Here is a 65,880-nt window from a genome sequence, read left to right on the forward strand (position 1 = left end):
AGTTTCTTAATTCAGTTGATATTCAAAGAATTGCAAGTTTGCAAATGTGATTCATTGCTCGTCATCATTAAAGTAACATAAATTTATTCAAATGTTCTTACAAAAACTTGAGAAAAAAAATGAAAAAAAAACAAACTCAAACAGAATGCCTCAAATGATGAAATGATCTTCCTCACTTGGATGCCCCCAAGTTGTTGAAGTCGATCCAGTTCTGGTTACGCATCTTCTGTATGACTCTCTTGAATGCGTAACAATTCTCAATAGTGAGCCCTGGGACACCGCCGTGATATTCACAATAAGCACTCTCATCATACCACTTAGGGTATGGGGGTTTCATAGGTTCCACCGGATATGGTGACACTATGTGGGTGTCAAGAAGTTATTGATAGAGTTCTTTGTATATCATCGGAATAGGGTCGAAATGTTCCCTTTCCTTCCTGGGTTCTTTGGAATCTTGTTTAGAAGTACCTGACGGTACAGTTGCATTTGATTTTGGGCTGGAGATTATAACAACTTTACTGAGGTGTTTGATGTTGTTAATTTCTCCGTCCCTCTCCCTCATAAGAGGTTTTTTATTGGCTCCCCCATCCTTTATTTTACCTTGCTTTATGGCCAACTTTTCTCCGGCCATAACCAAGTCTGAAAAGCTTCTTGATGTTATCGCAACCAGGTGTCTGAAGTATGGAGTCTTCAGGGTCTGTACAAAAAAGTTTTTGGGTTTCTTTCTCATCCAAGGGCGGATGAACTTGTACAGCCAAATCCCTCCATTTTTGTGTGTATTACCTGAAACTCTCGTTATACTTCTTTTCCATGGTTTGTAGAATAACTCGATATGGCCTTATGTCATTGGCATGCTTGTATTGTCCCAAAAATGACTTGGCCAGGTCCCTCCAGGTCTTGATATTTGATCAGCTTAGCTGGTTGTACCACCGGATGGTTGAACCCGACAGACTCTCCTAGAAGCAGTGGATCAGGAGTTGATCGTTTCCTCCATATCTTGTCATTTTTGCAGAACATGGTGATGTGAGCGGATGGGCAACTATTCCCGTCAAACTTCTCGAATTCTAGGGACTTGAATTTCGGAGGAAGAGCCAAGTCCGGACCAAACTAAGCTCTGCGGCATCCATTCCAGGGTAGTCATGGTCTCCTTTAACTACCTTTATTTGGTCTTCCAATTGCTTGATTTTCTTCTCCATCTTATTTGATTTGTCCTCTTCGTCTGAATCTGGTATATGGTAATAACCCAGATTGTTCTCAGGGTTAAATACAGAGGAAGAGGGCTTCACTTTCGCAGCATATGAGTCCCCTCAAAGTTCTGGTAAGATTTCAGGTGAGACAACCACTTGTGGGGTAGGTGGTATAGTTACCCCTTCCGGTGAACCTGCCCCAGGCGCACTGGTCTGTTGTAGGCCAACCAACTTGGCCACAATTTGATCGACCAAGGACTCTTGGTTTTTCAAGATTGTATTCAGAGTACTCAGACTACTCTCGTTTATCTTGTCTTCCAACTCTCTCTGGAGCTTCAACATGTTCTCCTCAATCTGAGCAATTTTGGCTTCCATTTTTTTCTTTTTCAAGCAGGTGTTATGCGGATGGGGCGTTTCCTGAGCTTGAGGTGGTATCTCTATTATTTGTTCCTTTCCGATGAGACATGTTTCTGTTAGTTAATGTGAATGTAAAGAAAATAACAAAATGCAAAATGTCTAAATGCATGATGCATGAAATGTCCGAGGCATTGATCCAAAAAATGTGCCTGTTATTCTGAATAATCCTTATTGGGAAAAAAAGTGTTACGTCTGCAAAGACAAAAAATGTTTTGATGGTATAGATCTTGCACATCTTCTGACATGTTTATTCATCTTCTGCCTTTTTTTTAACGGTTAAATATCATGTCGAACCATTCTGGCTCCTTTGGCTAAACTTGTGCAGGTGACGAGCTGCTTGCCCCAAAAAAGGTCTCGAAGGGCTACATCTCCGGCTTTCACTCTATGCCGAGCTTGTTCCAAACGAGAGCGCCATTGGAACCATGCATCTGAAGTTTATCGACTTGTGTCAATAATGGTCTCCAGCTTAGCTAAGGTTTCTCTATCTTGTTCTTATAATTTTCGAAAAGACTCTCCGGGTCAGTAACATTTTCCTCGTCTTGCCCCTGCAACCTTTGCCTCTGAGTATTCTTTGACCACGGATGGACTCCTGAGCTCTCTATCTCTTTGTATTATAACCCCTTTGTCCATTAATGCAAATTATTCATGTTTAACAAACACGTTTTTGGTGGATCAACACCTCGTTTTAAATGATGCAAATTATGAAAACCAAATAAAAGAGAACAAAAATTAAAAGAATTAGTGAGGTAAATCCAAAACAATAATAAAAATGAAAAATCATATCCCACATGATATCTACCCCCACATGCTTATTATTCCTACCTGGACATGATCTCTATCCCGCATGGTAATTTCAAACAAATCCTAACCGCATATTTGTCTAGTTCGCATTCTTTGAACAGAAAGTAAAGCATGAAACAAAGTAGCCTAGGGTTTGGAATGAGGGTTTAGAATGAGATTTTGGGGTGGGCTCTAATTCCTTATACTCTCCCGGTTTAGGTTCTAAAAAAAGTACTTGAGTTCTCCTTGCTGGTGTCCCCTTGGGCTTTCCAGACCCTTAGTCCTAAGCCCATTACAAGCTTATGTGGACTAAGTTAAACTCGAGAGGAAACATTCACGTATGCCCATACGGAGAATAAATTCCCATGAAGGCGTCGCTTTCACCCCCACTTAAAAGGGTTTGGAGCTCGGGTATAGAGATTGAGATGAAAATTTTGAAAAATCTGAAATCATTGAGAAAAACGTCAGTACAACTATTTATTTGAAAAATAATCAAAGATAAATAATTAGAATCGAATAAATAAATAAAAATTAAAGTTGTAATTTTCGCTCAAAAAGACAACCGGAAATTAATTTCAGCCTGACTCACTTACCTGTCTCCAGTAGAGTCGCCAAGTTGTTGGAACCGCCATTCGGGTGGGCCCCAGAATTAGGCTTCAACTTGGATTAAACGAATTGGAGTCGTCATCGATCATTTGAAAACAAATTTTAGGTTGATCGGACACCATCTTACGTAATCTACGTTATACCAGAAATGTGTCGGGTTCGGGAGTCGGTTACGGTCAAGGAAGGATTAGCACCCTTGAACCGCCCTTTCGGTACCAATTAATTTGTCGGTTGTCTTAATTACGAAAATTAAAAATTAAAATTAAAATTTAAAAATCCGATTCGAATTGCTTACCTCTGATTGGTTAAAATTTCTCTAAAAAATATATCGAAAATGTTAGATAGAAAAAATGAATTAATAAATAAATAAATAAGAAATAAAATAAATAAATGTTAAATCAAGAGAAAAAAAAAGAAAATATATAAAATATATATTAAAAAATAATAAAAATTAAATAAAGCAAAAAAATGAAAATGAAAGAAAGAAAGAAAGAAAAAGTCAAGGAAAAGAATAAAAAATAGAATAAATAAAAAAAGAAATCAAAGAAAACGAAAAAGATAAAGATAAAGATAAATAAAATAAGATAAAAAAATAATTAAATAATATTACAAAAAAGGTTAAATTTTAAAAAAAACAATAAAATAGAGAAAATATGACGAAAAGAAAAAACTCAAAAATTAAATAAAGCAACAACTTAGAGGATCAAATTGAGACAAATTGAAATTAATGGATTAAATTGGTATTAAAATGAACTGCAAAAGAAAAAAATAAAAAGTTAGGTGCCAATTCACAAAATATAAAAAATATAAACAGGGACTAAATTGATTAGATTGGAAATCTGAAGGAAAATTTACAGATGGTGACCAAATTGAATTGTGACTCAAAATTTTAGGGACGGTGGAAGGAATTTAAGAATCTTCTATTTACAAATCGGTCCTTTGTATATAAATAGCCAAACACACCCCTTGCACTTCATTTCTCACATTCTCAAAGATATCATCTCTCCCAAACGCTCTCCACTTTCCCTCCCCGGTCGAACGCAGGCCGCCGTCTGGTGGCTGAAAAAGCCAAACTCTCACCAAATACTCTCCTGACCTCCCCGATACTAAATTCGGCCTCAAAACAACGAAAAAACCTCTAGATCGGAGTAGATCTAGCCTGAAAGTTGTGGTTTCTTACCTTTTTTAGCGAAAACTCCTCACCTTCCCGTTGGCTTTTCGATTTGCTTTGCTTTGATTTTTTCTTGCTTGGATTTTCTGCTGGGGCTTCGGCCTTTGGATTTATTCTGGTTGTTTCTTGGTTCGATTTTGTTGTTTTCGTTGTGTGTTTGGGTTCTTTGTTCTGTTGGTAGTGTTCGATCGTTGATATTTTTGTCGGCTCTCGTGTTGTGTTGGTACCGTTCTCTGATGTTTTTGGGTACTATTATTTCTCGATGATGATGGGTTTTCTGTGATGGTTGTTGGTATTTTGTGGCTCTCAATTTTCTCGATGATGTTGTGTTGATGTCCTCCCTGTTAACACTTTGATGGATATTTATACCTCATCGTCGGAGGCTATCTCCGTAGTTTACGTGTTGCCACGGTTGTGTGGTCGTGGGTTGACAGAAATCCCCGGGATGGTTCAATCCCGGGGATTTCGGCCAGAAGTTCTGTTGGTCGTTGGCTTGATCTGCGCGTTGTTCTCCCATGCAGCGCTGACTGAGGTAAATGAAAACCCTAGTTTCCTTGTTGGGTAGGTTCAGGCCCCAAGACCCTTTGGACTGCTGTTTGGACCAGAAACGAGACATTGGACTTGAGAAAAAAAATAAATTAAATTAAATTAAATTAAATTAAATGAATAAAATAAATAAATAATAAATAATAAAAATAATATACTAAATATAATCTATATAATATATATCTTAAAACATCATATATTATACTTTAAAAAAATTCAAAAATAGTTTTCAAAAATGATTTTTAAAAGTATTATATGAGTTTTCAAAAACTGTTTTTTATATTATATAGTTTTTTCAAAAAGGTTTTTTTAAAACTATATATTATATAAGTTTTCAAAATGATTTTAAAAACTATATATTATATAATTTTCAAAAAATGTTTTAAAAATTATATAATATAAATGTTTTCAAAACTATATATTATATATATTTTAAAAATGTTTTCAAAATTATATATAATATATATATTTTTGAAAACTGTTTTCTGAAAATTATATATTATACTTTGTCAAAAAAACTATATTACTATATATATATAATAAAAGAAAAAAGAAACAGAAAACAAATCCAGACGAAAATGAGTGTCTACATATAATTAATTATTTTAAGTGATATTTGGATTCAATAATTAATAAACAGTTATGTAGGTGATTTTGGTTTAATATTGTAGGGGTGATGGTACCTGGTGTGTAAACCTAAACTATATGGTGCATTGATGTGGCTTGATTAGTGTTTTAGCACTAAATACAACCATATTTTTAAAATATATATATATATATATATAAAACAATTAATTAAATTTAAAAATATTACATTAAATATCATTAATTTTAGGTTATGTGTCGTTTATCTCATTGAACTTTTAATCTCTTCGATTATAAAACTATATTTTAATTTTAATAGAATGACAATAGGGCCTCGGTTCACATTGTTCTCTTAGGACCAATTTGGCATTGATTTTGAAAAGTGGCCTTTAAAAGTGTTGTATAAAAGAATTTTTAAAAGTATATTTTAAAAGTACAGTTTAAAATTTAACTGTTTGGTATTGTTATCCAAAAGTACTTTTAATAAAATAAAATCTCTTTTATTTAAATTATTTTAAATTTATTAATCTTTAATATATAAAAATATCAAATTAAATTATAAAAATATAAATGATAAATATAATTATAATAAAAATATGAAATGAAACTAAAAAATATAGACAAAATATAATTAGTATATAATTAATAAATAATTTATAAAAACAATTGAATTTTAAAACAAAATTCTGGGCTAGAAATGGAGCCCATCATCATAGTAAGGATAAAATCATAACTTTGCTTATAAATGGAAATTTGAACTAAAAAAACAAGAAAATTCAACTTTTGCAGTTGGTTTAAAATCACTGTTTTAAATACACTTTTAAATTTTATCCGTTTAGTAATAATTTTACTTTCAAATCTGACTTTTAGACCAAAAGTGCGTTTATACAGCATTACCAAACGAACCCTTAGTCGATATTTCAAATTCCTAGATCAGTCCCAAAATTCCTTGGAAGAGAAACCCTTTTGCTGAGGCAGAATTCTGTGGTGTGGTAACCAATGCTTGTGAGATAATTTGGTACATTTCTCATTGTCAAATCTGGCATATTGCCAATAATTCAATCTATCATAATCAAACCAAACGCCTGTACACAATTGCATTCTACAAGATTTGCTTATTTATTTGTCATCTCATTCCAAAACAATATCTTCACCAAAGCTTTACTTCTCATCAATTTTTCGAGTAATAAGGCTTTCATTTATGCAGCTAGAGATCCAGAATTCACCTTCCTTTGCTCAGATACATGTGTTAGAGCAGCATCAATTTGTTCAAACACATTTTCCTTCGCCACATTTCCATTAACCTGAAAATCAAATAATGTATTCTCATAAAAAAGAATGATCTAAGATAATTGAACTTGAAAGATCCACAAAACCAGTTTTCCTGTCAAATTTTGAATTTAGCAGAATATAGCTTCATCTTTGGAATGGTCTCAAACAATAAGGCAGCCTGTATATTTCATGATAATACCTTTCATTAATCCCTTTGTCTTTTCATTTTACTTCTCAGACATAGTTACCGGAAAATATTCATCTTGAAACAAATTAACACATGACAAAAGATATTTTAGGTGGATAACTGTTTGCGTTGAAAAGTAACTGACTCACGCATATCATCATGCTTAGATAGTTTGAATTCTACTTGGTTCGTCTTGCAAGGGCATTTCTGATGTTGACTCTTTGCCATCATAAACAGCAATAGTACTTCAAGAAACTTTTCTAGCAATTTTTCTGAAGTCACATTAGTCATTGGCACAAGACATTCACCACATCAAGTGCCATAGTATCCCCCACCCCCCCTTCTGAGGAACATTGTTCCAATAATTAAATGCCTAGAAAATTGGAAGCTTATCTTTCAATAGTCTAACTTGATCTTATCAAATGTGGTTTCAAAAACTAAATTTAAAACTAAAGATCTGACAAGAGTTCAACCAATATGGCCGGATTTGATTGGATACTTCAGTTAAATCTAGCAAGACTGTAAGGAAATTCTAGCCTCATATAAGGTGAGAATGGAAATAAATTGTAAAGAGAAACTAGATGGGAGGTGGAAATGCAAGAAGTCATTAGCAAAAAATGAGATATTTCAAGGAAAGAAGCTACTTTGGTAATAATTTTGGATCTACTTTTGTTACTAACTTTAAATTGTTCCATTTAAGTCCCTAACCTTTTAAGACGGTTTCATGCATCAAATAATTAGTTAAGCTAGCATGGCATGCTGTATGGACATTTCCTTGACACGCTACATGGATTTTTTCCCAGTCAATGAAAAATGTGACGAAAGGACGAAATCGTTCGAAAGATTCAAATAAAACAAAATAGTAGTTGGGAACTCAAATGGAACTAGGATAAAATAGAGATCATTAATGGAATTTAATTGGAGCTTGCCATTTTATGCACCAAGCCAATACTCCGCTGTATTTTCCCATTTTAACCAGAAATTTCCTTTCATGTTACACATCATCAAGTTAACAGATACTAAAATTACGAGAAATAATCCCATTCAGCACAAGTGAAATTCTAGACTCCAAAAGCAGTGTTACTAGGGTGACGCGTACTCCTTAGGGTATGGTAAATGTAAAAAAAATAAAAATAAAATAAAAGAAGAACAAATTGAGACAGATGTGGGATGTGGCAACATCTTAACCCTCTTGTGGAGTCCAAAAGATTCCACTACTAGGGTGTCAAAGACCAACTCTGATATTATTATGTCATATTAAAATGTGTGAATTCAGCACATTTTCATATTTAAGGGTTAGTAAGAAAACCTCATTCAATAAAGTGTTTGGCTTTCAATTTAGGAAGACTAACGTTTGAACCTCACACAAGCTTTAATTTAAATCAATTAAAGCCATAGAGAATGAATTAAACATGCCTTGACTGTGATATATTTATATACAGAAAGCACATCATCCACATTTTCATGATGTGTGCGTAGCAGCAGCTTCACCTGCAAAATGCAAATAAGAGAATGTAATTTTTCAATCAAACAAAAGGTCACTACTACAAAAGATTCGAAGAAGAATCCCAAAATAATTCAAAGAAACACATAATCCCAACTCAAAAGCAATCAAGCAAGGAATATCAGACATGCCTTCTCTTCAGTATCATCAAATCGTTGTGTAAGCCTGGATGCAATTTCGTCGTTCTCCGGGGTGAATATTTCAAGTGGTATATCTTCCCAGTAAGAGGGTCCAACCTTCGTCCAACCACTCTCTCAACAAGAATGTCTTCGGAAACCTGCAACCAAGTTGGACATGTTAAACTAGAATGATAGACACCTATATTTGAAAACTAATTTACAAACAAACGAATAACAGAATGCAGTAGAAAGGTTGATCAATTAGAAGAGCAATACAACATTCTTACTTCCAACAAAATGAAAACATCAGGACTGATCCCATAATCCTCGAGAGCAGCCGCCTGTGATAAGCTCCTAGGATATCCATCTAAAAGCCAACCCCTTTGTTGAGAATCGGGTTGCAGCAGACGCTCCTTGACCATCTAATACCAAAAACTATAGGATCCATGAATAGGAAAAGTGTTCTATATAAACTGAACAATATCTTCCCTACCATAACAACAATTTCATTAGGGATAATTTCCCTTTCTCCATGTATTCCTTTACCAGCTTCCCGTTTTCACTAGCGACGGCAATTTCCGCTCTCAATAAATCTCCGGTAGAAATATGCACCATACCGTACTGAATAAACAAATATCAGGTATTATCATTTAAAATTTTAACTTCAATTGAGAATAAGAAAATCAAAGCATAATTTTTAAAAAAAAAAAAAGAAGATGGATTACTTTTTGGGTGATGAGCTCGCATTGGGTACCTTTACCAGAAGCCGGAGCCCCCCTGATATGATAACCTTCAACAGCTCTCCTTTAGCCGATGTGACAACTTGCCATCATCCACGATATATATAAAAGAAGTAAGCATCAAAACCCATAAACAGATCGAAACAGGAAGTAATAAGCGAACGGAATGGAAAATTACGAAGCAGTTGGGGGCATTTTGGGAGAGGAGCTTCTTGGAATGGGGAGGGGTTTGATTGGAACGGAGGGAAATGGGGGTAAAAGAAGGGTGAGAAAGGAGGAATGGATTGGTCTCTCTCTCTCTCTCTCTCGACAAATCTGAACGAAGTTGAGGAATCTATCCCCTCTTAATTCTAACAACCGCCACCTCTAATCTTTCCCGAAAATTTATGTTATGCTCCGCCTAAAAAACGATAAAAAAATAGATTGTTAAATAAGTGATCGGTTAAAATTTAAATTGGTTATATTATATCATTTAATCGGAAATATTATCAAATACAATAACATATTAGGTAGCGCTTATATAATGGAATAGGTAGCGCTTATATTGACCCATTTTCTAACTAAATCGATTTAAGTATACCGGTAACATTGCAAATTTACTTATTACATTATAATTATCGGTTTCGAAATTTTTGGGATCGATACAATTTTAAATGTATCGACATTTTATGCATGTACCTCGTTGGGCATTCATTCTGGAAAAAAGTATCGACACAAACTTAAAAAGTGTCGATACATTATGTAGAACTATTTTCTTATAAAACTGGTATATTTCTATCCGGTACATTGTAAATTTACCTATTACATTGTAATTATCGATTTCGATGTTTTTGGGATCGATACTTATAATAAATGTATCGACACTTTATGCGTGCACCCCGTTTGGCATTCATTCTGGACAAAAAGTATCGACACAAGTTCCACAAGTGTCGATACATTATGTAGACCTATTTTTTCATAAAACCGGTAAATTTCTACCGGTTACATGGTAAATTTACATATTACATTATAATTATGGGTTTCGATGTTTTTGGGATCGATACTTTTTATAAATGTATCGACACTTTATGTGTGCACCCTTTTCGGCTTTCATTCTGGACAATAAGTATCGACACAAGTTCCACAAGAGTCGATACATTATGTAGACCTATTTTCTCATAAAACCAGTAAATTTATATCGGTTACATTGTAAATTTGCCTATTACATTATAATTATGTGTTTCGATGTTTTTGGGATCGATACTTTTTATAAATATATCGATACATATTTAGGTAGTTATTGTGCATACCTAAATATGTCATGCGAATTTAATGTTATATCCACCCTTCAACTACCACTACCAATACTATATCCTATTGAAAGCACGACTGAAACATATTGTTCAATGAACCTTTACTTACATCTCCATCAACTCCATGACCACTGAACTTGCACAATAAAATTTTTGTCATGGATCATACTGATGCAGACAATGTTAAGCCAACCAAGGAAGGCCATGAAGTACATAATGTTGATGAATCTGATAGATTGGTTAGTCAACTCTTCTCTTCACGTGATCAAGCTTGGTACTTTTACAAGGGATTCGCACGGGAACATGAGTTTAATGGCAAGGGTGATACGTGCCACAATTAAATCGATAAATTTTAATTCGGTAAATTTACTTACTTTAATATTTCCATTGTTGTATATTTAATGGCAAACAACACTTTATCACTGCGATCACTCCTTGAGAATGATAAACTTAATGGCATAAACTTCCTTGACTGGTTTCATAATTTGAGAATTGTTCTCAAACAGGAAAGGAAGAAATATGTCATTGAGGAACTTGTTCCTAATGAACCGGCAGCTAATGCTTCAAAAGCTGACAAAGACAAATTCAAGAAACATATAGATGATATGTTAGATGTTGGATGTCTAATGCTTGCCACCATGACTCCTAAGCTTCAGAAGCAACATGAGGACATGATTGCATATGAGATGATTCAAAATCTCAAAGAAATATATGAAGGGCAAGCACGTCAAGAGAGATATGAGACCTCTAAAGCTCTATTTCAATGCAAAATGGCAGAGGGAACTCCTGTAGGAGCTCTTGTCATCAAGATGATGGGCTACATCCAAACGTTGGAAAAGTTGGAATTTCCTCTCAAAGATGAATTAGCTACCGATGTTATCCTGCAATCGTTGCCAGATAGCTTTAGCCAATTTGTCCTTAATTTCAAAATGAATGAATTTAACAAGACTTTGCCACAGTTACTTGGCATATTACGAACTGCTGAAAGTAACATGAAAAAGGTTGGACCTAAGCCCATTCTGATGGTCTACAAGGACAAAGGAAAGGGAAAAAAAAGTAATGGCAAAGTCTAATGGAAATGGTAAGACCAAACCAAAAGGGAAAAATGCATTGAAACCCAAAGGGGGAGTTAGAAAAGAAGGAAAATGTTTCCATTGCGATAAGACCGGACACTGGAAGAGAAACTGCCATGTTTACCTTGAAGAGATCAAGAAGGCAAAAGCAAACGGAACGTTTGTTTCAGGTATTTATGTTATTGATGTTAATTTGTCAACATCTACTTTTTGGGTATTAGATCCTGGTTGTGGTTCTCATATTTGTACTTCTGTACAGTGACTGCAAAAGAGAAGGAATCTGGCTAAAGGAGACGTGGACCTACGAGTGAGAAATGGAGCAAGAGTTGTTGCATTATCTATAGGGACATATGTTTTATCTTTGCCTAGTGGACTTGATTTAAATTTAGAGGATTGTTATTATGTGCCTAGTTTGACTAAGAACATTATTTCTATTTCTTGTTTGGACAAGATTGATTTTGAGATTATTATTAAGAATAATTGTTGTTCTTTATATCTCAATAGTGTTTTTTATGGTTCGGCATAATTGGTTAATGGTCTCTATATTTTGGATCAAGAAAAAACCATTTATAACATAAATACTAAGAGATCAAAAACAAATGACTCGAATCAAACTTATCTTTGGCATTGTCATTTAGGCCATATAAGTGAGAAACGCATATCAAAACTCCATAAAGATGGATTCTTAGATTCATTTGTTTTCAAACAATATGATGTATGAGAATCTTGCTTGTTGAAAAAAATGACTAAAGCTCCTTTTAATAGTAAAGGTGAGCTAGCAAGTGATTTATTGGGGTTGATACATAGTGATGTATGTGAACCAATGAATACACAAGCCAGAGGTAGATTCCATTACTTCATTACTTTTACCGATGACTTCATTCGGTATGGGTATATTTATCTTATGCGCCATAAATCTGAAGCCCTTGAAAAGTTTAAGGAATTTAAAAATGAAGTACAAGATCAACTAGGCAAGAGCATCAAGGCACTTCGGTCAGATCGAGGTGGAGAATACTTAAGCATAGAGTTTGATGAACTCCTAAAAGAATGTGGGATTGTCTCACAACTTACACCACCTGGTACACCACAGTGGAATGGAGTTTCTGAAAGAATGAATCGCACACTGTTAGATATGGTTCGATCGATGATGAGTCATAGTGATCTTTCTAGTTCTTTTTGGGGACATGCACTTAAAACAGCCACTTTTACACTAAATTGTGTTCCATCTAAATCGGTTCAAAAGACACCATACAAGATATGGACTAGGAAACATCCCAGTATGTCTTTTATAAAGATTTGGGGTTGTGAAGATTATATAAAACATCAGATGTCTACAAAGCTCGAACCTAAATCTCATAAGTGTATATTTGTTGGATATCCTAAAGAAACTAAGGGATATTATTTCTTCAACCCTAACTAGAACAAAGTGTTTATTGCTCGAACAAGAGTTTTTCTCGAAAGAGAATTTCTCTCAAAGAAAGGGAAGGGTAGAAATATTGAACTTGGAAAAGTTTAAGAGCAACAGATAAATGAACCTGAAGTTGAGCATGTTTCACAAGTTGTTGAGGAGCATTCAACAGATTTAGAAACACAACCACTGCGTAGATCCACAAGAGAACATCGTGCACCTGAGAGATTAGGATTTCTCATTACGACACATGGAGATGTTCTTCTTATGGATCAAGATGAGCCCAGGACTTATCAAGAGACAGTGTCTAGCCCAGACTTTGAGAAATGGCTTGAAGCCATGAGATCTGAGATGGATTCCATATCAGTAAACCAAGTATGGAATTTGGTTGAACCACCTAAAGGGGTCAAACCTATAGGGTGTAAATGGGTTTTCAAGAAGAAAACCGATATAGATGGTAATGTACAAATATACAAGGGGCGATTAGTCGCTAAAGGTTTTTGACAAGTTCATGGTGTAGACTATAACGAAACATTCTCCCCTGTAGCTATGTTTGAGTCCATCTGGATCTTGCTCGCAATAGCTGCATTCCATGATTATGAAATCTGGCAAATGGACGTCAAAACCGCCTTCCTTAATGGAAAACTTGAAGAGGATGTGTATATGACACAACCAGAAGGTTTTTGTCTTTCCAGGAAATACTGAAAAGGTTTGTAAGATACAGAGGTTTATTTATGGACTAAAGCAAGTTTCTTGAAGTTGGAATCTTCGTTTCAATAATTCAATCAAAGAGTTTGGATTTATCAGAAATGAAGATGAGCCTTGTGTTTATAAGAAGGCTAGTGGGAGCATTGTTTCTTTCCTAATCTTGTATGCATACGACATACTCATCATAGGAAATGATATACCTACTTTACAGTCTCTTAAGACTTGGTTAATTAGTTGTTTTTCTATGAAAGATTTGGGTGAGGCAGCGTATATTTTAGGAGTTAAGATCTATAGAGATTGATCAAGACGACTTCTAGGTTTGAGTCAAAGTACATATATAGACAAACTGCTGAAAAGGTTCAGTATGGAAGAATCCAAGAAAGGATTTTTTCCTATGAGACATGACATTTCTCTTTCTAAGGAAATGTGTCCTTCAACTCCACTAGAAAGAGAACGGATGAATAAGATTCCATATGCTTCGACTATTGGTTCTATAATGTATGTCATGATATGTACTCGACCAGATGTATCGTATGCTCTAAGCATGACAAGTCGGTATCAAGCAAAACCTGGTGAAAATCACTGAGTTTAAAAATATCCTTAAGTACTTAAGAAGAACTAAGGATAAATTTCTTTTCTATGGAGGGGAAGAAGAGCTTAGTATAAAAGGTTATATTGATGCCAGCTTCCAAACTGACAAGGATGACTCACAATCGCAATCGGGTTTTGTGTTTTGTCTTAATGGAGGTTCTGTGAGCTGGAAAATTTCAAAGCAAGACACAGTAGTTGATTCTACAACAGAGGTTGAATACATTGCAGCCAGTGAAGCAACAAAAGAGGTTGTTTGGATCAAGAAGTTCATATCAGAATTAGGGGTTGTTCGCAGCATATCAAATGTTGTAGAACTCCGTTGTGACAATAATGGAGCCATTGCACAATAAAAGGAACCCAGATCTCATCAACGATCCAAACATATTCTTAGGCGCTTCATCTCATTCGAGAGATCATTGATCGATGAGATGTGGAAATATGTAGAGTACACACGGATGACAACATTGATGATCCCTTGATGAAGCCTCTTACACAGCAGAGGCATGATCATCACACTGAGTCACTCGGTATTAGATATGTGAGTGATTGGTCTTTGTGGTAGTGGGAGATTGTTAGAGTATGCCCAAAGACCAATCATATGATGATTGTAATAATACTTTTATTTATCGATTTTATTAAATAAAGGCATTGCCGCTATTATTTTCAGTTATATATATGTGTTTAACATAAACTGGAAGATAATAAAGTCCATATAATGACATAATTGTTATTATTAAAAGATCCCTAGTCAAGTATTATTATGGTCATGGACAATAATAATACGCTTAAGACTAACATGTTATTGATTGAAGACAATGAGTTGTCATTGACATAGAGATGTCAGAATTGATACATGATTATATTGTTAGAGAAAAATGTATTGGATTGACCCACCATGAGCATATGTCTTGGATTATTATATGACAGTCATAACATTGCTCATGGTGATGACTATATGTATGATCCTCAAACTTGAGATCAGTACTATCCCAACATATATTGTTGTATGTTTTGATGCAGCTAAACAAGCTCCGTAACTGGTTTCTCTATAAAGACTATTATTGAATATATCTCAATATATGTAGTGGTGTGTATGATTAAGATAGGATTTGTCCTTCTTACATAATAGGAAATATATCACATGCCACTTGATTGAGTAAAACTAGAAACGCATGGACATGCTCGAATAAGTTGATATGAGATATCATAAATTATTCGTTAATTAAAGTCTACTCTAGATATCAAGAAACAATAGATGGGCTATACAAGTGTGACTATTTCAAGACTTGTGCCTATTTTAGATATAAAGGACATAAGGATTTAATACATAAAAAAGTTAATCACCAAGATGATATATGTCTAATCATATTTTCTTATAACTTATGTGACAATGATATATTGCTAGATGTCACTCATTGTATGTAATATTAGAATTGTTCTAATAATTACTGCTAACGTTACAAAAACCTACAGGGTCACACCCTAGGATTGAAATGAGTAAAGATGTACAATTTGTGGTACGTTACTAAAATATATATCTAGAGTTAATTAAATATATGTTTTAATAATCCCGAATATTTAATTTCAATTAATTAAATATAGATTTAATTAATTTGAAATAATAAAATCCCTAATATGATTAGGGTAACTTGAATATAAAAGGATTATTAAATTCCAATTAATTAAATATAGATTTAATTAATTTAAATTAATAAAACCCTAATATGATTATGGTAACTTGGCTATAAAAGGGTGTGTTAGGTCTAGCAGCCGTTTAAAACACACACACACAAACCCTTATTCGTTTTTCTCTCAAAACTGTTTTGGGGAAGAAAATTATTGCTCTCAATCGGGTGAACTGAGTAAAGGCGAGACGTGATTTCGTGGAGGCTTACGATTCGAACCGATCTACATCACCAGTATTCACTGTTGTCCTTACTGTTCTTCAAGGAACTCACTGTAAGTATTCGTATACCTTCCTCCCGATTTCATTTTTTCGTACTTGGATCGCTGGTGAGACCGTCGAGTTTTGTTTTCGCTACGCCATGGGGTACGCCGACAGTCCTAATATTTGGCACGTCACAAGTAATGAACTATTTAACGCAACAAGCAATGGGCTATCATAATGTTGGATTTATACATAAAGACCTCTACAATGCACTTCAAAGAGGTAAAGCAAAGGAAATCGTCGATGGGGATGTGAATGCGCTTATTTCTTACTTTGATTATAAGAAACATGATGATCCTGGGTTTTTTATGACATACCCGGTAGACAAATTAGGGTCATTGCATAATCTTATTTGGTCGGATTATACATCGAGATCAGATTACACATGCTTCGGTGATGTAATTACGTTCGACACAACGTACAAAGATAATTTGTATGTTCGAGCAATTATGCCTATTGTCGGTGTTAATCATCACCATAACACAATTATGTTTGCCACTTCCATAATCGATGGTGAGACATCCCAATCTTTCGAGTGGGTGCTACATAATTTTTTAAAAGCCATGATGAATAAATCGCCTATTTCAGTTGTCACCGATGGGGATAGGACAATGCAGAGGGCTATCAAATATGTTATCCCTTATGCTAAGCACAAATTATGTTCTTGGCATCTTTTTCGCAATGCACAAACTAACATTGGTGACCCAAAATTTACAGCAGCATTCTCAAAATGCATGACTTCCTGGTGGACAATCGAGGAATTTGATATTCAATGGTGTTCTGTTGTTTTAGAATTCAACGTCGAAAAGTATTCATGGGTGATTAAGAAGGGAAATACTCGGCACTTATGGGCATTAACATATATAACCGGTCATTTCTTTGCCAATATTCGCTCAACACAAAGGTGGGAGTCTATGAATGCTTCACTCGCGATTGCACTGAAACACAAGAAGATATATTTAGATATTGTTCGTGCAATTAAAGATGAAATTAGTAGAATGCATATGAATGAGTTAAAAGAGGATTACTTAAGTTCCCAGACGAAGCCCTTCCAGATCACAAAACTGGTCGACCTTGAAAGCCATGCTGCTGAGATTTATACATGCGAATCTTTCCGTGCGTTCCAAGATGAACTTCTACGGGAGACATTGTACCGGATTCAGGAAGAGATTCAGTCCTTATCAAATGAATGTCAAAATTATATTTTGATAAAGTACAAATAAAAAAATAGGACATTTGAAATTAGTTTTGATTATCGTACGAAAACCCTAAATTACTCATACAAAAAATTCGAGACCGTCGAACTTTCGTGTCGCCATCAACTTCACATTTTGAAGCACTTGGATTACACATATTTTCCCGGGACTTTGATTCAAAGTAGGTGGACTAAGGATGCGAAGGCTTCTGCACCCAGTTATGTTGACTTGAATGTGCCTCCAGAAGTAATGCAAATGGCAAGGTTCACTGCTCTACGTGCAACGTCAAGTATGTTATGCTACATTGCATCAAAGACAGACGCGTCTTTCAAAACTGCAAGAGATGAGATGAAAAGACTAACAAAAGAATTTGAAAACTCATTTGGTTTGAATGATTCAGTCAACTAGAGTAGTGTAGTAAACAACGTTCGCGACCCTCAGCGAAAACAACGCAATCGAAAAGAAGTACTGAAGAACAAGGCCAAGAAGAAAATTAGGCAATGTAGGTTCTACAACGGTGAGGGACATAACAATCTAACATGTCCTCAAGTCAAGCTCAGTTTGAATACAAGCACATAACCTACATTAACTGATTTTTTTGAAGACGGAAATGAATGGCCATTCAGTCTCGCACGTGATGACAACGATCTCCATATATCGTAAGTATCAACATGACTCCTATTGTGTATAAGAAACATGTACAACAACCTATTGCTAACTTTTCTCATCTAATATAACCTATTACATTGACATACAAAATTATAAATCATATACAAAATTATGAATCGTATACAAAATTTCCTCTCTTAGTCTATTTTGATTGTGGCTTATGATACCGTTTAATATTCCATCGCATCATCACATAAATGCCAAACAATCTATAGACTAGAGTCTCCCGCAATCATGGCCGGAATCAATTCTGTAATTTGGGATTATCCAAGTTAATCATGTTGACTGCATAGCCAATAAAATCTGGGGGGTCCAAATGGTAAGCTAGGAATTGGTAAGGCAAGTTTCCTTTGAGGGTTTAGGGTTTTGAGCCCTCCAACATAAGGAGTGCATGATTGAAAATTACATATAATAGTTGTATTCAGTTGTCAAGGAATTGTTCTTAATTTTATATAAGGATAGTTGTAATGATATACGTTCACGTTTTGGGACCAATTAGTTAAATGCATGCAGTATCCTATATCCTCGAGGCAGAGCACAAGAAATTTGGCACTTAGCTTTTGCTTCCTCGATCTATCCGACTTCAACTTTGCCATCACTCTAACCACCTCTTCCTTCCCCCATGCACGGATGTGTGCCACTCCGGTTCTTTCATAACCCGACAAACTATCACAGCCCGACCAAAAATCGAACAGTGCAACCTGCATTTATAATAAAATTTATCATTTTATATAATAACTATACTATCATTTTATATAAAAAAACAAAAATGTTCTTCAACTCAGTTACCTCTAAGATTGATATGCACCCTTTGAGGTATCTATGGATGCCCTTTTGAAAGGTGATTATTGATTCAATCAATTTTGAATGAACATATTCAGCCCAATTGAATTCACCCTTCAAGCATTCATCGCAAATGAGCTTCATAATGTCCTTGTTCGTTGACGTATCACCTGTTGGACAAAGAAATATCCCGACAAGGTACAATAGAACTCGGGACTTCAGGTCATCCCCCCATAAGATCCACTTTTGATATCCTCTTCAACTTCAGCATATGTCATCTTTTGCTTCAAACCATATTTGGAGGCAAGTGTTTTCCAGTTCTTACTCTTAAAGACTTCTACAACACTTTTGCCTTTGTTTCGTACCCCCAAGACGGCTGCAACACATAGGACCCCCCAGAGGAAATGAATAATCACCATATTTACCAATACATTGTTGTACATCAAATTGCTCCATCAAGGATCGACACAATTCCCTCCGAATAGGTCGATCCCTTACTCTTACCAGCGATCCAAACCCTATTTTTACTAGCACAATCAATTGATCCTTCTCCTTAAGGTGTTCAATTAATGAATTCACCCTTTTTATGTTGCACCTTGTAGACACTTCCTACATTTTTTAACAATATATAATGTTATTGTTCTTATATATTTTGTGTCAACGTATTTACAAGTTTAATGAATACATTCTTTTCATGTGCTTTCCTCCATTCTTTGTATTCTTCACTATCATTCTTTGACTGTACGATGAAAGGTTCCTTCTCAGCATCACTCATCGAATTCCATTTCTCCAACACATCATCTCTCACCTAAAATTAAGCATAAACGTTTCTTAATCATTAACGCTAAATAATACTCAATGTCAAATTCAATTTACATACTAAACCGATGTGTTTGCCACTTTCCTTCAGCTTTTAGCATTCGGTCATACTGTCAACATTTAAATTTTGTAATCAATTTAAGGTTCTTAAATACTTTAATCTAATTACCATTTCAACAATAATAACAAAAAGACATCGATACTTACTAGAAGTACATATATCCACCCTTTGGTTGCTTTCGACCCTCGAACTCAATTTCAAAGTCATCTTCGCCACCAACAATTCCAAGATCCTTTGACTTCATTTTTCCTTCATATATCAGTTTATGCAAATCAAATCAAATACTGGTTACATACACTTCATTCAATATACAAATATCAATAACTACTCTTGTAGTAAAACGGTTTCTTTCAAAAGAATTTGAATGGCTACTACAACAAGTGTCGGCACATTTATACAACCTACAATATCATTTTCTACCTATAATATTATAAACATGTATCACAGGTATCCATATTTATTTTCTACCTATAATATTATATAATCGGTCTCAAATCCTTCTTGGTTTCGATTCTTAATCCTCAAACCAACCCCAAAAACCCTAATGCTTTTTTTCCTTCAAACGAATGGGAACACTCAATACTCCAAGTATCGGAACATTTATACAACCTACAATATCATTTTCTACCTATAATATTTAATAAAAGTGTCGATATTTATATTTTACCTAGAATATCACTTTCTACCTGTAATCGGTCTCAATGCTTCTTTTCTTAGAAAACCCCAAACAACACATAAAAACTCTATTTCCGATTACTGTAATAATAAAAAAACTAGGGTTTTGACAACGTACTTTTTGATTCGACTGCAGCAACAAACAAACAAACTTCGCTTTAGAAACGCCTTCTGAAATACAGCAACAATTACGCTTCGATTTCAAAAACTCGTCCGTCCGTGTTCTGAAATGCCCTTTATATTTTCACCAGATATATTATTTATATTTAATCGATATAATAACCCAAGTGTCGATACATTTTTATAAAGTATCGACACTTTATAGGCGCGATTACTGCTTCTTTTTTAAATTCCAAAAGTGTCGATACTTATAATAAAGTATCGACACTTTTAACATATTCGGTAGCTCTTTACCGATTTTTTCATTTTTAGACCGGTTTTATCATATTTTTACTTGTTATATTGTTATGGATCGATACATTTTTATAAAGTATCGACACTTTATAGGCGCTATTACTGCTTCTCTTTTAAATTTCAAAAGTGTCGATACTTATAATAAAGTATCGACACTTTTAACATATCTGGTGGCTCTTTACCGGTTTTGTCAGTTTTAGATCGGTTTTATCGTATTTTTACATGTATATTGTTATGGATCGATACATTTTTTTAAAGTATCAACACTTTATAAATGCTATTACTGTTTGTCTTTTAAATTTCAAAAGTGTTGATACTTATAATAAAGTATCGACACTTTCAACATATCTAGTAGTGCTTAACCGGTTTGGTCATTTTGAGACCGGTTATGTCATATTTTTACTTGTTATATTGCTATGGATCAATACATTTTTTATTTGTATCGACACAAACCGACAAGCTAGGTTTCCCGGTTGCCAAATTTTTTAATATTTCTTCATGATTTCCACCTACAACATTATTATTACTCAACATTTCCGGTAGTGCAAAACCGATTTTTTTAAATATCTTTTAATGTATCCGGTCACGTTGTATATTAGTCATATATTAGTCCGCCTTTCCTGAGACAACCCTCTCTTTCCCTGAAAATTATAGGCTTGATTATCTAATTTTATTATTATTGTTGTTATTTTTTATGTTGACCATCATTTTTTAGATTTTATCAATCGAATCACTCAATTATTTAAATGTATTCAATTAAATCACTTATCATTAACAATTAACGGATCTCCAAATACTTGCTGAAATATATCATTATCAGATTTGAGGATATTTTTTAAAATTTTAATTAATTTATTTTATTTTACTAATTTAGTTCAAAACAAATTAATGGAACAATATGTAACTATTGAGTTTTAAACTAAGGACTTAGGGGGACTTCTACACACGACTAAACCACTAAATCAAGGACTTTAATTGGTAATGATACGACATTTAAATAGATTTTTTAAATGTTGAGGTGCATGGCTTCGGCTAATATGGCTTCATTTCAAGCCATCAAACAAATTTAAACTTTAGTTAAATTTGGAATCATTGAGTTCTAAAACTAAACTAGTATGATCTTTTAATAATGAAGTGCTGAAATCTTTAATCATACTGATTTTTTTACATTTTAATATTTTTATTAAACACTAATGAAGAGGAGGTCTTGGAGGTTGAGGAAGAGTCGGATAACCAAGAGGAATCATTTTGATCTTTGTTTTGTTGGTATTTTCTTAACTACTAGTATTGTCAACTTTCAGTCGATGAGGGTCACATTAGAAAATGTTTGGCATCCAATTGGCGGCATTGAATTATCAGATTTGGGTGAGAAGAGGTTTTTGTTTCGCTTGTTCACACCAACAGATGCAAATCGGATAGAGGCTGGAGGGCCATGGAACTTTAATAACCATTTGCTGATTTTGCACCGTTTGATGGAATGGGGAGACCCTTTTGCTTGGTTCTCCTTCACGTAGGGCAGCTCCACCGTCCAGTGAGGCTGGATAGAAGGAGTCCAATTTTCTGTATCTTCTCCCAATGTGAAATATGGGATAACGCCAATCATGGTAACTTGTGCTCCTAAAATTGGGGATGGTAAGACTCCTATTCAGCATCACTAATTGACTTTACCAAAATAAATAAGGCAATCCGGAATCAAGGCAGGAATTTAAATCATTTGCTTGGACTCAGGTGACAATGGGCCAAGTACACAAGTAGCACAAACAAACGGCCAAATTGGCCCATTACGGCTCCCAGGTAAATTCTATAGCCCATTAGGGCATCCAAACTTTTAATTTGGGATTTACGGCAATTGCAATAGTCCCCATGGAACTCGTCGCAACCTGATTAAAAAATAAATTTTAAGAGGGACTCGTCACACCGGCGTGATGAGTCTCAATAAAAAATATTTTTTTATTTTCTAAAAGAAAATTAAAAATATATATTTTATTGACATGGAACTCGTCAAGCCAGTTCTAACGGCTATAATTTTGACTTTTTTGACTGTTGGATTGAACATTGTTCAATGGTTGATTTTTTTTTAATTTCAATGGAACTCGTCACGCCGGTGTGACGAGTTCCAACGGCTATTTTTAGTTTGAAAAAAATAGCCATTGGTTAGAGTAGTATAAATAGAGGTTTGAGTTGGATAGATTTTTCACTTGTAATCAAACATTTTACTCAGAGCAAAAACTTTTTTGCTGAAGTTTTTTGTTGAAATGGCATCAAGAGATGAAATGTAACATCTTGATGAAGTTCGTATTTCGTCGATCGAGTTAACAACAGTAAGTTTAATTTGTTTTATTTCATTTTAGTTTTGACAAAATTATAGTATTAATAATAATTATTTTATGTAATTGTATTAAATAATTTATTTTTAAATTGTAGCGAGAAGAATGAACTATTCGTCATCGAGGAATGACGAATGAAGAGCCACATCTGTGGATGGTGATATATCTTTCACAATCTGGATTATATGGAGCGACATTTCTTCGCGAATTTAAGGTGATAATGGCACTGATATCGACGTTGATTAAGCGTTGGAGGCCCGAAACGCATACGTTTCATTTACCTTGTGGTGAAGTGACGATAACTTTGGAAGATGTCGCATATCAACTTGGCATTCCGATTAATGGTATGTCATTGGTGCTTCGCAACACTTATAAGGTAAATGTTCTTATTTAGAATTTATTGGGAAATGAGGCTCCAACCGATTTCATTGATGGGTTGCGGGTACAGATGACGTGGTTGGGTTCAACCTATAAAACCCTAAGATATCATAATTTTTCCCCAAACTCCAAAAACAACACTCAATCGTTGAACCCTCTCTCAACATTACCTCATTCCATCATTTTGAAGTCGGATTTGCGTTGTTTTTCAACTCTTCAACTTGCTAGCATCATCAAATTAGTGCATTCATCATCAAATTCCATCTCAATCCTAATTTTCAAGGTAATTTTTAAACCCTAATTTTTTTCTTTTCGAATCTGGGGCTAGTTTTAGTTAGTTTTTGCTTAAATTAGTGAATGGGTTTTACTTATTTTGCATTTTTACACTAGAATCTACAATTGTTTCAACAAAATCTTCAAATTTTGAAATTTTAATTAAAAATAATATTTCGTTTGTTTATATATATATATACTTTTTTCATAAAAAAATTTCATAAAATATTTTTTAAAAACATTTTTTTTAGCCCATTATATTATTATTAATAATAATATTTTAGTTATAGAATACCTTGAATTGTGGACTCATATTGAGTTTTGGGATTAATTGATTGCATACATATGTATTGTTTATCCTTGCAGGTATAATCTTTATTCCGATTTTCGTTAAAATGTCTCACAAACGTCCTAGATCATTATTCTCTCGTGCTAATCCACCTCTTAACCCTCCGCCAAATCTTCCTCCCAATCCAATTGAAATGAAAATCGTAAACTTTTGTTTAATGAATCAAATCATCGAAATCTATACTTCCGATACCTAAATCATTTTGAGTCTTACACTATTAGGGGTGAGCATCTTCCTTCTCTTAAGGCAATGCAAGAGATGAACTTCAAATATATACCTCTTCTCCAAGCTTGGAAATTTGACAACACTTTCAAAGTAAACTCGTTGTCTTTCACCAACTTGTCCGCATTTTCTATTCTAATGTGGTTTTGCATTCAAAATGAATCTTGTACTCAAACTGAAAGTATTAGTTCCTATCTCTTGGGCGAATACATTATAATTGATTCTGAATCTATTGCTTGTGCCTTTGGTCTTAAAAACATTGGGATAGATAATGAGCGAGATTATGTCCCTTCTTCCTTAGAAGTAGGAAATAGCGCTAGTATACTTGACTTTCATGAGTGTTTTCTTCACTTAATTATCTTTTGGTGGTTTCGACATCTGGAGGAAAATACTCCTCTTTCCGAAGTATCGATATTTAGTGGATACACTGTTTTCAAAACAATAAAAAATTAATCTTGCTCAAAACATTTCGGTGAGCTAGTGTGACTTCATGAGCGTTTTCTTCACTAATTATCTTTTGGTGGTTTCGACCATCTGGAGGAAAATACTCCTCTTTCCGAAGTATCGATATTTAGTGGATACACTGTTTTCAAAACAATAAAAAATTAATCTTGCTCAAAACATTTTCGGTGAGCTAGTGGACACTGTAAACCATATTCCCTCTAAGAGAGCCGAGTCTTTGGTGTATGGTTATCTTCTTAGTAATTTCTTCATCAAATTCGATCCTAGAATCAACCTAGATGTTGCCATCCCTTTAGGTACCCAAATTGATTTTACGTCTCTCCGCAAGTCCGAATAGACTCAAGTTGGTACAAATTGGGAACGATCGACTAAAAAGACACTCAGTGCTAGTTCTTCACAGGCAGCTCTGGCTCCAGCTCCTCCTCATATTGATGATGTTTTACAGGATGTATATGATCCTATAAATCGCGTCCCTAATGAGCCACCTAGTGATAGTAGTGCGATGCCTCCCTATTTTCAAATACTGATGGAGACTTTAGATATGAGGTTTGCATCCATGGAGTCCCATTTTACTGCCTTGGGGACTCAACTGACCGAGCAGCAACGTGACACCCATGCTCGATTCGACATCGTCAATGATAGGCTCGATACTATTTCTCAAGATGTTGCATATTTCCGTGTACAGATGCTTGATAATGCAATTGTCATGCTAGTTGTTCTTTTGTTGACGTTTCAAATATCATACGTTGAACCTTAAACTACTTAACATTTTAATATTTGGTTATTTCATCCTTTCGATTGACTCAACACTTTCAACGTTCAATTTTCTTTAATTTCATCGCATTTGATATTTTGGATTTGGTTATACTATTATTGTTGAGCTATATTTTGATATAACAATTTAAGGAAAATGTTTTTGGACTCAAAGTTTTCAAAAATAATTCAAAGTCCTTAAAAGCTTAGAATTGAGCACAAAATAATTTTCTGTATAAGTAGTACTGATATTGTTATTATAGTATCGATACCAATTGAACAAGTACCCGATATTGTTTATATGGCACCGATACCAAAGGTAAGGGAAGTATCGATACTCATTAGGTACTACCCATACTACCAGCTTTGCTCAAATCACAAAATGCAAAAATGGTACCGATACTACTATGTATAATAGTATCGATACCCAAAGGCCACAACGGCTATAAACGTCTAGTTGATTTAAATATAAACAAAGGTAGTACTGATACTCCTTTTTAGGAGTATTGATACCCCTTGGTCTGGGCAATTTTATTTTGCACGAAAATTGATCCCCAACGTCTCCAAACAACCTCCAACGGGTAGAAATTACCACAACAACATTCCAACACTTAAATACAAGTTCAAGAAACTTTAAGAAGGGTTAGAACACCTATCCAAATAATTAAACACAAGAGAAGAGTTTTTCACTTTTTATTTCAATTATCTTGAAAATATTAGCTTTTAATTTGTAAACACCTTCCTTTTTAGAGGTTTTATTTGTTTACATTATTTTTCCTTGTAAAGAGTTTTTGGTTCTATCTTAGCTAATTGAAAATATAGGGAGTGTAAAGGTTATCTCTTTATCTTTGAAAAAGAAAGAACAAATTAGTGAATTTGTTAGAAAATCATTAGTGAGAAGCTAAGCTAGTGAATGTAGACTTGGTTGATAAGTCGAACAACTTTAAATCCTTGTGCCAAATTCTCTCATACTTTTTGTTCTCCTTACTCCCTAAATTCAATTTTATCAATTAAACCCCTTTTCACTATTTCGTTGTCCATTGAGCCTCTTTAATAATCCCAACAATTGGTATCAGAGTCTAACTCATTTAGAAGGTTTAACCACCTTGAGACGTTCCTAGAAGAAGCTCTACCAATTCCCAACATAACCGAGAAGAAATGGCTTCAACCTCCGGTGCATACTACAACTGGTCAATAAGCCACCCTACTTCAATGGAGCAAATTATGCCTATTAGAAGAATAGGATGATGCTCTTCATTCAAGCCAATGATCTAGGATCTTGGAATTCGATCATTAAAGGATTCATCATTCCAACCGGCGAGATTGACGATTGGAGTGATAGAGAGAAGAAGAAGTTCTAGCTCAATGCCAAGGCTATGCACATCCTCTTTTGTGCATTAGGCTCGGATGAATATGAAAGATTCTCCTCTTGTTCCAATGCCAAAGAGATATAGGATAAGCTCAAAGTCACTCATGAGGGAACCGATGAAGTGAGGGAAACCAAGATAAGTATTCTCAACCATAGCTACGAGAATTTAAAGATGAAACCCGATGAAGATATCAAAGCTATGACGGATAGATTTTCCATGATTATCAACGGTCTCAAAGGATTTGGAGAAGTTATCTCCAATGAGACGTTAGTAAGGAATATGATCTACTCTCTTCCAAAGTCTTAGCAATCGAAGAAAACGATGATTATCGAAGCTAGACACCTAAGTCTCTCACTCTTGACGAACTAATTGGTTCTCTACTCACCCATGAGTTGATGGTGAAGGAAGAGGAAGATGATGAAGAAAAGAAATAAAAGAAGAATGAAGAAAATAAGAAAGAGGTGAGAGTTGCCTTCAAATCCACCAATGAGAGCTATGAAGATTCAAGTGAAGAGGTGGATGAAGACGATGATGAAGAAGAAGAGATGGCCAAACTCTTCAAAAAGTTCAAGAGATTCATGTCTTCCAATGAAGTGAAGCATGAATCAACCAAGAAGATAGGTATCCCGGTGTGCTTCAATTGTCAAAAAAAGGGGCATGTCAAGTATGAATGTCCTCTCCTAAAGAATAAGGGATCATCAAAGAAGAAGGCATTTGTGGCATCTTGGAGTGATGAAGATGACTCCAATGATGATGAGAAGTAGCCAACCTATGCCTCATGGCCATTCATGAAGAGCCCGAGGCATCTTCTAACTCAAATGATTTAAATTCACATTCTTTTGATGAGTTGCAAGATGCTTATAATGAGTTGTATTTGGAATTTGAGACCATGAATTCAAAATATAAGAAATTGATTTCAAAACTTAAAGTTGAAAATGATTTGGTTTTGAAAGCAACATGTGATTTTGAAAATCAATTTGAAATTTTCAAAAATGATTTAGAGCTTTCAAAAGTCAAAATCAATAATTTAGAAAATGAAATTTTTGATTTAAAATTTAAGCTTGACAGCTTAACAAAAGAAAAAGAATCAATCTCTAAAAACAACTCATTATGTTTAAAAATGGAAAAATGCTCACATTGTCATTTTTATGGTCATTTGGAACATGCTTGTCCTATAAAGAAAAGAAAATCTTTTAAAATAAGACAAGTATGGGTTCCTAAGGGAACAAGGGCATTGAAACTAACGTTCAAGGATCCAAAGCAATTTGGATACCAAAATCTACTTAAATGTCTCTTGTAGGTGTGTGGGAGCAATGGTGATGAAGATGAAGATACTCAAATACTCTAGCCACACTTGAAAAGGAATGGGTAACTTCTAAACTTAATGATTTTTATTTTGGTTATTTGGTTTCTCGTTTAGTTTTAAGCATGCATGAATTTTTTATTTTAAATGATTATGCATTGTTTTTTAATATCATGTATGTTGAAAAGTTTTATGATGGACATTTTAAATTTTAATGATTTTTCATAATTTTTAGTTCATCATAATGAATTTTGGTCAAAATTGATTTTCAATGCAAATGATATATCTCTAACAATTGATATCAACTTTCAAATGCTTTGATTTTACAAATTTTAAAAAAAATTGAGCTAAAATTAAATGTTTATGCATGTGTTTTAAAATGTTAAAGATATCTCTCTAACAATTGATATCAAATTCTTCAAATGCATAACATTTTTTAAAAGTTTTATACATGTGTACTTAATTTCAACTATTGGTATTGCATAAAGTATTTTAGCCTTGGATATATTGAATTTCATGAGCTACTAACATTTATTTACTATTTGTTGAAATTTAATTTTGTTTAAGTGTCAAGATTTTAAAGCTAAATTTTGTTTGGAATACAATTTTTTAAGGGGAGCTTTGATTTTTCAAATGGTTTTTAATGTAAAAATTATCACTTACTCTCCAATTTTATGTTTGAACTTTAAAGTTGAATTCTTTTTTATTTAACAAAAAGGGGAGAAGTATTGGTTTGAAAAATTCAATTTCTTGATGAAAAAGGGGGAGCTGAACATTTTCACATATTTTCTAACAATTGGTACCTTTTTCATTAAACATTTTAGCAATGTGAGTTTTGCCAAAAACAATTTTTTAAATGTTTTGTTATATCAAAAAGGGGGAGATTGTTGAACTATATTTTGATATAACAATTTAAGGCAAAATGTTTTTGGACTTGAATTGAATTTATTCAAAGTTTGTCAAAGTTTTCAAAAATAATTCAAAGTCCTTAAAAGCTTAGAATTGAGCACAAAACAATTTTCTGTACAAGTAGTACCAATACTATTCTTACAGTATCGATACCAACTGAACAAGTACCGATATTGTTCATATGGTATCGATACCAAAGGTAAGGGAAGTATCGATACTCACTAGGTAGTACCGATACGATACTTCCAGCTTTGCTCAAATCTTAGAATGCAAAAATGGTACTGATACCCAAATGGGTACTGATACCCAAATGGGTACCGATACCCAAATGGGTATCGACGATACTACTATGTATAGTAGTATCGATACCATATGCATAGTATTGATACCCAAAGGCCCTAACGGCTATAAACGGCTAGTTGATTTAAATATAAAAAAGATAGTACCGATACTCCCTTTAGGAGTACCGATACCCCTTGGTCTGGGCAACTTTATTTTGCATGAAAATTGATCCCCCAACGGCTCCAAACAACCTCCAACGGTAAGAAACGGCCACAACAACAGTCCAACACTTAAATACAAGTTCAAGACACTTGAAGAAGGTTTAGAACACCTATCCAAGCAATCAAACACAAGAGAAGAGCTTTTCACTCTTTATTTCAATTCTCTTGTAAAAATTTTGTTCTTGTGAACTTTTAATTTGTAAACACCTTCCTTTTTAGAGGTTTTATTTATTTACATTCTTTTTCCTTGTAAAGGGTTTTTGGTTCTATCTTAGCCAATTGAAAAGATAGGGAGTGTAAAGGTTATCTCTTTATCCTTGAAAAAGAAAGAACAAATTAGTGAATTTATTAGAAAATTCTTAGTGAGGAGCTAAGGTAGTGGATGTAGACTTGGTTGATAAGTCGAACCACTTTAAATCCTTGTGCCAAATTGTCTCGTCCTTTTTGTTCCCCTTGCTCCCTAAATTCAATTTTATCAATTAAACCCCTTTGCACTATTTCGGTTTTCCATTGAGCCTCTTCAATAATCCCAACAATTATGTTTTGGATGATCGAAACCATGTCCACTATATTTTGGATATTATTTATGTTTAAAATTTGAGTCCTATACATGAAAAGTTTTTGAAATAATTTTTACTAAGGGTTTAGAATTTTAATCAATTAAAAATGATTTTTAAATATAGTTGTATCGATACTGCTATAACAGTATCGATACTGTTAAAGAAGTATCAATACATATATTGATACTGAAACCCAAAATAATGAAGAAATATCGATACTGCTGATACAGTACCGATACTGTCAAAAATGAATGCTAAAATGGTAGCGATACCATATATGATATTGATACTACTCATAGTAGTAGTATCGATACTGCTGAGACAGTACTGATACTGTCAAAACAGAATGCTAGAACGGTATCGATACCATATATGATATTGATACTATTTAGATTAGTAGTACCGATACTCTGAGTAATGGTACCGATATTACTCTTTTAGTTTTGAGTCAGTTAAATTTCCATTGAAATTAAAAAAAAATTGAAAATTATAGTCGTTGGAACTCGTCATGTCAGCGTGATGAGTTCCATGTTCATAAAATTTTTTTAATTTTCTTTTAAAAAATTACAAAAAAATATTATTTTTATTGGGACTCGTCACGCCTGACGAGACCCTCTTGAAATTTATTTTTTAATCAGACTGTGGATCCCACCTAACACGGTCCATTAAAAAATTATATCATATGGAACTCGTCACGTCGGCGTGACTAGTTCCATGGGGACTGTTGCAATTACCGTAGATCCTAAATTAAAAGTTTGGGTGTCCTAATGGGCTAAATAATTTACCCGAGAGCCGTAATGGGCTAATTTCGCCCAAACAAACTCTAAAGTGGCGTTCAATGATTATGATGTCATTATGGGCCATGTAGAGGAGAAAAATCAAAGTTTGGAAGTTAGAGGAAATAAAAGACCCAGATATAAACTTCAGCACAGGTTGGTACAAGTTCTCCTGTTTTGAATGTTGATGCGCATGAATCCTCACAGGTTCAACACCTCGTACCATAGACAGACCTTGCTCATCAAGCCAGTCAGGAGCAATGAAAATATTAAGTTGAAGCATTGGGAGTTTGGGACAACCCGAGCAGTGACGCTTCTCAATCATTCATTATGAGACGCAAATTCCTCTGTAGTTTTCTTTATTGAAACGAAACTATAAAATCATAGAATGGCACATGTGAGGAAGAGTTGTGATTATAAGGTAGTATCTATTCATATCTTTTTAGTCATTGACAATACACTCTACAAACACAATTGCTAAATTTAAGACCAATAGAAAAAAATATTCTCTTTAACTATTGAGGCGTTAGATGTGTTCAATTTAACATGCTACTAATGACATACATGGATATGCATTACTAATATGAAATAGTGCAAAATTCATAAATAGCTATTACATTTTGCTAAAATGATTTTATTTGTTATTTGATTTTTTAAAAATTATAAAATACTTTAGATTTTGTTAAAAAGTGGTAATGATAGTTGAATGTTATTAAAGGGGTGATGTAGCATGTTAAATTAATGAAAAAATATCTTATTTGGTCACTCTATTATTAATAAAATTTCATTTTGATATTTTAATCTTTTTTGGTTGTCCTCCTAGTTCCAAGGTTTCACCTTGACTAATCTGGACTAACTTACGTCGGACACTGGCTATGGTAGGTGAGTCTCTCAACAGAGATTTTCTGCATACACAAAGACTCAAACTTGAGACCTTACTTAAGCGATATCAAGCTGCTTACCACTTGAACCAAGTTATTTTTAATATTTTTAGTATTAATTCTAAGAAATAAAATTCATAAAAATTTTAAAAATATATGAATTTATTTTTAAATTTTAAAAAATATTTTTTTAAAAATTATAATTTTGTAAAAATAATTTATCAAACTATTTTATAACTATTTATTTATTTAATTGTTGTACCATTTGTGAAATAAAAAATTATAATTTTTGAGATCCAAAATCAAATAATAAAATTATTTTTAATACATTTAACTTTTGTTTAAGAAGTTTATATACAATTAAAAAATAATACACCAGTAAAGTATAATATCACATTAATATGAAAAATAGATCCAAACTTAAATAAAAATAATTAAAACAATCATTAATTTTTAATAACATGTCAAATAATTTATATGATTCAACTTCAATATTTATAATATTACACTAAAAATAATATTTAATTTATTTACATATATTATGTTTTCCTCTCCTCGAAATTACTCTTTTCCCTGAAAACCATAGGGTAAACTATACCATTACTATCTAATTATTATTCTTTTTCATTTTGACCATCATTTTGAAATTTTGTCAATCAAGTCACCTAATTATTTAAATACATTCAATCAAATCACTTACCATTAACAATTAATGAATCTCCAATTACGTGATGAAATATTTCATTATTAGATTTGAGGATTTTTTATTTTAATTTATTTTGCATCCAATCATGTGGTGATAGGTGTCACGACCTTAATTGGTTCAAAAAAATTAATGGAACAATACGGACTATTGAGGTTTAAACCAAGGACTTAGGGGGACTTCTACACTTGACTAAACCACTAAATCAAGTACTTTAATTGATAATGGCACTACATTTAAATAGTTAAAACAATTTTTTAAAATCTGAGGTGCATGGCTCTGGCTAATATGCCTTCATTTCAAGCCATCGAACAAATTTAAACTTTAGTTAAATTTGGAATCATTGAGGTCTAAAACTAAACTAGTATGATCTTTTAATAATGAAGTGATGAAATCTTTAAGCATACTGATCTTTTTACATTTTAATACTTTTATTAAACACTTGTGAGGAGGTCATGAAGAGGAATCCTTTGATCTTTGTTTTATGGGTGTTTTCTTAACTACTAGTATTGTCAACTTTTTGTTGATGAAGGTCACATTGAAAAATGTTTGGCATCCAATTGGCGGTATTGAAATATCAGATTTGGATGAGAAGAGGATTTTGTTTCGCTTGTTCACACCAACAGATGCAGATCGAATAGAGGTTGGAGGGCCATGGAACTTCAATAACCATTTGCTGATTTTGCACCGTTTGATGGAAGGGGAAGACCCTCGCTTGGTTCCCCTTACACACGTCAATTATTGGGTTCTACTTTATGACATTCCATTAGGTAAGGTGACAGAGAAAATGGCCCGCGTCCTAGGAGATTTTATTGGTTCCTTTGTGGAACATGACTCAGGAACGACTTCTTTGGGTCACAAGAGAATTATGGGAATTCATGTTAGAATAGATGTCAGACAAGCGTTGAAACGAAAGAAGAAAGTGCTGCTTAAGAACAGTAACCATCATTACATTTGATTTGAATACGAGGAGCTGACTTTATTTTGTTTCTTATGTTTAGGCCATGAAGAAAGCTTCTGCCCTATAAGGGCTAATCTTGGGGGTAAAGATCTGCCTCTGGGTTGGGATTTATCAATTAGAGCTCCTCCACGTAGGGCAGCTCTACCGTCCAGTGTTTGGCTCTGGGAGGCTGGACAGAAAAGAGTCCAATTTTTTGTATCTTCTCCCAACGTGAAATATGGGATAATGTCAATCATGATAACTTTTGCTCCTAAAATTGGGGAAGGTGTGACTCCTATTTCAGCGCCACCAATTGACTTGACGAAAATAAATAAGGCAATCAGGAATCAATGCAGGAATTTAAATCATTTGCTGGACTCAAGTGACAATGAGTCAAGTACACAAGTAGCACAACAAACTCTAAAGTGGCGCTCAATGATTATGATGTCATTATGGGCCACGTAGAGGAGGAAAATCAAATTTTGGAAGTAAAAGACCCTGGTATTAAACTTCATCACAGGTTGTTACAAGTTCTATTTGTTTCTAATGTTGCTGCGCATGAATCCTCACAGGTTCAACACCCCGTACCACCGGCAAGTCTTGCTCATCAGGCCAATCGGTGCAATGAAAATATTAAGTTGGAATTAGGGATGGCAACGGGCCGGGTTCGGGCCGGGTATTGGTCCCCATCCCCGTTTAAAAAACCATACCCGTCCCCGCTTAAAAAACCGCGGGGATTTAAACGGGGATCCCCATCGGGTAATCAGGGAAAACTGCGGGGAAACGGGTATCCCCGTTTAGCATAAACAGTTATTTAAACGGGTATCGGGCCGGGTATATATATATTTAAATTAAATATATAAATATTATATATTTTTTTAATTTAAATTAAATTTATTAATATATATATATAATAATTATTTTTAATATTTATCGGGACGGGTATCGGGGCGGGGATTACCAAACTCGTCCCCGTTTAGCATAAACGGTTTTTCTCCATCCCCGTTTAATTCGATTTTTCCCGTCGGGTTCGAGTTTTTTTACCATCCCTAGTTGGAATATTTGGGGTTTGAGGTAACCCCGAGCAGTGAGGCGTCTCAATTATTCTTTACGAGACGCAAATCCCTCTATAGTTTTCTTGATTGAAACGAAATTATAGAATCATGGAATGACACATGTGAGGAAGAGTTGTGGTTTTCCTAATGGCATAGAAGTTTCAGTAGGGTAGAAGTGATTACAATATAGTATATATTCATATTTTTTTTAAGTCATTGGCAGTACACCTTGCAAAAACAATTGTTGGAATTCAAGAATTATAGGGAGAACAATATTCCCTTTAACCATTGAGGTGTTATATTTGCTCAATTTATAAAAATAGTTAAATAAACTCATAATATCATGAATGAGTCTATAAAGAATGTCACGCACTAATATACACTATTAATAACACACATGGATATGCATTACTAATATGAAATAGGATAAAATTCATAAATAGTTATTAAACTTTACTAAAATGGTTTTATTTGTTATTTATTTTTAAAAATTATAAAATAGACATTAAACTTTAGATTTTGTTAAAAAAATGGTAACAATCGTTAATTGTTATTAAAGGGATGATGTAGCATGTTAAATTAATGAAAAATATCTTATTTGATCACTCTATTATAAATAAATTTTCATTGTGATATTTTTAATATTTTAAGTAATAATTCTAAAAAATAAAATTCATAATTTTTTTTAAAATATATGAATTTCTTTTTAAAATTCTAATTTTGTAAAAAAGTAATTAATCAAATTATTTTATAACTATTTATTTATTTATTAATTGTTTTTCCATTTTTGAAATAAAAAATTTATAATTTTTCGAGATCTAAAAATTTCAATTATCAAACAATAAAATTATTTTTATTAACCGATGTAATTTAAACAATTAACTTTTGTTTAAGAAGTTTATATGCAATTCAAAAATAATACATCAGAAAATTAAAATATTATATTAATAAGAAAAACAGATCCAAACTTAAGTAAAAATAATGAACACAATCATTAATTTTTAATAACGTTTCAAATCATTTATATGATTCAACTTCGATATTTATAATATTACACTAAAAATAATATTTAATTTATTTACAATTCAACGAACCTTATAAAAATTATTTCAATTAAAATTAATAGTAAAATAAAATTTTATTTATAATTGAAGGGTCAAATTAGATAATAACTACTAGAAAAAACTCCTTTAATGATGACACACATTTGCCTGTCATTGAAGCCACCGACATGAATCTCGGATGACACGCAATTGTGTGTCATAAATCTATGACCGCATTTATAACACACATTTATGACACACATTTATGGCGCGCATTTATGATGTTCATTGAGCTTCATTAAAGTCCCTGTCATAAATTAAGATGACACACATTTGTGTGTCATAAATTTATGACACGCGTGTATGACTTACATTGCGTGTCATTGAAGCACACGTCATTAAAAAAGATGACACACATTCGTGTGTCGTGATTGTATTTCGTTAATTATTGTTATATATATATATTGTAGATTGACAAATAATCAAACTAAATCACATTTAACGCCTCATAATACTAAATATATATATCATATTTTATATAAGCAACCCATTTGCATACAATATATTCATATTAAATTACAAACATAATATACATCACCTATGGCTATTTGAAAACAAAAAACCAAAAATGTTCTCATATTATCACAAGAAGATACTAACATATTATAAGATCTTAACACATTAATTTTACTAAAATGGTGTTAAACAATATGTGCATAGATCAACCTGAGCAAGGTCACCAACAACATAGTCTCGGAACAACATAGATCAACCTCTGGGTATGTAGCAATTACAGGGAATACAACATTTCCAGCACCACAGCCAACCTGATTACCAAGGTCACATTAGTTTTATAATATATAGAAATCTTACATGAGAATTTAAGAACCTTAGATAAGAAGGGGAACTACTTAACACGCACTATAAGGAATAATAAAGTCAAGTTCTACCATATATAGTGACCAACATTCAATAAGGTTTGCCACACCATTCACTTCAACAATAAGGGCATCTCATATAAGATTACTAGACCATTTAGAGGAATAAAATAAGAATTCATAGGGAAAGCAGAAATGTTAGCACTATTCTCATTTACTCGAACTCAATTAAAACAAGTCCATTTCCAAATAACCTAGCATTAACAGAGAACTTATCGTGGATTCAAACTCAGGAAAATAGTATTAATAGGCAGTCTATTTATTTACCACAAAATAGATATTGAACGGATAATATATAAGTGAAAATGTTAAGTGATTTACCTCCAAAATAACTTTTCTTCCACTTATTTGATTTAATAAAAAAATTAGTTAAAAAAGGAAACAAATAACCTTGAAGAATTAAAAAATCAAAAACAAAGAGAAGAAAATAGTTAGCTTCAACTCACAGAGAAGTATTGATCCCATTAACAGATCTGGGAACTACCCACTCCTCCATTTCCTAGGCTTGCAGATGCCATAATTCAGCCAGGTAAACTTTATAGAAACTAGTATTGGTTATCCACTAAATACTACGTAGTGCAGCTGCCCATCCCATCCAAGCATCTATCTTCCTAATGGATTCCCAAAGTTAAGAAGGAAGAAACCATTAAAGAGGAGAATGTAGAATGTTTATTATCATAGGTTTTGAGCAAAAATAACATATATGACTTATATTCAAGGTGAAGGATCAGAACAAAGAAAAAAAGTGCATTAAGAATATAGTTTCTTACATAACACCATAAACAAATAAATTCCTCAAATAAAAATAACTACAAGCTTCTAAGAGATATAAATTTAAGTTTCTAAGCATTCAAGTAAACTATGATACTGAAAACATATGGGAATCAAATGTTAACATTTACTTCTTCATATAGCATACAGAATAGATACTTTTCCAGAATACGAGCGTCAGAAAAAGCAATGTAACAAGGAAACAATAGATTTTCAGTTAAGAAACAACCTGTCAAAAAGTCCACAGCTTAACTTCAAGTTCAAACTAGTGAGATCAGCTACATAAAATTTTCTCCCTTCGAACAGTTAAAATCCAATGTCAGATTCTCTAAAACCTACCCAAATTAGTTGTTTGTTTAAATCTTATGCCAATTACCATACCTTTATAAATGAACTTTATTTCTATTAAATCAAGGTTATTAGCGTGATCTATCCATAAAATAAATAAAGAGGAACAAGTGGTATCAAAATTATTTCATAAACTTCAAAGCTGGGCCAGACCAGGTGATGGTAATAAATAGTTCAGAAGGGGAAGAGGAAATAGGAAAGAAATGCAAAGCTTAACGAAGTCTTTTTCTAAATTTGAATACTCAACAGAGAAACAGCAACACTAAACAATAAACACTCCGATCAAGCTTCAATAACAGAACAACATTCCAACAAAACTAAGAGTGAAGACATTCACTTGAGTGGAATAAACCTGGATGAATGGGTGGCACCAATACCTGGCCTTCCGTGCTTTACTGGCTTGTATGAGATTGAGAATTCAGCCAAATAGTGGCTAATCATTTATGGCTTGATTTCCACTTGATTGGAGGTCTTTCCATTGTAAACACCGATGATACTACCAATCATTTCAGGAACTATAATCATGTTGCGGAGGTGCGTCCTAACCGGCTCGGGTTTCTTACCAGGTGGAGCCTCCCGTTTCTGTTTCAAGACAGCAGAATAGTATTCTCGATATAAGTTGCTACCAAAAATTACTTGGATCATCATAAATAAAAATAGTTCAAGGGAAACTTTTATTACAAACAAGAAATCAGTTAAATATCCCAATGAATCATCAAAGCTACCTACTTCACTGGCAAAATTTGCAACAGAGATATGCTAAAATGACACTACACTAGCTAAAATAAGGGAAAAGGAGAAACAAAGAAAATCATTTCATAATAGTTTTATGTATCGTGATATCACAAAAAATGATAGCTAGCTATTACAGCCATGAGCCCATAGCATCATAAGCTTCTCAACAAGGTTGCTAGTGAAACAGGGAACTACATTATGTACACAGATCAAGGGAACCAAGCAAGAGGGAACAACCACTGTACTGTATAACTATATGGTTATCCGTTACCAAAGGGAGTCATAGAAAATCAGATCACCGGATGTGCAATATAAACAAAGTGGATATCGAAAACTACTACGAACAATATACCACTAGGTATTGAATCTAGAAAGCATTTTGAAACCGTAGATGTTCATCAATACAATTTATCTATGTCTAGTCTAACATATGAAAGCAAATACACAACCAACAACAACACTATGAAGAATATTAGGAGAGACTACTCCAAAATCTTAGGCATTTTGCGTTTTCAATCTCAACACTAGAACATATGCAGATCCACACATATTAAGAAAACACACACAAACTCTAAAGTATCAGTTGATTCCTCATAGTTGAAAAAGAAGGGAAATAGAACAATACTCATAGCCTTGCGTAAATTCTTGATCAGATCCATTGGCTTCCTCTTCAAACCCCTCTGAAATCTAAACTAGCAAAAATGAAATATCTAACTCTCAAAATCAACAGCCATTGAAGAAGAAAAAAATCAAATAGAGAAAATAACGAGTGGTAACCTTCGACGAGCACGAGCAGGAAAGAGCTTGACGAGTTCATCAGTGGACATATCCAAGAGAGCATCGAGATCGACACCTCTGAAACTAAACTTCTTGAACGTTCTCTTCTTCGGTACCCCTGGTGCGGCAACATCCTAAACAAGATTGAGAACAAAACATGGAGAAAGCACCATTGTTAAGACAGTGTTTGGATCCCGAGAAACTTGAAAAATGGGGAAGCAAGCGGCGTGAACTTTGTTATCGAGAGGGAAGAAGCGGGAAATGGTGAAAATAATGGGGGGAAATTAAAATACGACTTTTACATATGACACACAATTAAAAGTGTACTTCGTGTTTTTGCAATTTTTTTGTATTATGACTATTAAATATGACACACATTATTGTAAGTCATAAATCGTTCAGATTTTAAAAAATATGACATTTTTTATGACACACCTATTTTGCAAGTCATAAATTAGCGCGTGTCATTAAAAGTATATTTTCTTGTAGTGAATTCTCATTAATTTAGCATGTTACATCATCTCTTTAATGGCAGTTAATGGTGTTGTGTTCATTTGTAAGAAAATATGAAGTTTAATATCCATTAGTAACATTTGAAAGTTTAATTCTAAAATGATAATGTTGATATCATTTAACTACCGTTTATAAATACGTTAAAAGTTAGTGACAAATATCAATGTATGACGTTCATTTTAGAATTTTTCATAATATCAAATGATAAAATAGATCTTTCTTTTATGTTTTCAATTTTTTACCGTATCATTAATTTAAATTCTATTATTTTAATATAATTTTTCAATGGGGCGTTGCTCTATATTATATACGAAACTCGGGTGTGTATATGAGATTCAAATTTGAAACTTATTGCCGTCAAACTAATAATACAATGATATTAGACTTTCTCAAACGGAATTCATTCGATATTTAATGTGAATTTTTCTTTTAATTATATTAGATTAATATAATTTATAAGTATAAATTTATTATTATTTGTCATTTTAATTCTTTCCTTTTTGTTTTGATTTAACAATATTATTACTAGTATTAGCTCTTCGTAATATTCAATGGTATTATATATTATTATTAATTACTATAATTTATTATTGCTACATATTAGTATTGTGTTAATATTATCATATTATTATTACTTTAATATTGTTATGTTACATTTGTAGATCCAAACAACCCAAATTGAATGCAAATGCACACCCCAAATGCTACAAGGAAATGGTCCAAAAGCTTTGACCCAGTTGAAGCCCAACTAGGAGGCATGAACAACAAATTAGGGTTTTTATATTAACCCTCCAACCGCTGTTTGCCGTCCGTCGTTGGATTTTCCTTGATCCAACAGTCTAGGAGATAAGGAAATAGGGTTCAGAAACCCTAAGAGAGCCGCGGATTGGCCTCCACTGCTGGCTTTACTCATCGATCTAATGGTCCAGAGCATCCCAATCAAGGTGATCGTTCGATGCCCGCGCGTATGATGCACGCTCCAACCCCTCGGCTTCCCACGCCGCGTGAGCCACCGTCGTCGCCATTGGATTTTAGCCGATTAAACCAAAATCAAAAGAAGATCTGGGCCAGTAATTACCTTCATTTAATGGTTACATCTACCCACGTCGGAGGCCATACTTTCTCCCCTGCCATGGCCTCACCGCTGGTGCCAGTGAAGACCTCTTGAAGCACGCCATCTCACCATATAACATGCAACAGAACATGAAAAAGGGGACGAGTTTTCGAAGAAAATAACATATAGCTACAAAGAAAGAGAAAAAAAAAGAGAAACGGAAAGGGAAGGGAAGCCTCGGTTAAAAGGACTCGTGTAATAGGGGCTTAGGAATTTTTTTTAAGGGGATGTTTATTTGGCTCTAAATAGAATCATTTAGCGTTGAATGCTGAAGAATGTTGAATCATTCAGCATTTAGCGTGTTTGTTTTGATCTCTGAATGATTCAGTGTTAAATGATTCAACATAAAAGTACATTCTGAATGATTCAGAGTCATTATCAAACAACATGTCACATTCAGAGCTAATTCATACAGAGATTCTGAATCATTCAGTATTTGAATCATTCAATATTTGAATCATTCAACTTAATCATTCTAAAATAAACAAACATCTCCTAAATCTCCTATTTTTTAGTAGTACAAAGATAGTTTCTCTTCTTAATCTTGTGAACATCTAGAATAAATAGCAAGCTTTTAGGTCGATTGGTTCCCTGATTGGAGTTTAGGGTTTTACGAGGGTAGAAATGGGTTAAAACTCTTCGAATCTCACCGTCAACAACAACGGCTGGCACGGTGGAGGCTCTTTGGAATCCAAGCCCTGCCTCTTTAATCTGGCCCACGTGTTTTAAACCGAAAAAAGAAAATTTGCATCCACGGTCCTTTGAACCCTATTCGGGAATCAATGTGGTCATTGTTTCTTGTTTTAATGCATCTTTTGTTTATCTTGATTTCGGATGAAAATGTTGCATATATTTTGATTTAGTCACTAAAAGCATGGTATTATTCGCGGTGCAGCCCCTTGATTTGTGCCGGTTTTATCTTTGATTGTGCAGTTTAATCGTATTTATTTTAGCCCTTGAATATTAATATAATGCCTATGTTCATGCACTAGATTTGGATCTGTTTATTTTACTTTTAATCCATTTTAATCCTTGATTAGATCTTAATTTGGTTTATATATTATCCTGTTCGTTCATTTTAGTCATTGAATGATACGTGTATATTTATATTTGCTTTTCTTTCACATTTCTTTACCTGTAAATATGTAAGTATAAATACATATGTATGTTGCGTGTAGCATCTAGTTTATGTTTGCTTAGTTTTTTATTTACATTAAGTTATAATATACATATGTGAACACGTGTTATATCTATATGTATGTTTTTTATACCTTTTGTATATAATGTGTAATATGTATATATATATTTGCATATAAGTATGCATTTTGCACCTTACGAGTATATTTTATAATGTATAGTTATATGTATGTATGTACTATATAAGTCTTTTTTTCATATCAAGTAAGAACATCTCGTACATAAGGTATTCATGTTTTGTAATTATATTTATTAATTTAATGGTATAAAAGCATATAAATTTACTTGATTATTGACATATAGATTTAATTGCATGTAACTTTAATTAGAAAAGTATGATATCCTCCTGGGCATTACTTTGATAGATCAAATAATTAGACTAAGGGTAATACTCTTATATTTTAATATTGTCATTGTCTTAAGGCAAAAGGATGTCTCTTTATATCCCGACAAGTGTAATCTCAAAAAATAATTTTACCAAAAAATTGGACACGTGAGAAAAGAAAATGTTCGTCTATCTAAATTTATCGAGAAGAGGCCATTTACACTTATAAAAAGTTTGACCTTAATATTTATAAATAATTGAACATCCTTTATTCTTTTTAAGTGGATTGGTAATTTAATTAATTTGTTTAATTTTTTTCATTCATGCATGCTCTTAAAATATAGATTAGTAATGAATTTTGAATAGAATAATGATATTTTTTAGTTTTAATTGAGAAAATAACTTGTTGCTTTAACTCATAAGATGTTTTTCTTCTCGATGGAAAACGATTAAATATCATATTTTTCATTCTTAAATTTAATTTTTATATGCTTTTAAAAAGGGGGCTTCTAGTTGAATTAAATTCAAATTTGTAATTTTCAATGAAAAGACAACAACATAATCGACAAAGTACTGATTTTAAGGTGTTGTGGGGTACTATTTTTTCTCCACACTTAATCGACTCTCAAACTTGTTTTTTTGGTTAAGAAGACTAAAAATTATTGTTTTAGTAAAATTTATCATAATTAGAATTTTTACTAAAATGACAAAATAAGTTTTGGGTGTCTAATTACACCCTAATCTAAGGTTGGCGGTGACCCTTGAATTATAATTTTTTTATAAATAAATCTCAATTCATTCAAAACGAAACCCTAAATTATTTTTTTCGATTTTTGGAACGTGATGACACAAGGCATAGTGATAGATAGAATCTCATCAGTGATTCCTCACATTATTTAACTGTTACAGTGATAAAGGAGACTGAAATGTGTATATGCTCGTCGCGAACAGAATAAGGTTACTGACGGTTTAGTGAAAATGGCATGGTCATTCACTTTCGGGTTTCGATCATTTACCCATCCTCCAGATGTTGTTGATCGACCAGTGCTACTTAACTGCTTAATAGGATACTCAGACTAATTAGGTTTATATTTTTTTACATTATGTATTAAAAATATCCCAAATCATTGTGAGATTTGCCGTTTGGATCGATTACTTAGTGCATTTGAACTCCACGTAATAGAAACATATTTAACCTGGAATATAGACTTTTTTGTTCTAAAACGAAGCGATATAGACCAAAATATTCTAAAAAATAATGAAAAGTGACAAACGCTATACATTTTTTACCTTAAAATGAAATGTCAAAATACTTTAAAAAAGAATAAATACAAAAGTGATTATTTAATTAATTGTTAAGAATTTTTTTAACATTGAACCTTTAAATATCAACAGAAAATATCAATCATTGACATAAAAAGAGAGAGCAAACCGTCCAAAATCAGATTGAATTAAATTATTCAAAGTGTGTTGATTTTATCCGTACACCCCTAATTCATATGATCATGTTAAACATTTGATCAATTGGTTTTTAAATCTTTCAACATCCTTGGAGATTACCAACAAATGTTGAATGCAATGACAAAGTACATCACATCCCCAAAGAAGACTCAAATTCAAAATTTAAAAACAACATTCAAACATGAATCATAACAAAAACAACCAGAAGCTGCAAACAAATCTAAAACCTTTGCATACAGTACATGTCATCACGGTACAATCTGATAGATAGTGTCCATAATCATTAGAATTGTCGGAAAAACTTGTTTATTTAGGTGGTCACAATGTTTAGCATTAAAAACATGCAAGTTATATGACACTGTCTTGAAAATGTTCAACACAACAAGTGGAATCACCATGAAAACAAGAGGAAAGTACAATCTCTATATACACGCCAGCCAGTCCTTTGTTAATGTTGTTGTCATCGATTGAACATACCCCTGACTGCGCTTCCACCCAAGGATCAGCCACCAACGAACCCCAATCACGATTTAAACCCAACAAACGACAAAGTACAATTGCGACATTTGCATCTTACGGGACTCGATGGCGCGAGAGACGACAAGGATGACGACGATCGAAAATGGAGATGGTAATAACAACGTCAGTGACAGTGGTCATTACCGACAAAGGAGATGGTAAGGTTAGGGTTAGAGATTTTATGGTTGATTTGAGACATTTTTAGGGATTTTTTTTTTTTTTTTTTAGAAAAAAATTATTTTTTAAATATAATAATACTTTTAAATTTTTAAAGTTCAAAGTTAACAGAACGTGACACGTGTTACTTAACGGGATTTTTATCACTATTACAATTGGGACACAAAACAAAACAGATAGTTTAGGTACTAAATGTGTAGTTTACCCTAAATGTTATTATTTTAAGTGTCTCATCGATCGTTAGAAAAATTTGTTAAGTGACAAATGTTAGACCTTGGTAATTTAAAAAAATTATTTAAAAAAATCATAAAAATATAATTTATTTTAAAAAAAATTCAAAATTTTCTCAAATCTTAAAAAGATCTCAAAACTTTAAAAACCCCAATTCCAATCTCTATATACATGCCAGCCACAACCCTTTGTTAATTTTGTTGTCATCGATTGAACATACCCTTAACTGCGCTTCCACCAAGGATCAGCCACCAACGAACCCCAATCATGATTTAAACCCAAGAAACGACAAAGTACAATTGCGACATTTGAAACTTACGGACTCGATGACGCGAGAGACGACAAGGATGACGACGATAGAAAATGGAGATGGTAATAGCAACGTCAGTGACAGTGGTCATTACCGACAAAGGAGATGGTAAGGTTAGGGTTAGAGATTTTATGGTTGATTTGAGACATTTTTAGGGATTTTAGTTTTTTTTATTTAGAAAAAAATTATTTTTTAAATATAATAATATTTTTAAATTTTTAAAGTTCAAAGTTAACAAAACGTGACACGTGTTACTTAACGGATTTTTTATCACTATTACAATTGGGACACTTAAAATGATAACATTTGTAAAGTTAAGAATCTTGATTGATCGAAAAAAATTTAGACACCTAAACAGAAAAAAAAATGAGTACAATTTAGGATTTTTATACTAAACATGATATATTTTATATTTTTAATTTGATTAAAAATTAAAAAATTGAGAATAATTTTAATAAATTCCAAGGTTGATCTCACCACGCATAATCACTTTCTTTGGTTTCATCATCCTTTCCATTTACTATAAAAAGTAAGGTAAAGTATACAAATAGTCTCTCAATTATAAGATACTATTTTGTTGAGTCCATCGACTATTAGAAGTTACAAAATAGTCTCTCGATTATAGGATGTTACTTTGTTGAGTCTCTCATTATTAAAAGTTACAAAATAATCACCATGCTATTCATTATGTTCCAAACTCTTCCGTTTCCGTTAAAAAATTAACGGTCATCTAAGTTGGACGTTAACATGTTAACTGAGATATGATAGACGTTTGAGATTATGAGATCAAATTTTATTATATCTCAGTCAGCATGTTAACATTCAACTTAGACTATCATCAATATTTTTAGCAGAAAAGGAATAGTTTGAAACATAATGAATAGTCGGGTGACCATTTTGTAACTTTTAATAGTTGGATGATTGAACAAAGTAACTTTTATAATTAATGATGATTTTGTAACTTCTAATAGTTAAATAATTCAATAAAATAATCATCTATAATCTATAAACTTTTGTGTACTTAACTCTAAAAAAATACGGAAAGTAATATAAATGGATGAAAGAATTGATGACCGATTGTTAGACCATTAACCATATTCATTAATTTTGTCCAATGAAATAAACTTACGTTAGAGAGAAAATAAAGAACAGAATTAATAAGTAATATGTTATAATGTCTTTCTCTCAATCATTCGAATATTAGTAATAAAATAATGCAAATAAGCCTTCATCTTAGCACATGGAAAGATGCTTAAGATTACCTTCATCATTTTCAGAATAAATTATTTTTAGAGTTAATTACATTATATGTCCTCAAATTATGATACTCATTCTAAGTTAGTCCCTAAACTTTTAAGTATTCCAATCTCATCCTTAAAATATGATTGTCATTCTAAATTAACCCTCAAGCTTTTGAACATTTTAATTCCATCCCCAAACTATGACCTTCATTCTAAATTAATCCCTAAACTTTTTGAACATTTCAATTCCACCCTAAACTATACGTATAAACTAATCACAACCCTTGTAAATAAAATCGTTAGACCAAGTTATATTATTATATGTTTTTAAAAAATAAAATTTAGGTTAAACTAAGGTTGATAGTAATTATATATTTGGATGAATTTGGGGGTAAAATTGAAAGATTCAAAAGTTTGGGGACCAAATTAAAATGATGGTCATAGTTTGGGGGTGAAAGTGGAATATTCAAAAGTTTAAGGACTAGCTTACAATGAGAGTCATAATTTAGGGATGAAATTAAAATATTCAAAAAGTTCAGGACCAATTTAAAATGAGTTTCATAATTTAAGGACATATGATACAATTAACTCTGAACTATATATTCTACACCTAACATTATGAATAAAATAAAATTATGGCATAGACAATTAAATATTTAAATGAAATTAAAATAATTTTACATCAGTTTCCTTGTTTAAATAGGATCTTTATTTTTTAAAATTATTGGCACGAGTTAGGAATTGAAGAACTTATTAAAATAGTTGGGCAAGCTCATAATATCAAATGATTAATTAATGGGTTGGTTTGAGTGGTGAGTAATTTAATATCGCTTAAGTAAGTTTCGGGTTTGAGTCATTGTGTATAAAAAAATCCTTACCGAGAGACCTACTCATCAAAATTAAATGTACGATCCGAGTCGATATAGATTAATCATAATCAAACCTTAAAAACCGGGACAACCAACAAAATGATAAGAGGAAAAGACAAGCAAGTTATATAACACTCACTATTTTAAAAAACGTTAACCACAAGTGGGATCACCATGAAAACAAGAGGAAAGTAAAGCACACAATGAAGATAAAGGAAAATAAAGCAAAACAGTTGTTTAAATTTTAATCCAAGATACCAGCCTTCTTATAACTCTCAATGGAATCCACAAGATTTTTTCCAAGGGCCTAAAACTCCACCCCAGCCTCTGTAATTTTTCTGAACTAAGCAGTTCTTCCTTCCCTCCCTCGGTAAAGCTGTCAATCCGCAAGTGATTTAGATCACAAATAAAAGAACAAGAAGATCATACACAGCAAAACAACATATTAATTCCTAAAGGCACTACAACAAAACTGGCTTTTTGCGGCCTTTTTTTACCTATAGCAGCGTTTATAAGCGCCGAAAAACACTTGCGGCGTTATGACAAACGCCGCAAAAAGCGCCGTTGAAAATAGTGTTGCTAAAGTTTGCGGCGTTTGTGAACCAAAAACGCTGCAATATGTAACGATATATAGCGGCTTTCAACAAACGCCGCAACAGGTGTTAATATTTAGACAAACGCCGCAATAAGTTTTGACATTTAGCGACATTTGTACAAACGTCGCAATAGGTTTTGACATTAAGCGACGTTTGTCTTACAAACGCTGCAATAGGATTTGGTATATAGCGATATTTTTAGGATAAAAACGCAGATAAAGATCTGGTATATAGCGGCGTTTTTAGGATACAAACGTCGGTGATGGTCTAGTATATAGCGGCGTTTTGAGAACACAGACGTCGCTAAAGGTTGGTATATAGCGGCGTTTGTAACAAAAAACGCCGCTATAGATGTTAATATTCTGCGGCGTTTTTTAAAACAAACGCCGTTAAATATATGATATATTGCGACATTTTTTGTAACAAACGCCGCTAAATAACACAGAATTTAACCAATTAAAAAATTATTGTCGATTACCCCAAATCTGTTTTTTCAACCTGTTCCATTATCCAACAAACATAACAGCAATAACATCAAACTCTATTTCCATAACAAGCAACATCAAATCAATATAATAAATAAAAGTTTTCATTAACATAATATAAGTTCAGTTAAATATGGTTCAGTAACAATAACATAATCCTGATAACATAAATGAGACTATGATGGTGGATTTTAAGGTTGAGTTTTCTGTATCATAGTAGTCGTTTTTCAAATTCTTCACATCTCTGCTAATATGTTTCTTCTCTTTGTGCTGCCGCTGCTTCCCTTGCTTCATTTTCCGCTTTCATGTTAGCCATTTGTTGATCCATCTCAGCCAACTGTTGTTTTAAACGACTAACTTCTAATTGGTAAGATTGAGATTGTGATGACATGAACTGTGATGAACTGGATCTGAAATATTTGGTGGGAGTAACAAATGATCCTTGACAACGCACCCGGCCATATCTTTCAGGACCCAAAACGTCATTAATAGCTCAGTTTTCAATGTCATCATCATTAACAATACTGTGACTCGAACCAGTAGCATGATACTTCGCCCTTTTCTCCTTCAATTTTTCCTAATAATAAGGTGAATAATTAATTAAAATAAAAAATGTCATGGTATAAATATAAATAAAGTCAGGTAAATTTAAAACATGTACCCAATAAACGTACAATAATTTCTGCAGCTTCAGCAGTCATAGGAGTTCCATCATTCTTCTTATGTGTCATGTCGAATAGTTGTATTCGGCCAACTTTAGAACAGATGTATTTTCCTACAAAATATAATAATATAATTACTATGAGTTAGTATGTACATGGAATACAAAAAACAATATCAATAATCTATAATACCTCCTCACTAGCTATACAAACAAAACTCTTTGATCCAGCCGTGTGCATAACTTTTGATGTTGCCTGCTAGCAACACTAATATGCTCTCGGTCCTACAATGTCAAACAACCACTTTTAATGATGATTTATAATTCGTTACAATTATTTTTGAAAAATACATCATACCTGTCCTTTTTGTGAACTCCAAAATCTGATTGCATCTTCCCATTGGTACCTGAGCATTCCAGGTGAGACTGTTTGTAGCTTCTCTTCAAGGCTGAGATCATTCTTGAAGTATTTATTCTTTAAGGAACTCTTGTGGTCCCTCCATCTCTTCCCTAACGCTTGCTTCACATAATCGTCAGAGACCTCTAAAGAACATTTCTCCTATACAGCAAATAAGTGTGCACCATAAGTATACGTTAGTATTGAATTTCTATAGAGTATATACTAATAATGACATTATTACCTTAATAAAATCCAACGCCTGATGTTTGTTACTATTAGGCATTTCGCGCCATAACTCATAATTGATCAGTAATAGATTCACATTACGTCCAACTATGCCTAAGTAACATGCTAGAAGACGTGATTCTGGGCCAATAGGTTGACCAGCATCGTTTCTTGAAACTTTGACACGATGCCCAGGAGGAAGTTGATATAATTCCTTCAAAGTTGTACGTCCTCGAGTCTTGCGCGTTCCAGCATTTTCAACTATATAAGAAATTATTAAATGTCAGTTTTGAAAATGAACAAAGTAGTAAATAAAGTTTCGAAGATTACCTTGGATTTTTACTTTTTCTTTAACAGTTTCAGGAACTTCGGAAGACTCAGGTGCATTTGATTCCTCGTTATTTCTCCATGATCTTCAGAAGCTCAAACAACCTGCAAATCAGTTATTTTTCTCCTCGACATGATATATGCAATAAACAAACATGTGTAATAAAAAATGAATTAATTAATATATTCAAAGACAACATGTTAAAGGTTATAACATTATAAATAAATAAAGATATAAAGATATAAACTCGTACGACATTCTTATGTAATGTCAGTTGTCATAAATATCTTCATCAACGTCCTCTCGAACACATTGAAATTGTGTTGTATTTATGATAATTTCATCTAAGTTTTGTGGTAGTAGAGGTAAACATTCTGATCTTGTTTCAATTTCATCTCTACTTCCATCTCCGATGTCGATTACGTCTCTGGGAGTATTTCGAAACACAACATATCAACCGTCATCCATTGGATCGTGAGAATAAAATACTTGTTTCACTTGAGAAGAAAATACATATGGTTCATCCATCAAACATTGACCCGTATGAATTAATCGAGAGAAATTCACCATTGTAAACCCGAATTTATCTCTTTTTATGCATCTGTTTACATCAACCCAGTCACACCGAAATAACGCAACCTTTCGTTTTCCATAATAATCTAACTAATTAATGTCCGTAAGATTTCCATAATAATTGACCTCTCCCTCCTACGGATTATTGTCCCTGACAGTAGCATAACTTGTAGTTTACAAAGTAACTACGACTCCACAATTTTGTGTCCTCCTTAATCTTTCACGAGATTTCGTGTGGAACCTGAACCCATTAATGAGGAATGAGTTATATCTTTTAACTATTCTATTCGGACCTTGAGAAAGCCATTTAACATCTTCACTAACTTCTTTCCCACTCCAAACCTATTACACATGAATGGTGAATAATTTGCATTGATGTTGATATAAAAGAAAGATATATATTATGTATAAGTATTTCGTAAGATTTAATTGCTTACCATCTGGCCTAATCATTCATGAAAAGTTTTTGTGAATAACTTATGTAGCTCTCGCTGATTTAATCTTCGAGACCGTGCACGAGATCTCAAGACTTCTTTAAACTCACTATAAAGTATATTATGTCTTTAAAAATTGATATATATAAAATATTAAGAGATTTCATATAGCTTGGGTTCGAAAGACTTACGTTCTCATATGATCTATTAAATCGTGATGGAAAAGAACATATCGGTGTGCTTGTACCCAAGACGTGTCATCTAAGTGTGCAATTTCAACTTTCCCTAATGGTTGACCATAACTTCCAAACAAATAATGTTAAGGTAAGTCATCAGTACTTAACACATCATTTCGATTTGGTCTATTCCATCTTGTTTCAACATCTTCCAAATATCTAGAGCAAAATGGCATACATTCCTCTGCCAAATACCCTTCAGCAATTGATCCTTCTGGATAACGCTTATTACGACAATAAGACTTTAACTTGCCCAAGAACCTATACACAAAACAACATACTACATAAATACATTTTATTAAAAGGTATAACCAGTAGTAATTTGAAATGTGTAATTCAATTAACACCTCTCTATAGGGTACATCCATCGATAGAAAACTGGTGCACCAACTCTTGCTTCGTGAGGAAGATAAATTAGCAGATGCACCATAATTGTGAAGAATAAAGGCGGAAATATCTTCTCCAAGTTGTATAAAGTCAAGGCAACTCGATCTTATAGTTTATCAAGTTCTTCAACCATTAGAACTTTCCCACAGATGGCTTTCATTATATTAGAAAGTTCAATGATAGAAGACGTCACCTTACTCGACATGCAACCGCGAACAGCTACTGGCAGTAAATCTTGCAATAATATGTGATAATCATGTGACTTTAAACCATAAAGTCTTCGATCTTTAACACTGACACGTCGAGAAATGTTTGATGCATACCCATCTGGGACCTTTATATCATTCAACACCGTGCAAAACACTTCTTTTTCTTTTTTCGAAAGAGAAAAAATAGAAGCTGATAAGAAATATCTTCATTCGGATGTAATTGTGGATGAAGATCATGTCGAATTCCCATCTCCACTAAGTCAAGTCGACTCTTAAGATTATCTTTAGATTTTCTGGCATCATTCAGAATGGTCCCGATAATATTCTGACAAACATTCTTCTCAATATGCATTACATCAAGATTATGTCTCAAAATATGCTTTTTCCAATAAGGCAACTCGAATAATATACTTCTCTTTTTCCACAAGTCTACCTCATTTGGATCATCATCTTCATCAGACTCATCGTCAGTTTGTTCGTCAACTTCAACCTCTTCATTGGCCTGCTTTGCCTTTTTCTTTGATCGTGTACTACTTGGTTGATTCATCTTTCCATAAGTAAAATTGTTATTTTTCAACATTCTGAATATTTCAGAGGCGGTTTTTGCTCAGGAGCATTTCGAAACTCTTCATCACCATCAAACATATTCTTTTGACATCTAAATCTATGATTATCAGGTAACCACCGACGATGTCTCATATAAGAGAACTTCTTTCCATTAACCAACCACTTCGAACATGTTTGTGCAGCACAACAAGGACAAGCATAACGACATTTGGTACTCCAACCAGATAAATTTGCATACGCAGGAAAATCATTAATTGTCCATAATAAAGTCGCGCGTAAATTAAAGTTCTCCTTCATCAACACATCGTACGTTTCGACCTCTTCTCATAACTGTTTCAACTCTGAAATTAGTGGCTGCATGTAAATATCAATATTATTTCCGGGGCCTTTCTCTCCAGGATTATCATGGATAAGATGAAAGATGATTGTTTCATGCAAATCCAGAGAGGCAAATTGTATGGAACAAGTACAACATGCCAAGTACTATACGAAGTACTCATGATTTTGAATGGATTAAACCCATCAGTTGCAAGACCGAGCCTGACATTTTGAGGATCTCTCGCAAAACTTGGATACTTATTGTCAAATGACTTCCAAGCTAAAGAATCCGCAGGATGCCGCAATAATCCATCATCGGTTTTTTCATCATGATGCCACCTCATAGACTCACAGTCTTGGAGGACATAAACAATATTTGTAGCCTAGGTATGAGAGGAAAATATCGGAGAATCTTGATCAGTTTCTTTCTTAATGGTGCTTGAGCTTCATCCTCAGTAACATTTTCTGCCTCCCTACTCATCCATCGAGATTTTCCGCATACATGACAAGACTCCTGATTTTTTCTATCACCCCAATACAATATACAATCATTCGGACAACTATGAATTTTGTCATATCCAAGACCCAAATCTTTTATCATTTTCTTCATATTTTTGCATGATTGAGAGATTTTTGCAAAAGGAAACACTTCTCCTATTAACTCCAATAATTGCGTAAAGGAATTCCCAGTCCACCCTCCCAGGCATTTTAAGTGGAAAAGACGAATGCAGAAAGAAAGCTTTGAAAACTTTGATCCGTCATAAAGTTGTTCATTCATTTCATTCAACAGCTTGTAAAACTTTGCCGCTTCTCCATTTGGCTCTTCTCGCATTCAATTCTTCCCATCTCAATGGATTCATTAACATCATTCTGCCAATAATTTTTTGTAACATACGGCTGACTATTGTGCATATTAAATGCATCTCATAACATTTCTTCCATGTCATCTTCTCTAAAAGTTGGATGGTGAGAATGAGCAAGATAAGTCGAATAATTCGTGGAAGCATATCTATCGATAGAAACTCTCCATGGAATATCCATTTTTTATACCCCGAACAAATCTAAAATCAACTAGATGCTCGTACACAACTTCACGAATGTGCCAGTTAATGTTAACACAGTTCTTACAAGGGCAAGGAATCATATTCTCTTGGCTTGCATTCAGAAAAGCTAAATTTAGAAAGTTTTCGACTCCATTTCGTTATTCGACGCTCACTCTTGAGAAATCCATCCAAGTCTTATCCATTTCCTATTTCTGGAGTTTCAATTTCAAATGTTAAATGCTAATATTATAGAAAAAGTTAGAACCTAAACATAAGCATTAAACTATCAATTTAGTGCATACTAATATTTGCATAGTATAGAACTAATCACTCCTAAATTATGACTTTTAAAATTAGAAAATGTTATGGGAGAAATTGTATCTATATTATTTTATAAAAATTATAAGGGTGCATATAAGAAATACATAGTATAGAACTAATCACTTTCACAGATGTTTCATCGAAATCAATATGCATTTATATCTAAACAAACTCATGTTTCATTCTTAAAGAGAGAAGATTACCTTTGTTTCCTGAGAAAAATGTTCCTCACGAATTAAATTCGAACTGCTCAACTCAATTAACACCTATAGAGAGAATTCAAACCAATGAAAGTGTATAACAAAATATGCAAGAAAATATCGACATTCATGTTATGCAAAAAAAGCCAAAAAAATGGTTTATTTTATTGCAACATCAGATTTCTTATTGAGAGGGTAGAGCCAATTATATTTTGTGAAATGATCAACAAAAATAATATAAAACAAGTACCCATCAATAGAGCGTTGCTTAATACTCTAGACATCAAAATACAATAACTCAAGCGGACAAGAACTAATAAGAGAATTTTGAGCAAACAACAATTTATGGCTTTCTTTATATAACAAGAAGAACAACAAATCTATTTTAACAAGGAAAAATTAACCTTCATATCACAAGACTAATTTGGCTTGATCATGTTCCACAAAATAACCCGCCCATCCATTTCAAAGGGATTCCTACATTGTGCATTTCCTTTCTCCGCATCTGATTATTCTTACCATCAAACAAGCTTAAGATCTCTTAGTTGCATTAACACATTTGATGTTTTGCGTATCTCATCCTATTTGCTACTAAATGATATTGTACCAGATCAAGAAATAAATTGGGTGCATCACTCACTCACTCAAGAAGAGACCCTATTATAGATAAACATAATGGACAAGACTTGGGGAGCCAGATTAGGATAAAAGGAATAGATATCTATTGGTGAAAACACTTAGCGTGCACAACAGCCTCACATAAGATAAATTAACACCTTTGGATTAAAGCTTGTGGACATCAGAAATAACTACAATCAGATTTCTACTACAAAGATCAACATGTCCCTTCATCAAATCGTGCAACAATTAATTGGTGTGCGTTTTTAATCACTGTTGTCATAACTACCTATCCGTATGCTATTCCAACTGTCGAGAAAGCATCTGAAATCCAAAATATTAATCGACTTATGTCCAGTACGTCATAGCATTAAATGTATGTCATTATGTTAGTAACTCTGTTGAGATGCTGGAGGCATACTACAATCAAAAAGGAAAACTTTAGTAAATGAATTTGTTTCCAAGAACAATACAGCTTTAAAACCTAGAATGAATATCATTTCTGCATGCTATGCCTACAGCTAAAATTTACATGATAGTTCCTGCTAGATACGGTTAAGATTCCTAATTTCATAATATTTTTCCATGAAAAGAGTGCAGAATACGTCTGCAAATACCATATTACATTTGATACAAGTCATTGATATGAGACATGGCAGTGTGGTGGGGGTACCACTATCAATTATCCAAGAAGATAAGGCCTTACCGAGCATGGAAACTATCATGCAAAAACTACAATAAAAAATACTTTTGTTCATTTTCAATTCAATTCGGATTTTTCTAAAGAAAAAGAATTCTGATATCGAACTAATATCTCCTATGAATTAGATTTTTAGAAGATTATTAACAAAAAAAAGCCCTTCAAATTTTCAATCTAAAATTGGAGGGATGTAATATATTCCTATTGTCAGCTTTTGAGACATTTTCTATTTAGATTTTAGATTCGAATTAACGAGTAGTAACAAACAAAGAAGCGTGTGACATATTGATATCCATACAAATATACACTTTAGCAAGTGCTACGTGTATTACTAGTAACTAGTAATGCCTTTTCGTTATCGCCAAATAAATCGGGTAATGATCAGTTTTAAAATGAAGAGTAAGAGATGAAGGAAACCATTCCAATTTCAAACATCTCAATGCAGCAACTTTAAATCATTAGCATATATACTCAGCTAATCTAAAGGGTGGTGGGAGAAGGGTGATGACTGAGGAGACTATTGAAAACCAGTAAGGGAATTGTTTGATACAAAAATACCAAATATTTCCAATAATTTACTCCTAATAACATAAAGGCAGAGAAAGTAAAATGGATTCTTGCTCAAATAAGTCAACTAAAATCACTAATTCAAAAGCTTTTCCATGCATGCAAATCCCACAACTTCAATTCCCAATAAAGAGCTCAAAGTTGAACCAAAATAAAAAAAAATAAGAACCCATCAGTCAGCTATGGATTCCAACCCACCGTCCCATGCTCAAAATCCAATCAATTCCAAAGCCTTATAACCTTATAGGCACAACAAAATCATTCTAAGCATATATAGAAAGATACATACATAGATAAGAAGTACTACATAGATAACGACCTTCCACCTACAGTATGAAACTTGATTGGAGGTGGCTTTGGAACTGAAGCAAACATTAAATAAATTTAAATAGAAGATAGAAACGTTTACTTGGAGTATCAGTAGAGCCAACGTCGTCTTCATTGAGGATAGATATTGCTTTTGCAATTGAAGATTCTTTCAACACCACTGAGTTACCAATTTCGGTTCTAAACATCGGGTATTTATCCACTCCTCTATCATCGTTCTCAATAAGCTTTGAACATCCTACATGCGTGTGATCTATGAAATTTTAGAGTACAAAATAAAAATATAGTGGCATAAAATTTCAGCGATTAATTATTACCTTCACTGAGTAGATTAGCCATAGAAGGGTATTTTACAATAGGAGGGCCTTTCGGGTCATCATCGAGTTTCGACGGCAAGTTCGGACTGATAGCCTCCCAATGATAATTTGATCCATCGTCATAGCAAAGACGCCACGTGGACATTCCGACTATATTTTCTGTTACTGAATAACTTATCCTGCTCTTCCTATAGATATTCACGTTTTCAGAAGCTATTATTTTCCTATTCGAAAGAAATTATTTTTCTATTCGAAAGCAAAAAAAACACTTCTCCCAAGCAGTAAACCAGTAAAACAATATGTATAGATATTCTTTTCCTATTCGAAAGCTATTATATTTCTCCATTACGTTAGCTTTCTGGGTTTTCCCTATTTTCAAAATACCAACAAAAAATAAATGAAAAAGTTCAGTAGTGAGAGAAGGGATCAAACCGTGCAATCATGAGATAATTGTTCGCTAGTGAGAGGGCAAATTTGGTCGCCGGGACATACAAAAGACGACGTCGACTGCAATTGTGTGAGGTTCGTTGTTCTATGAGAGAATTCCTTTTAGGGAAGCAGTGCTGAAATGATTTTAGGGATTGGGCAGGAGAAAAGTGTGGAGCATATATTGACCCTTTTGCGGTGTTTTTAAAAAAATGCCACTGTAGTTCATATTTTTGTGGCGTTTTTCGCACAAACGCCACTATAAACAATACTATTGCGGCGTTTGTTTAGTAAACGCAAATTACTTCTCTATAGCATCGTTTGTTGAACAAACGCCATTATAAACAACACTATAGCAGTGTTTTTGTAAACAAACGCTGCTAAATTACCACTCTATTGTGGCGTTTGTTGAAAAAAACGCCACTATAAACATCTCTATTGCGGCGTTTGAGCTATAAATGCCGCTAAATTACCCTCTATTACGGCGTTTATTTAAAAAACGCCGCTAAAGTATCATTTTGTGGCGTTTGTATTGTAAACGTCGCGATATGCTTAAATTTTGTGGCGTTTGCCCTTAAAACGCCGCTACATAACACTTTTGATGTAGTTAGGGTTAGACTTACGGTTGTAAATGAACATAGAGTTCGACGAATTATTCGTGAATCATTCGTTTAACGTTCGTTTATGTCATTCATTAAGCTAAATAAATGAGTATGAACAAAAAAAATTATGTTCATTTAATAAACGAACACGAACAAAGGTGTGTTTGGTTCGTTTATGTTCACGAACAAACTCGTTTATTGATTTGTTCATTTATGTTCATGAACAGCTCGTTTACCTAGTTCTCTTTTTTCTTTTATTTTTTTACATTTTAAATATTTGTGAAGGTAGAGACTAAATTAAACACATGGTAAAAGTTGAAATTTAAATTGAAAATTTTAAGGAGTTTAAGCACTGATAGTGTAATTTTACCATTTTCTTTAACTTGCTGATAAAAGACAAACTAAAAATTGAATATATAAACGAACGATAAACGACGCTAAACGAACATGTTCGTGAACACTAAATAAATATATTCATTAACATATAAACAAACATGTTCGTGAACAATAAACAAATGAACACAAACACGTTCAAAAATAAATAAATGAACATGAACACAAATTTAAAAATTTAAACCAACACGAACCGAATATGAATATCTTCAAAAATAAACGAACGAACAAGAACATAACCTTACTTATTCAAGCTCGGTTCATTTACGCCCCTACAGTTAGACTAGAAGACGCTTTAGGTTCTGCTACAGCCAAAAGATCTTACCTTTTAGGATAATTGTATTGAGGAAACATACTTCTCAACTTATCAGCAAGGTCGCGTGCTTTGATCATGTGAGCCGTGCATAGGTACCTTCCTTCAGCCTGCGGCTTCTCATACGCCAGAAGCAATGCCCGAGCCACATCGCGCACATCGACGATACTCCGATCATTGTTTTCCTGAGAGTCATATCCTTCTGTGCATCAACACAATACAATGGAAAACCAAATAGAATCAGAATAGAAATGGACAGGAAATTAACATGTAGGCATGCATGGCGGGAGTTGACACAACACAACCTTTCAAAGTTTTAATGAGAACCAAGCTACTTGTGTTGATGGTGGGCTGTAGAAGTGGCCCCAATATCAAAGTGGGACAAACAGAAACAACATCAAGGCCGGAGCTTTTGGCAAACTCAAAAGCCTCACTCTCTGCTTCTGTTTTTGAAAGGAAATACCAATTCTGGAACAAACAGTTAAACAAGACATTTGCTTGTTAACAGTGAAAAGGAATGTCAGGAAATATCACACTCGTGTCATGAGTCACATACTTTTGTTGATGCGCAATATTCCTTGTCGGACCAACATGTTTCATCCATGATCTGACCCTCGGGCCACCTAGGGTTCAAGAGAATAGCAGCAATAGAGGACACGAAAACAACTCGTTTAACATTGGCTTCAAGACATGCTTTAAGCACATTAAGTGTGCCTTTTACCGCCGGTTCAATCAACTCAACCTGTAAACCAAAAGTCTTTGGGTGATTGTGAACAACCGTATGGAAAAATACCTACATATCTATGATTTCAATATTAAATCGAATAGTCCAAGTCAAATCCATAACTAAAACTATAGCTAGCTACCTGGGGGCAGAGCCAAAGTAGACGTCCGTCGGATGGATGTTGTTGTTAAGGCTGTAAAAAAAATGAGACATTATGAGCTATTCGAATTCGACTAGATTAAAGTTTGATCATCATTCAAATTGAATGGACTCGACTCAAGGTTAAACTCAACTCAAATTCCTAAATAAATTATGTATGAGCTGTATAACTTATTGATAATATTATTATTTATGAGCTCAAACAAAATAAGATACGAACTCATACAATATTATGAGCCCAAACTCAAGTTCTTATTGATAAGTTTGGTTATCATTCCGTATCTTATGTACATAATATTGTTGTATGAGCTCAAACTCAAGTTCTTAAATTCAACCATCCATTAATCACTTATGAGTTATATATCTTGATATCCCACTCGAAAAAGTTCACAAGTAGCTCGAAAAAAATAAGATATTAATTTTTTAGTTTTTTAAATTAAATTATTGATAACATTAGCATTTATATGTTGTTTTAAAAAAATATGTATATAATATAAGACTTTCATGTACTTAAAACTCAGGTTCGAACTAGAGTTTTAGCTTTAATCAAGTTAATTCTAAGAATGTTTCGAGTTTAAGTTTTTTCAAGCTTGAGTGGAGCTTCGATTTTTTTATTTCAACTTGAGCTTGAAAATTTTAAGCTCGTAACTTTCGAGTTCAAGTCAAGATTCAAATTTTGATTTCAAATTCAAGTCAAACTTAGCAATTTTAAGCTACGAGCTTTCGAGTTGAGATCAGAGCTCAACAATTCTTGAGCTCGCTTCATTTTACAACCCTAACTGATGTAGTGGAAGTAGGAATACCAGATATATTTAGGGTTATCTTTTTTCATTTTAATTGGTCGAACGCCGCATGTTTTGGCTCTCAATATGCCGCAGAAAAAGCTCAATGGCTCTATTAACAGTAGTAAAAAGTTAAAAAAAAATTAAAGGAAAAGTAGTTAATGAACGAAGAAATTGAGGGTAGGGTTTAGTATTGCCTGTGGATCAGGAACGGCGGGGAGGGGACGGGAGAGGCAACGTGGAAGACACCGGCGCAGCCCGCAATGGCTGAACAAAGAGAATCGTAATCCAATAAATCCGCCTTGACGAGTTTGAGGTTGTCGGATGCTTTCTCAAGCTGATTCAATTGTGCATATTTGGCATCCCCTGGCAAAACTCCAACAAATCAAAATGATAAAGAAATGCAAATACAATGTGCGGTATAGTTGAGTCAGTAGTAATAAGTACCAACCAGGTTGCCTGACGGTGCCGTGGACGACGTAGTTTTTAGAGAGAAGGTGCTTCACAACCCAAGACCCAAGGTAGCCTCCGGCTCCGGTCACATACACTTTCCCGGTCGCCTGAGCCATATTCTCTCACTATCTTCTTTAACTTTCTGAACTTTATTCATTACACGATAGAGACGTACATATGTCCATATCCAAGCAGAAAAAATGCGGATAGAATTCTCCTTCCCCTATTCTATGCCCCTGTATATGCCCTACCAATAATATTATGACACGTGCATTAATATTAATCAGTAACTTAACGGTAAATTATCCTTAACTTTCTTTGTAGAACAAAGTCAACCAGTTAAGTAATTTAAAAAAATCATTTAATTTATCTTTTTTTCTAAACTATTTATTTTGTCTATAATTAAATTTCATTTTTTTTTAAATTTCAAATAATTCATTCGGTTAATTTTAAGTTTTTCTTTTTTTCATGTTGAATTTAGATTTTATATTTCTTCTTAATTTTATCCAAACCATAAACCTTAAACCAAAATTTCAAACCTTAAATCCTAAATCCTAGAACCTAAACCGTAAATTCCAAAATCTAAATTTCAAGCCATAAACCTCACACTCCAAACTGTAAACCTCAAATATTAAATTATAAACTATAAACTCTAAATTCAAACCTTAAATTCTAAATCTTAAACTTTAAACATAAACCCTTATTTTATTAAAATAAAAATCAAAAAAATAAAAACTTAATTCAACATGAAAAAAATAAAGTTAACCAAATGAATTATTTTAAATTTTCAAAAATTCAAATTTAATTATAGACAAAATAAATAATATAAAGATAAATTAAATGAATTTTTTTTTAAATTACTAAATTGGTTGACTTTGTTTTACTAAGAAAATAAAAAAATAAATGAAAAGGTAAAAAGAAAAGGAGAAAATTAATGAAAAACTGCAGTTAATTTACTAATTAAAATATTAATATACAGGTCCCAATATTAGTGGTAAGAAATATCAATGTTTTTAAAATCGGACCGGACATTAAATCGGTGAAGGTACTGGTTCAACCGGGTTCAACCGCGATTGAACCGGATTTTATATAAAATAATATATTTTTTTAATTTTACATAATATTCAAAGCAATATTAATATATATATATACACTTTTTTAAGTTTACAATATTAAAAGGTATAAAAATATCACAAGTCATAACATGTATAAATGAAAAACCATAAAATCATGTGAAACAAAATGATTCAAATCAACTACAACATAATATTTAAGGTAAAAAATATTAAATAATTAATATAATTATATAACTATAATAAAAAAAAATAAAATTGGGGCTTAAAAAAATCATAACAAATGATGTCATTTGGTTTAATTGTTTTAAAAAAAACAATCTCACATGGCTAAGAAACATAGAATAGTATCCCAAAAGTTTAAAGAGTAAAAATATGAGAATAAAAAAAAATCCACATGACTAAGAAACATAGAAGAGCATCACAACTTACTATAAATAATAGAGGTAATTTGACATTCAAAATCATGGAGTCTTTTGGTGAGAACAAAGCGAACTATTCTTTCGCTTCAATTGAGCTTAAATTTTATGCTTCAATCGAATTTCTAAATTTTTTTTTGAGTTCGAGCCTTTTCGATTTCAAGTTTTAATATTATATTTCGAGTTGATAATTTTTAGCTCGTGAGTTTTTGAGTCGAGTTGAGCTTACTTTTAAAGTTTTCGAGTTCGAGTCGAGCTCAGCAATACTCGAATTTGACTCGACTCGTTGAACAAACGACGTCGTTTTGTTTAATTTTTTTTTCAAAGAAAAAAAGTGAACCGGCGGTTCAAACCGGTTTTGTCAGTTTTCAGCCGATTCACCTCGGTTTTCCTGGTTTTTAGTCGGTTCTTCCGGTTCTTTACCAGTTCTGTGATAATCCGGTTTTGGGAGTTAATCAGACCGGACAGGCCACCGGTTCACGGTTCAACCGATCGAACCGACCGGTCCGGTCGATTTTAATAACATTGAGAAATATACAAGGGCAGGGAAATTTTATTCGAAAAATACAAATAAATAAAGAATATGATTTAAACAATTAAATGTGTATTCTTTTATTTTCTAAAATAGAAAATATAACGACCACTTATATGTGTACGATGGATAAGGTTGGGTTGGCGGGAAATTTAGGAGTGAGTTGATGTCGTTCATCGAAGGACCATTGACTCTGACACCGGCAAGCATACAGAGCGGTAAAATAAAAAGAAAACACAAAAAATCTGTTTACGTAATTCTAACTTATATATGGAATTTGTACAGAATTCCGTTTTATAAGTTCAATGTATAAGTAAATTTTGATGGCATAATCGTGTTTGGATCAATGGAACGTCTCAGTTCTTGAAGAGCTTTGATGTCCGATCTCAACGTTATCGAATGATCGAGTGTGAAGATCGAAGCTAAAACCATTGCAACGACAATGGAATTTGAAGAAGATGATGAGATTGAATCCATGTCTTTGAAGATTTTGTTTGATGGCAATGTAAGCAAAACAAGAATATTATCATATTGTGATCAGTTCGTCGTTTTCTGTGTATGTTGGTGGATGTTGCAGGAACAAGAAAGTATAGGAATCCTACATAAATTTCTATCAGATACCAACTTCTCCTGCAGCTTAAGTGCATCCAAATAATTGACAAAACCCATTTTCACGCCGCAAGTGGACCTCTCGTTCTTAGGGGTGTAAATCAATACAACGTTATGTGAATTATTTATGAATAGTTCGTATAATGTTCGTTCATTAAGTTAAATAAACGAATATGAATAATAAATTTTATGTTCATTTAATAAACGAAAGAACACAAACATGGATGTGTTCGGTTCGTTTATGTTTATGAAAAAGCTCATTTATCAACTCATTCATTTATGTTTATGAACAAGTTCGTTTACCTGCTTATCGTTTTCCTTTTATTTTTCAACATTTTAAATATTTGTGAAAGTAGAGACTAATTGAACACGTGATAAAAGTTGAAATTTAAATTGTTGATTTTAAGGAGTTTAAGCACTACTAGTATAATTTTATCATTTTCTTTAGCTTGCAAATGAAAGAATAAAACTAAAAATTGTATATATAAATTAACGCTAAGAGAACATGTTCGTGAACTCTAAATAAATACATTCGTGAACGTATAGACGAAGACGTTCACAAACATTAAACGAACACGTTTGTGAACATTAAAAGAACATGTTCGCGAACAATAATTAAATGAACACGAAAACCTTCAAAAATAAATAAACGAACATGAACACGATATTAAAAATTTAAATGAACACTAACCGAACATGAACTCCTTAAAAAATAAACAAAAAGAATACGAACATAACATTATTTGTTCAAGTTCGATTCATTTACACCTCATTAACCGTAAAATATGCCATCAACAAGCACATCTCCTTGATTGATTATTTCAAGTTTCACCAACTACTATTAGGGATTTAAATAGCGGCCTACTAGATGTATCGCGGCTATTATATTGCGGTCGTATGGTGTCCAAAACCGCTATCCCGAAAAATAGCGGTATGAAGCAGTATTACACCATAGCGGCGGATCGTAACTATAATTTAAAGGATCGTGGCGGCAATAGCGGACCGCTATTCCGCTATTATTCTATTTTTTTTATAGAAAAACAGGGTTTTTTATTTTAACAAATAAGTTCTTTAAAAAAATTCGCGACCGCAATATCCGCAATAACATCTGTTATATATGCAACTATGATAAATGTAACGCGATCAAAAACTTAACCGCAACTGTAATTTAAATTCCTGACTACTACATCGCTGATGGCACGACAATGAAAGAAACTTGAATTAACATTGCATTGGATAGCTTCACTAAATAATTATCATTTCCACTAGCTCCACTCCCATCCTCTTCCAAAGAAAACTTCATGTTCAAAGAAATATCGTGTGTGCTTCTTAAGGAATCACTTCTGAAATCTGATTATGAACTTTCACCTCCATCATCACTCCTTTGCCACTGTGGGGGCTCGGTTTGCAACTTGCAATTCGAGGTAAGTACGTTTTACTGTGATCTGGCCATGAAAATAGGTGAATGTTCTTCAAACCATTATGATAACATCATGCCCAGAGATGCTAGTCTGCAATTAATATTAGGGGTGTGGGTATCCGGAACTTCCGGGTCGACGATTTCTCGCCCGTGTCCCGACCCGGATATTACGGGTACCCGATACCCGGTTTTTAATTTTTTATTTTCAAATTATTAATTTAAAAAAATATATACACAAATTTAAATGTTCGAAACTTCGAATTACATACTCTAATATCCGAACATAAAATTTAAAAGTTCAAAATACAAAATATAATAATCCATAATATAAATAATTCATTATATTTTATATAATTATATATATAAAATAAAAAAATAAAAAATAACCGGGTACCCGGAAAAACTAGATTTTGTGACCCGGGCCCGACCCGGGAAATGTCGGGCCGGGTACCCGACCCGGCCGGGTAATTTCTTTTTAGAGAATTACCCGATTTTTTTAGATCCGGGTCGGCGGGTCGGCGGGTCGGGTCAACGGGTCGGGTAATTTTGCACACCCCTAATTAATATTACTACAAGTTTAAAATTTCAGTGACCAAAATGAAAGAAACTTAAAAGTTAAGTGACTATTTATGTAGTTGAGACCTAATAAACATAAAATAATCTCTAAGTCAAGAAGCTTTTGACCTTTCTGATGTAAGTACCGAGTACAGTCGAGTACAGTGTAAAGACACTTTCCTCTTCTCTACCACCTTTACAATCCCAAAGGGTGTCTCTCTCTCCCTTTTTTTTTTTGCCCGAAAGGGTCTGTAAAACTAAACACAAATCGTCGTATTTGATGTTTCTCTCTTTGATTTGTTGCGTCGTTGTCGGTTCTGGGAATTGATTAACAGGAATTTTCCTCTGCTGGATATGGAAGCTATCAAGAAGCAGGCTACCAAGCTCAGAGAGCAAGTTGCCAAGCAACAGCAAGTAGGATTTTCTTCCTTGTCCTTTTCTTTCATTTTCCTTTCATCCCATCGGATACTAGTAAGAATTTAAGCTTCCAAGTTTCAAGTTTATGCTTTAGACTTATAAAAACAATCGTATATAGATACTACGCTTTACCAATTTTCGTGCCTTGACTTTAGCATGAGCCTTTTCATTGGTATCTATTACAAATAGTTGATTTCTAATGTTAAAGTTATCCTTCTTCTTCAGTCTCAAGTCCAAGAAAATCAGTCAATTTATTGCTTCCAAGGAGACTGGTTATTCATATTATACATATCCAAGCGACTATCTATATCCACCTCAAATTCTTATCTTTTTTGAGGAAATATAATCACCATGACAAATTTGGGAACTTTGTGTTTAATCCTGAGTTTTATTGGCATCTTTGTAAC

The 65,880-nt window shown here is 33.2% G+C and overlaps 2 long non-coding RNA genes and 4 pseudogenes across 2 annotated transcripts; 1 reads left to right on the top strand and 5 right to left on the bottom strand.

Annotated features, from left to right (window-relative positions):
- Nucleotides 1-6,371: 6,371 nt before the first annotated feature.
- On the bottom strand, nt 6,372-9,667 carry LOC120177717 (annotated as a pseudogene).
- Nucleotides 9,668-38,056: 28,389 nt separating this feature from the next.
- Nucleotides 38,057-39,300, bottom strand: LOC120177718 (annotated as a pseudogene).
- An 8,013-nt stretch (nt 39,301-47,313) lies between these two features.
- On the bottom strand, nt 47,314-60,609 carry LOC120177733 (annotated as a pseudogene).
- Nucleotides 48,309-49,225, bottom strand: LOC120177735. The gene is made up of 4 exons (XR_005521463.1): nt 49,185-49,225; nt 49,020-49,111; nt 48,840-48,940; nt 48,309-48,742 (listed from the first exon to the last, which is right to left on the bottom strand). It is a non-coding gene; the product is annotated as an uncharacterized LOC120177735 (long non-coding RNA).
- Nucleotides 49,803-56,399, bottom strand: LOC120177736. The gene is made up of 3 exons (XR_005521464.1): nt 56,362-56,399; nt 54,071-54,133; nt 49,803-49,883 (listed from the first exon to the last, which is right to left on the bottom strand). It is a non-coding gene; the product is annotated as an uncharacterized LOC120177736 (long non-coding RNA).
- A 4,630-nt stretch (nt 60,610-65,239) lies between the features above and the next one.
- LOC120177696 overlaps nt 65,240-65,880 on the top strand; it is a 5,091-nt pseudogene continuing 4,450 nt past the window's right edge.

This window comes from Hibiscus syriacus, unplaced genomic scaffold (assembly GCF_006381635.1).
Source record: "Hibiscus syriacus cultivar Baekdansim isolate YM2019G1 unplaced genomic scaffold, ASM638163v2 tig00112305_pilon, whole genome shotgun sequence".
Lineage (NCBI taxonomy): Eukaryota > Viridiplantae > Streptophyta > Magnoliopsida > Malvales > Malvaceae > Hibiscus > Hibiscus syriacus.